This window comes from Medicago truncatula, chromosome 4 (assembly GCF_003473485.1).
Source record: "Medicago truncatula cultivar Jemalong A17 chromosome 4, MtrunA17r5.0-ANR, whole genome shotgun sequence".
Lineage (NCBI taxonomy): Eukaryota > Viridiplantae > Streptophyta > Magnoliopsida > Fabales > Fabaceae > Medicago > Medicago truncatula.
The window spans coordinates 5,127,405-5,188,886 of NC_053045.1; the positions used below are offsets into that span (position 1 = coordinate 5,127,405).

Below are 61,482 nucleotides of genomic sequence, written 5' to 3' on the forward strand. Positions count from 1 at the left end.
CCACTCAATTTGTCTCAATTTGTCTATAGGAATGCATTCCCTCACTGTGTTTTCTCACTTGCAATTTGCTGATGACACGCTTCTGCTAGGTGTCAAGAGTTGGGCGAACGCGCCTTGCGGTCAATCCTTGTGATATTTGAGAATATGTCTGGCTTGAAGGTAAACTACAACAAAAGCCTGCTGGTTGGTATTAACATTGCTGAATCTTGATTACATGAAGCCGCTTCTATTTTGTCTTGTAAACTTGGTAAAACTCCATTTATGTATTGATATACTAGATAGGTCTTATCAAGGCTGGATTTGAAGGATCCCACCAAATTTATACTAATCCCACCAAATTTAATACTAGATAGGTCTTATCAACTCCGGTTGGTAAAATTCTAATGTTGATCGAAATTTATACTAATCCCACCAAATTTAATAAGACCTATTGATATACTAGATAACTATAAAGATAAAAAGAATTCATATATTTCATTCATCCATATGCAAGATATTGTAAATACTAAATACCGATATCTACTTTTATATTGTCAATTATTTATAATTTTTTTTGAAGGAGTTATTTATAATTTTTAAAATTAATATTAAAATGTTAGCATATTTAAAAAAAAAAAATCAAAATTAACAAAATTTTTAAATTTGTTAACTAAGTCTTATAAATAAGTACTAAGGTAGCATTGTTGATCGATAAAACATACAAGATTCAAACAAGCAGTCATATTCATCATGTGTTAAAAAATAAATAAATTATAGAAACAAATGTACCTTGAGGGAAGAAGTTATTATCTATGTTGTTAAAATCGAGGTACAAAGTTGTTAGAGCCGTTAATCCATTCAAACTTGACAAGATGCTACTATTTAGATTGTTGCTTGAAAGGCCTAATGTCTCCAACTTTGTAAGTCTTGGAAAATCTTCAAAAAAAGCATAATAAGTTAGTTTCAAAGAAACATAGGAAGCTAGCTATGAAAGATGACGTTCAGTACTTTCTACACAATCTTTTGATTAATGAAAAATGTTTATGTCAATAGTTTATTTTTAAATTTGTTAGAATATGGAAACAAAAGTCATGAAAAATGAAAGAGAACAACAAAATAGAAAAATTAATTACTCAATTGGCCAAAAAAATTACAGAGCTCGATCCTAAAATTAAAGAATTTATAAAATCATCGTAAAATTATAAACACTTTCATAGTATTAATCAGTATCTGAGATTATCTTAGAGAGACCAAATTGATGGATACAAAGACAAATATAACTTAATATTTTTTAATTATGCTAGTAACACACTTTTTACAACACTATAAAAGGCTTCAGTAAAAATATCTCTCTTGTACCTATAAGAAAAATATCTCTCTTGTATTATGTATTTTTTAATTATGCTAGTGATATACTATTTACAACACTTATGTTTGTATTGGTTGAAATTTATATTGATCCCACCAAATTTTGTAAGACCATTGATTTTTGATTCGTATATAAGATATTGTAAATAGAAAGTACTGACATCTCTCTTAATTGAGATTTGAACATTGATTTTTCATGTTGTAAAATAACAATCTTTTTTTAGAAAACTTAAACTCACCCGTCAATAATTGCTAATTATGACAATATAAATTAAAATGTTAACAAATTTAACACAACAAATAAAAAATTAATGAACTATTTTAATTTGTAGTATAAGTTTATTAAAGAAATTTTATATATAAGGACCAACATAGTACCTTCGTTGCCAATCCAGCCTTGAATATCGTTGTCGGACAAGTCGAGGAGGCGTAGCTCTTTAAATGGACAGAACAGTGAAACATTTAACATCTTAGGATCAGAGGTCCAAAATAGTAACCGATCAAAGAATAATTCAGTTATGTGACCAGAAGAGCACTCGACTCTATCCCAAACACAACAATTGCTATCTCTATCATCAACCCATGAACCCAATTCTTTGTCATTATAAGAATCTCCTTCGTCTTGTTGTGACAAGATGTAGTGCTTGATCTCCAACAACCCTATTCTCTCTTTCTCTAAGCAACCGTTACATCCTTGAGTTAGCATTAACATCAATGTCACAAAATATAAAAGGAAACTAATTATCAAACCCAGCTTCATTTTTTTAGGAATGTATGTAGTATATTGTGAGCAGTTCTTCCCGACCTCATATTATTATATTATATATACTAAAATTATGGGATATTTTCTATTACAAGAAACTTCCTCCAAGCATAAGAAAGACTTGGAGTTGACTAGAGATGATGACATTTAAGAAAGATGCTAAACTTATCTTACATGATATTTAAATACGTATTACTTTCATTAAGGATTGAGTGGTAAAGAGGTCATTTGTTCAACTCCTCCTCTAACAAATAGTACAGTAAGTAATTAACTATACTAACGTCGGTCATTAAGAAAAGTTTAACCAGATTTAAATAAGATTATTAAAGTTATAAGAAGTAAAATTCTCCCAATTTACTTTTTTTTCTCCCAATTTATATATCATTTTACAATATCAATAAAAGAAACTAAAATTAGCACATGGACATGTTTCCACAATTAGGGTTGGAGAAGTTACATTTTACTACAAACAATTTCCACAATAATTTTTGAGCACATCAACTCCAATGATTTCAATGCTTTGCTTTTGCTTTTTGAGCACTAGTGGGGTTGCTTTTAACAAAGTGAATTTCACTGCTCTCAGGTGAGTGCGGTACGCTTTTTTAAAAGTGATATACTTTTAAGAATTAATTATCAATGCCGAATGCAATTAGTCAAATGTTTGTCTGATTTTGGAGTTAAAATCTTCTTATTTTTTTATCATCTCCATTTTTACTATGATATTTGGTGGGTTTAATTATTTAAAGGTTCTTTAAATACATTAATCAACTAGCAGACATCAAGACTAAACCTTTGAAGTTAGAAGTATTCTTCAAACTAGCGGAGAAAGTATGTATATGTGATATGTCTAGCATAGATTGATTGATTTGTTTGTTATTTGTAAACTGAATCTTAGCTATAGGAGTTTTCATTTTAGGAGAGTGATTGTTAGATATAAAAACTTGTTTTATTCTCATTAGACTGTTAGTTATGGAGTTACTTGTTTTGCAAGTAAGCTAGTGTTATGAATTAAAGGATTCCATGGTTCTAGGTCAAATGTAATGGAAAGATAGATTTTGTAATTCTCTATAGAAGTCATTACCAAGAAACAATTGTATATAAGATAGTGATATAGTACATAGATGTAGCTTATTTATAGTGACTTGGAGTAACTAACTCCCTAACTAACTTTCCACTATAGTTACCACTAAGTAACTCTAGTTTATGCTCACTATACTCTAATAGCTAGTTTGTTATCAACTAACTTTTCATACGACTCTATATATGCCATGTATCAATGCTGCTAATCAATGAGAATCACTTTTACCCTACATCTTCTAACTTTTTCCTTTCCCCTCTCATATTCAACCACTCAAGAATTTTTAGATATTAAAAAAAGTTTAAAGTGCTTAATGAATATGTCAATCAACAAACCAATTGCTGCACAAATCGAGCTGGCATAACTCTTCATAGAATATATTGTTGAGGGATAGGTCCATTATATGTGACCAGAAGAAATGTTAGAGCATTTAACTCAGTTCCAAGAACAAAAATTGCATTAACATCAATGTCACAAAATAAAAATGGAAACTAATTATCAAACCCAACTTTATTTTTGATAAATGTATGTTTATTGTGTTACTATGGCCGCATCAAAAAGGTACAGGGACTAAGGAGTGTCTGATTCTGTTCTTCTCCGTTATAACATAGAGAACAAAAATCACATAAACAACGAAAACAAAATCTTATTACGTGGTGACGAAACGTCGTTACGGCTGCAACGAACGGTAGGAAATACATTTATTGTCTCATTTGATTTTTGTGTTTTTGTCTCTTCTAAAACGTTAAAACCTAATTTATTAGTGGTTGATTTGGTTTATATAAGAAAAAAAGTCATTACAAAATTATGAAAAGAATTTTTTTTTTGAGAGAGAAAAGAATTATTGTTATGAAATTATGAAGAAACAATGAGAAATTAAGTTATTATACATTATATGATAGTATAAATAATTTTAATAATATTTGTGCAATGCTATGATTGAAAATAACATGAGAAAATACATTTGGCATAACATAATTGGTTGACGCAAATGGACATGTGGCTAGTGATTAAAAAAATCAAGGAAGCTTGGATTATGCATAAGTATAGAAATGGTGATCAATAATAGGAACAAAGAAAATTGTTGAAATCTCTTTTCTCTCTTTAGTACTCTCTTGTACAGTAATGACTTAAGTCTTTAGACTTAGTCTTCCTCTATATTTTTCTTGATGTACTAAAAACACAAACTTTAATTAGGTTTTCATCTATCAATTCTACCTTTGTTTTCATATTTAATTTGAGATTATACGTCTATCACATTCTCAATCGTGTAAACCCTTACACGAAACAACCAAAATCGCAAAATCCTAACGCGACACAACCGTTATTTAAAATCGTGACTAGTTATAAATGTTGCGAGCATATGAGACCCTTGGTTTGGTGGTTTGGAGGAGGAATATAATGATTGAAGTCTAAAGAGGTCATGAAAACTCATTCCTAGTTCGTGAAGAAAAAAAAAATCCTCAAAACCCACTCTGAATTTATATATAAACTTTTAAGTTTTGAAAAAAAAAATTTGAACAAAGTTATTTTCTAAGGTCACCTCCCATCGACAAACTGCCTCTTAAATATGACAAGTGTGATCTGAATTGATGTTGATGGAAGGATGTGAAGCACAAACTCAGATACAGTTGCGACACGGAGATATGTGTCGGTGCGAGACACGATACATATTCCACACCGGGACACACCCCTAACCCGAGGCGTATTGTGCTTCATGGATGAATAGAAAAGAAAAACAGTTAAGAAAATGGGCAGTGATTTAAGTTCATTTTCTATGATGAAGGCTATCAGCCACATTATGATTCCCAGTGTAACTAGGCTAAGAAAGAGTATTTAAGGCGCTTTTTATTTTATAGTATGTTATATATGGAAAGGAAATAATTGGCAGGTGGTTTTAGGAATAATAGAGTCGAAATAAAAGAGAAACAAATGATTCTTGTTACAATGTTGTTCTTGATGGATGGAACCGGAAATCTTAAAAATGTTTTTTTCAAAAATGCTTTTGCTTTTTGAGCACCAGTGGGGTTGCTTTTAACAAAGTAAAATTCACTGCTCTCAGGTGAGTGCGGTACGATTTTTTAAAAGTGATATACTTTTAAGAATTGTTTATCAATGCCAAATGCAATTAGTAAAATAATTGAGGTTTTGTTTGTCTGATTTTGGAGTTAAGATCTTCTTATTTTTTATCATCTCCATTTTTTTTTAGGGTTAAATATGTTTTTGATCCCTATAAAATTGAGACCTTTTAAGTTTAATCCTTGCTTAATTTAAATAGTTCTTTTAGTCCCTAAAAAAAAATTTATGCACTCAATATTAGTCCCTATTCAATTCAAATATGTTTAATTTATGCTTAAACTCTTAAGTTTTTGAACAATTTTTTGCATACGTGTTAAGAATGTTACTAAAAATTTCTCCGCAAAAAATTATCGCAAAATTTGATTTCTACGTCTAAGTTTTGTTATTTTTATCTTTAACTTTTGTCGTTTTAAAAAATTCATATTAAATTCGTTTCATGTTGAAAAATTCTAAATATTACTAAATGAATCTTTCATATTGTTCTAAATGTGTCTCAATAAAATCGTTCAAAAATTCAAGAGTTTAAGAATAATTAAACAAACTTTGTTTTAGCAAGAACTAAAATTATAAGTAATTTATTTTTGTAAGGACTAAAAAAAACTATTAAAATTAAGTAAGGACGAAACTTAGAAGTACCTAATTTTAGAGGGATCAAAAACATATATAACCCTTTTTTCTATTACTAATTAAGATTATCAGAAATATAAATATATTAATATGATATTTGGTGGGTCTAATTATTTAAAGGTTTTATTAACGACTAACAAATGTCTTCGAGGCCCTCATTAAGAATTTTAAATTAAGAAATTATTCCTTAAAAAAGTAAAATACTTTAATTTTCAAACTAGTTAATACACAAATTTAAGGACTTTAAAAAATGTTCCGTGGACATTCGTAACATTTTCTATTATTTAATATATACTTTAAAAATCTTCAAAGCTATAGTAATAAATAAGGAAAAATCTTAAAAATCTTCAAATTTAATATATACTTTAAAAATCTTCAAAGCTATACTTTAAACATTTTCTAACTTTTTCCTTTCCCCTCTCATATTCAACCACTCAAGAATTTTTAGATATTAAAAAAAAGTTGAAAGTGCTTAATGAAAAATGGTCCTTGCGTTCATATAGTTTCAAGTATGTCAAGGATGTGAGATTGCTAGTGATTAGCCAATGGTGCTTAATGAAAATGTCAATCAACAAACCAATTGCTGCACAAATCGAGCTGGCGTAACTCTTCATAGAATATGTTGTTGAGGGATAGGTCCATTATATGTGACCAGAAGAAATGTTAGAGCATTTAACTCTGTTCCAAGAACAAAAATTACATTAACATCAATGTCACAAAATAAAAATGGAAACTAATTATCAAACCTAACTTTATTTCTGGTGGAGGACTTAACTCTCAGTTCCGCCAGAAACGTATATTATACTAAAATATGGGACATTTTCAATTGCAAGAAACTTCCTCGAAGTATAAGAAAGACTTGGAGTTGAATAGAGAAGATGGCATTTGAGAAAGATGCTAAACTTATCTTGCATGATTAAATACGTATGTGAACATCAGTAGTTTAGTAGTTGCCAAGGTTCTAAAAAAAGTTTTGTTACCGTGAAAATGGCCACCGCAAAAAGGTACAGGGACTAAGGAGTGCCTGATACCGTTCTTCTCCGTTTTAACATAACGAACAAAAATTACATAAACAACGAAAGATTAAATACGTATGTGAGCATTAGTAGTTTACTTGTTGCCAAGGTTTTATAAAAAGGTTTGTTACCTTGAAAATGGCCACCACAAAAAGGTACAGGGACTAAGGAGTGTCAGATACTGTTCTTCTCCGTTATAACATAGAGAACAAAAATCACATAACCAAAAATCACAAAAACAAAAATCACATAAACAAAGAAAGCAAAATCTTATTACGCGGCAACGAAACGTTGTTACGGCTGCAACGAACGGTAGGGAATATGAAACACCCCTACTAGAAATCACCTAGGATATCTAGCATGTGTGTTAAACTTGGCGTCGGATACATTAAAATTACAATAAATAAATATTCTCTGAACAAATCATTGAATTTCTCGCGTGTTACCTCAGAAATAGTTCCACTAACGTGTACTTTATATGGTCAAGCTGCTACTTCTTCTTCATTACGAACCATCCTATCGTATAATAACTTGTATATCTGAAATAAATAAAAGGGATTGGGATGAGACAAGATGTTTCACTGAGTTCCACCTATCCTAGGTTGTAGGCAACCTCGGGGAACCTAGGATCGCCATTTGTTTCTAAACTCAACCCATTTTAGGTTTATACGATTTCATTATGCATAACTGAGCGATCAGAGGATTAACTCTAATTATAAACATATGTCCAATATATTGTATTCTGGGATAGCTTATACTTTGACATACTTATCTACGTATGTCTCTGATTCTTTTTTGATAACAACTTGTTTCGGCTAACTAAGCCGGAGTTCCATAACTAAAATTCCTCATTTCCAACAATTGGCAAATACCCATAAAATATTGCTCGCAAATAATTCATTCTAAACATAACTTTCATGTTAATATGCGTAAATCCCATAAAATATTTGCTCGTAGATAATTCATTCTAAACATAACTTTTATTGTGCATTTGGACCACATTACAAATTTTATTGTGCATTTGGACCACATTATCTCTTAGTTGTGGCGAACGGAGTTTTTTTTTCTTCTCAATTTGTTACTATGAGTCGTACCTCATAGGCTACATTATCTCTTCGTTGTAGCAAACAGAGTTTTTCTCAATTTGTTACTATGAGCCGTACCTCATAGGCTACATTATCTCTTCGTTGTAGCAAACAGAGTTTTTTCTCAATTTGTTGATATGGGTCGTACCTCATAGGCTACATTATCTCTTCGGTGTAGCAAACAAAGATTTTCTCAATTTTTTTTTCTTTCCTTTTTCTTTCTATAAGCATGTTACTCATTTCAATTTTTCTACTCATTTCAATTTCCTTTCAAATCATTACTATAATTATATACACCAATTGCGTTGATAGAATTTCCCTCCAACATTTATACTAGCATAAACATATAAATGAGATTTTAGAATAAACAAATAAGGATACCTAATTCAGAAATAATCATTCTACTATCTCATATTAATTCTGTTTCAAATGTACCATTCATTGGCATGATAGTCATGCTTGCACAATCGGCAAGTAATCATAAAAATGGTCTAATTATTCATGTTATCTCAATAATCTAACATAATCATAATTGATCCCCAAAGGTGGGTTCTAAGCTAAAGGAACTCACCTTGGCATTAGTCCCGAAATTGCAAGCAGCTTATCCACAATTTGCAGCTTTTGCTAGCTCCAAAACTCCATAATCCATTTTCCAAAATAGCTTATGTCTTGGCTTATAGGTTTTTCTCTTTCCGAAACAACTCAGCTCATTTGTGACATACTCTTACTTCATCAACCAGCATATACAAAAAAATTCCATTCCAGTCCCTGCACCGGAAGTTCGCCGTTTGGCTATTTAAGCACGTCCAAAACAGCTTAATTACCATTTAAGCACCTTTACCATGATTAGAACACCTTATTCTTTTTCCATTGCTCATATAACAATTCAAAATATCTCTCCTAAACTGTTCATTACAAGACACAACTTAAATTCCAACTTAAGCTATTATCCAAAGGGTTTAACTCGCAACTTACGACTTTTGACACAACAGTTCCAACGTGAATAATCAGCCCTATGAATCACTTATACAGCAGTGTAAACCACAACTTAGTCATTTAAGGCATTTTACTTAAAACAGCTTAACTGACAGCTTATGCCCTCTAAACAATTCAATTTCTATTCTAATTTTCCAGAATCAAAGAAAACATGTATACATATCTCCTAACCCATTTCTACGAAATTTCATCATGCTATGCTTAATAATCACTTGTAATAGTTTATAGAAACAACTTACACGCTTTAAGTCCTAAATTCTCACACCAATGCTCCTAGCTTATAATCATTCTTCATACCATGTTTCTAAATACCTTTATTACACATAATCATCTTCAATTACACATTCAACATACAACAAAGCTTACACTAAATAAATTTCCATGAAAAGGTGATCATACCATTCACCTTATGATTGATCCATTCTTTAATGCTCTAAGGCAAGCTCATAAGTTATTTTCCATGAGATTACAGTGAGATTGAAGACCTGGAAAATCATGGAGGAAGGGGCTGTTGAGACTAAACATAAAGGGAGGAAGAAATTTGAAGTTTGCTTCTTGCTTAAGCCACTCCTAGAAGCACATATAAATGATTTCTTGCATGATTACTAAAAAAATTTTGATGAAAAATTGAGTGGGTGAGGGTGATGGTGAGAAGGTGGAAGAAGGGGGTTAAAATTGCATTTAAGCCATTTTTAAAAAATCTTAAGTGCCAAAAGACCACAATGCCCCTCAAGTGAAAAGACACAATCACCATCCGTTAATACGTAACCATTAAATTCTTCGAGTTCATTGGAATAATGAGCGAGATGTTTACAGACTAATGTCTCATTTCTCAGTAAATAATTAACCCCTTTAACAATTATTTATGTTCTCACATGTAACTGATACGACAATTTATTACAAATTCAGCGGGATATTACAAGAATAGAGATTACACTGTAGATATGGCTGTGGAGCTTACACGTATGATTATTTCTATGTCATTTATACCAATTTTGATTAATAACCAATTGTATATTTTGGTTTAAAATTTATGTGCCTCTTTAGTACAATTTTGAGGAACTTTTCATCTATTAATGTTTTTTTTCTTCTTCCTAATTGTAGCCTACACTGTAAATGGTACATCTACAGATGAGGTAAAAGTTAAGCATGAACTTTGTTGTTCCTTTTATTCTCTGAGTATTGAAGCTTCAAACTCTTCCACTTACTAGCTGATTTGTTTGTTTAGATTCCAGTTATACCCGGGACTTTGGAAGGGCTCTTTCATTCATTGAAGTACAGTTATGGCAATTTTTCAATTTACATTCATGAAAATGGTAAGTCTACCTTAGATTAAAAAAAAAAAAAACAACAATTCTTCTTTTGATTGCTATTACAAACTGACAACATAGAGTAAATTATATAAGCATTAATATGAAGAAGAAAAAAAAAACATAATAACATATTCAATAGTTTTAAATCAAACCAATACAGACAAGTACATCACACAAACAACAATAAAAAAAATAAAAGGAGCTTAAAATCAAATGTCTCAGCATCAAACTGTCTGAAATTAAAGTTAAATATAAAAATTACAATACCCAAATATTTGAGACTCCACATAAAGTTTCAACAGGTACTACGGACACTCTTTAATACAATGGAAAAGTTGGAAAAAAGATACCTACAAACTTACTAATGTAATAAAACCAGGCCAAACGCCAACGTGGATTGATGCAACACTGTTATGAAGGTCAGTAGTATTGTTATGTAAGATGGTGTGAAACTCCAATAAAATGTTATCATGTCCACATTTGTTTCCTCTTCTTCATTGTCATTGGATTGTGATGATGGTGAAGACTTGGCACCTTCACACTTTCGGTCGAGGAGTGGTCCACAAAGATCGGGATTACCTCTGTAGCTGTCCTCAATGAAGGTTGCAAACTGTCCTGTACTAGGTGGTGTTCCAGAAAGGTTGTTGTATGACACATTGAATATTTCTAAAGAGGTCAACTTGGTTAGTTCATAAGGTATCTTACCACTCAAGTTATTGTATGATAAGTCAAGGCTTTCTATTTGGGTAAGATTTGAAAAAGTAATTGGAATAGGACCAGACAAGTGATTATGTGATAGGTTCAAGGCTCTAACTGGTTGAAGGTGACCAATTTGAGAAGGGATGACACCTGTTAGGTTATTCCATGATAAATCCAATCCAGTCATATTCTCTAGAACTTTACCCTTGTAAAAGTATTCATAGTGCTTTGTTCTGAACTCCACTTCAAATTGTAGATCTTCATTAAACAAACTCCATGGAGGTTGAATCGACAAACTAGCATTGAAGGAAATTGTTGGTAGATATCCGGATATTGAGAATTCAAAAGTAGGACCGTCATCATCATCAACGTATTGTCTCATTCCAAATGACATATTTCGGAAGCAAGATGGTATTGAAGCATTGAGCATGTTCCGTGATAGGTCCATTATGTCGATCTTTTTTAACCGACACAATTGAATTGGAATATCTCCTTCCAAGTTGTTCCCTCCTAGTAAAAGAACACGTAACTCTGATAGGTTATCCATCCAGTGGGGAATTTTACCTGAAAATTTGTTCTCCCTCAAATCTAGAAGTTGTAGTTGTGAGCCTTTAGAGAGTTCAGATGGTATTGATCCAGGGAGATTATTCTTTTGCAAATACAAGAACCTAAGAACTGTCAAACCACTTAACTTTGGGATTGCTCCAACTAACTTGTTTTGAGAAAGATCCAAAATATAAAGACTGGACATGTTGGAAATCTCAATAGGGATCTCACCTTCTAATTGATTTTCAGACATAACAAGGGAAACCATGTTAGAAAACTTCCCAATTGAACTAGGAATTTTGCCTGTGATTGAGTTATTGGATATGGATAGCATTGTTAATCTTGTATTATTTCCCAATACATCTTCAAGTGTTCCACTAAAGTTGTTATTACTGAGCAATAACCAAAGCAAGTTCGCTAAATTACAAAATTTAGGAATATTCCCTCGGAGAAAGTTGTTGGAGAGCTTCAAGTATTGTAACTCATTCAACTCTGTGGCCAATTGTTCAGGTAACTCACCTGAGAAATGATTCTGAGAGAGGTCCAAGTACTTAAGATATATTTCCTTCAAAGCTATTCCATGAAATGTTCAAATAGGTAACACTAGGAAGGAATATACCAATATCTTTTGGAAGCAAACCACTCAAATTGTTGTTTGATATATCCAAATAATTCATGTTATGATTATCTATCAACGAACTTGGGAATGAACCAACTAAATTGTTTCTGGAGAGGTCCAAGAATACCAAATTATATTGATATGAAAGAAAAGTAGGAATGACACTTCCTTCGTCCATGTTTAGGTTGCAATTTCTAAGAATGAGTGTCTTCAATTGAAATTTGGGAAACCACTTTGTCTTTTCAGTTTCAATGAGAACTCCACTGTTTTCCGGTGAAATATATAGATGCTGAAGATTTGAGTGATTAGCCAAAGTGGTCAATGAAAATGATCCTTGCATGTAATTTCCATAGATGGATAGTATGCAAGAGATGTGAGATTGGTAGTGAAGGATGGAAAATTTCTCCCATGATAGAACGTATCAATAACTTCTATTGACCAAATGATTTAAATTTTCCATCCCAAATTGATCCATTAATTAAATAATAAAATGAGTTCATCTTTAGGAAAATATCCATATAGCATTTCATTAGATATTAAGTCGTTAATACAAGACGGTATATTAATATAAATTTGAGAGCTAGCTCGAGAGGTGACACACGTGAGTTTGTTAATACAAGACGGTATATCAACTTTCTTTGAGTCCACTGTGAAATCAACATTTTCCAATCACTGTTGTATGTCCTCAACCGTGCATGAGTTTTAGATTCATAAGCGTTTTGATGGTAGGTGTAATTAAAAATATAAGAGATTATTAATGAGCCCAGGTTCAACAGCTAATTGTAATCTCATGGATATAAACAAAGTAAGATACATTGACATTCGAGGTATGAGAAAAATATAGAAAAATGCTTTTACAAAAAACACAAAAATCGCGCAAAAGTGTTAATACTAGCAATAAACCTTTCAATGAAAAACAATAACATTATGAAAGAAACTGTAAAACATAGGGTCTCAAAATGAATTACTTACTTACAAAATTTGATGTATTAAGAATGAGGGTTGTAAGCTATTACTTGTATTCTATTAAAGTAGCATTTTACAAAGATTTTAACAAAGAAATAATCATGTCCTGAGCGAAAACCAGATCAGCTCTTAACAGTTTATGCGGTTCCATGAGAAAATCGTTTATACATTTGTTCCAAGAAGCTGGTCCGAGCGGCTATAATTGAACGATTTTAACAACTATGTTCAATTATTTGTTAGATTTGCAAGAGAATAGGGCACCTAGAACAAACTTGTGTCCTACAAAATTTATCTACTTATTTTTAAAGATGTAATTTAAGTATCAACTATCAACGAAATTGGAATTTAAGGAAACATAATCGAGTAGCAATAAAAAATCACAATTACCTGCTGTTAGGTTGATTTTTTTTAATGTTTTGGGCACGAATCCTCGGTTTAAGCCAGTTACTCCATCCTGTGCCACAATATCTGCATCAACCAAAAAATTAATATGGTATTTACACAAGAACACTGAAGCAAATAAACTTCAACTATTCCCCAGTGTGTGCACGCAGTTTTTGCAGAAATAAGGGAATTAATTATTCTTATACATTTGTTACTAATTCAAATTATTCGAATGTAATGTCTGTGCGCAACAAATATAATGTGTCAGTCACCGTAAAAAATGATGAAGCTAAAAATGAAAACTGAGCGATCTATAAGGATTACCCTTCAATTGCATCTCTCTTTGAACGATCTGTCCAGAGGATAGCATGCAAGTGTGGCAGGGATGTTTCAGTTCTCTTTTGATATTTCTCTAGTAGCGAACAACTTCTTTAGTCTATTACCTATATACAAGGTTAAGATGTTCTAATTTCGATGTCAACATTCAAAATCCAAAGTACATAAAAGATTAGAGATTACTAATGAACTCACAATTTAAAATGATTGCAATATATGGAACAATTTCAATAAGAGGAAGGACCAAGGCTCAAGGCAACCTAGAAAAGCCACAATTCTTTTCATTAAAACGGGAAATATCTAATGAAAATGATTAACAAAGTAAGATAATTGACATTTGAAGTATGAGAAAAATATAAAAAGTTACTTTACATAGAGAAAGAAAAAAAAGTGGCTCAAGAGTGTTAGCACAAGCAGTAGCACTACACCTTTCAATGTGAACTATTACTTAAAAAAGCAGAAGTCACAGTTAAGTAATTTTTGTAAAGCAGAGTTGTTCTTGTGTTAACTTTTCAAAAAAGTTTTGCAAAAACAGAGTTGGTTGAGTTTGTAGGTGTTGTTAATGTTGATGAAGTATGAAACAAGACTGTTGAATTATGAGTTGTTAATAAAGAATTAAGTGAAGTATTAATATTTATTAATCGTTGTTGTTTATGTTATTATGAAATGATGATTATGTTGTGTTGTTTATGTTATTATGAGGTGATGATTATGTTGTGTTGTTTATGTTGTTATAAGATGATGTTTATGATGTGATGATTTATGATGTTATATGATGATGGTTATGATTTGATTATTATGTGCTATGTGATGATGTATATAATGCGATGAATATGAAGTTAATAATGATTAGAAGTTGATTGAGTTATTAATGAAGTATTATAAGAAGATTTAAAGTTATTAATTGATGAAGTATAAGTTGTTAAATGCTTTTGATGAATTATATGCTTATTATTATTGAATGTGAAATCTCACCCCTTCTGCTTGGAAATGTTGCTCTTCGTATGAGTAACTTGCAGGTAATCAAGTTTAGCTGTGAAGTGAGTCGATTCTCTCACGTGTGTCTTAGGTGCTCTGATACGTAACGGAATGAGAATTTTGTTGTTGCTTTCTGTTCCTTACGTATTATTTTATGAAGTTTTATGAACATGTTGTTGGAATAATTTTATAAGATTTTACATTGAGGCCTTTGTGCCAAGGTTGTTTTAAAATGTTGAAATAATTTCCACTACAATAAGATTTAATTTGATGATTGAGATAATTAGTAATTTTACTATATTCAAAATTGAAAGAAGTGTAGCATCCTGTTTAGTTGTTTTACTCTGATTTATGCAAAAAAATTCAAGTTGGGAAAACGGGATGTTACATCAACGAACCATGAAATCAATGGTTATTAATTCTATCATCATACTACTATATCTCAACTTTAATGTTCCTACATAGTTGTGTTAAACTGTTAATTCAAAGGAGAATGCTAAACAGTGCCATCAGGGCATTGGTTAAACAACCAAAATAAGTACTCCTTTCGTTCTATATTAAGTGACACAGTTGACCTTATCACACACACTAATGCACAATTATGATCTATATTTTGAAAATACTCATCAAGACGAATCTAACGACATCTTATACGATATTATTGTTAAAGTAACTTAGGTCAATATTGCACATTTCAAATAGGTCATCTATTGTAGGACGGAGAGAGTAATTTTTTATAAAAAAGGATGTAATTATTACTTAATCAAAAGTCAAAACTTATATTTTCAAAACAAATTTTCTATTTGTAATTTCCTTAACCATTACCCTAAAAACAATAGTTAGCAAGATCCTAGTTTAAACTTACACTAAAGATTAAGGCAAATATGAAGACTAACTTAGTGGGAATCAATCACATCATCGCCACAAAAACCATAATAAATAAACAATAAAGCAGCGTCTGACCTATGTTTCTTGAGTCTCTCCAAATTATCTCTCAACTTCATGTCAAGTTGGTTGGAGACAACTTGAGAAAATTTTCCATCCTTGTAATCCTTCTTCCTATTCAAAAACCAATCTGGAACCTTGAATTGACGAGGATTCGCAACCAGCCCTAAAAATATGATTTGATAAAACTCTGTCATTATGTTATCCAACTCTGCAGCACTCAACTCACCAGCCCTAAAAATATGATTTGATAAAACTCAACAAAACCATTAATTTTAACAACCAAAATGATTGATTTTTAAATCGCAACTACGAACCTCTAGTTCATGTCAACATCAACCTTCTTACAGAAGATTTTAGCGAATAGCCTGCCAATACCCTTGATGGAGGTTATTGTGAACTGGATCTTCTGCTTTCCGTCAACGTTTATGTTCAGCACGTGCAGAATGTGCTGAAATTCCTAGTTCGCCACCAAAGACTGTAAAACATCATGAAAAATTACAGAAAAACAGCTACATGGTAGAGAAAGAGATGCAATCGGAACTGGAAACGTACTATTTTAGACTAGCCGACGAAGGTTTCGTTGAACGCCAAGGGTGTGTATCTAGGGCTTGCGAACGATGGAGAATTAGGGTTATGAGAATTGATAATTTATAATAAAAATGCTAAGTTCGTAAATAGACTGACGGTTCTACCCTAGATATAATGTTTTTGGACTTTGGCAAATACACACATTATTGCAAATTTATGCATTCAATTGATTATAATCATAAAATTAATTTATTTGTTTTTTTGAAAATGAGAAAATCATTCGATATTTATATGATATGGAAAACCGCATAGAACAATTATCATATACATTTATGCTTTATAAAAACTAAAATATTACATGTTGCTTACACTACTCAAAACTTAGAGATATGTTGCTAAATGTGGTCATTTTCTATAGCAACTAACACTCGTGTTAAACATGAGCTAGAATTTCATCATATTTGAGGGAGAAAAATAGATTTACAAAAGTTCTATAGCCTAATATTGTTTTTTTTTTTTGTGTTTTTTTTGGGGAATATTGAGTTATTTATTTTTAATAATTACTATAGTAATTTTAGTTCTTTGAGGCAACTTATTTATTCATATGTCATATTTCACATGTAAATTGTACTTTGAAGTTAGTTGTTGTCAATTGTGTTCTCTTTTAAGGTTGACAAAATAACAATAATTATTGGAAATTCACACATATAATTGGAGGACCAATATTTAAATTTCAGTCACGACATCTGATCTAATAATTTATGTATTTTTTATCAATTGAGTTAGAACTTCTGATTTCCTTCTTGAACTTTTTTTATTTTTTAGAGAGCCTTGTTGAACTTATTGTTTAGATGCATACACATTTATAATGTAAATGTGTAATCTAAAGTTGCGCTATCAAGTTCTTAGTCTTACATTCACCAAAAAGCAAAAGTTCTTAGTGGTGCAATTTTTTAAAAACTTCTAAATTTTTTTCATTTATTTGGTTAGTAAAAAATAAATTAAGTTGATAAAGTGGAGTACAAAATTTAGACCATAAGTTTGGTAAGACTAAACTTAAATTAAATGTACTTAATTTATAGGGATCGAAAATATACCCATATTTTTTGAGGGAATACTTAACCCCATATTATTAAGTTCGTGTTTAATGGGGGTGAACGTGAGGTCCGAGTTTCTTGGTCTGCCGGAGCGTTTTCTTTACTGTAGGGTGGGTTCCGTCCTGTTTACCTATCTTGGGCTTGCCGTAGGTGCGAACCCGCGTCTCCAAAAAACCTGGCAACCCCTCCTTCAGTTGCTCGGTGGCAAGCTAGGTTCTTAGTGGTAATAAGTATATTAGCCTTGGAGGTCAGGTGGTCCTTTTGAATTCGGTTCTTAACGCCATTCCGGTGTTTTACATGTCAGTCATGAAAATGCCTTCTACGGTTTGGAAGAAAGTTGTCCGTCTTCAAAGAGAGTTTCTTTGGGGCAGGGTCAAGCGGAGGAAGAGTATCCCTTGGGTGTCTTGGTCGGTGGTGTGCAAGCCGAAGCGTGAAGGGGACTGGAGGTGAGGGACCTTCGTCAAGTCAATCTTGCTCTCCTAGCCAAGTGGCGCTGGCGGTACCTGTTGGGGATGATGGTATTTGGAGAGATATTTTCCTGGCTCAGTATTGTGCGTGTCATCCTTCCCATCATCTTGGTGGCAGGCCCTCCGACCTGCGTCAGGTGTCTGCGTGGTGGTCGAGCATCTGCCTCCTGGTGGGTGGTATGGAGGCTACTGAGGACCGATTTTCCTTAGGGTGGTTAAGGTTCTCGATAATTGGTTCTCGACCAGGTTTTGGTATGAACTCTGGTGTGGCCCAACTATTCTTAGGGTTAGGTTCAGTCGGTCTTTCTAGTTATCTCTCCAGCTTGATGGGATGATGAGGGCTTTAGGTGGGTGGGAGGGGAGTGTTTGGGTGTGGGACCTTAGGTGGAGGAAGCCTATCTTCATGTGGGAATCGAACCTGCTCGATGAGTTGCTTTTGATTGCATCTAGGCACTCCCGCTCTAGTAGGGAGGATGGGTGGTCTTGGTGTCTTTCTCCTAATGGTCGTTAATTGGTTAAGTAGGTTTATTGTTATACCCTGATTTTGGACCTAAAAATACTCGTTCAAATTTCTTTTCTAACACTGATATTTGTCGATTTGCTGTTATTTTACTCTGAACCTTTACTCTCTTTTCATCTGCATATTTTACTGTCTCTGTCTCAAAGTACGTTCAAGCTCGATTTTCTTGCATAAAACTATTCAAAGTGTCTTTTCTTGTATTACAAGTCATTTGAAAAACTCTCCGAATCATTGCATTACTTTTCTTGCATTTTATTTCAAAAAATCATACAAAAAGGGTATTTTGGTCATTTCCTGCAGTGGAACCCATTTTAGTCCCTATGTTTATCTCTGAGTCTTTTAAACTTGTCTATGCAAATCATTGTTGAAATCTCTGTTTAAAATCATTTCAAAATTGCATCTGAGTCAGTTTGAGTCAGTTTAGTCCCTAGGGGCATTTTGGTCTTTTCCTGTCAAAATTTCGATAGGGAGGTATTTTAAAATACCTCATGTCAGTAACTGGTTCATTTTAGTCCTTTTGTTGATTTTATTTTTTGTTTCACTTTACGTTTTGTTCAATTTACCAATTTTAATTCAATTTTATTTTAATTACATTCTGGTCCCTCAAATAGTTTCCAGAATTGCATTTTAGTCCAAAAATTCTTAAATTTACTTTTTAGTCCTTTTTTTATTGCAGTTTAGTCCTCAATTTCACTTTTTTGCAGAAAGGTCCTTAAATCACAAATTGCCCAAGGCCGAGCCAACCAAGTTCATAAACAGGTGTCACCATTTCATTGGCCCGAGATCACAAGTGGCAGGTTATAAATAGCCAAGTGTCAGAGTCAAGCCACAGAATGAACGCCACATCACAAACAGAATCACATTTTCTCTCTCTTTTCTGTTAGATCAAAACCCAGAAAATCACAAAGAACACAAAGAACATTCAAGAACCCTAACTTTTCGAGAACCAGAATTCAACAATTTTCCTTTGATTTCTTTACAGTTCTCAGTGATTCATCACTGAATCATCATCATTGAACCATTTTCCTTCGCAATTCCAGTGCGAATCCATCACTACCAGTGACAAACTCAAGCACGATCACGAGGGATCTGAGAAGAGAAAACGGGAGAAGAAGAAATCGAACCGGTGAAGAAGAAGAACCGATTTATTTTCGGATTCACGCAGCAAAATCCACAAACGGAATCAAATCGAAGTTTTCCGAAGAAATTCAACAAAATCTCCATTAAAACTCAGGTAAACACTTAAACTTCAATTTTCTTCCTCAAAAGCAACAACGAAGCCAAGGCGATGTAGATCTTTGAAAATGAAAACGTTTCGGTTCAAAAAAGATTGAAAACCTAAAAACATCGTCAAAATCGAAAATAAATTCTAAGATCTACATCATTCAAAGCCTCGTTTCCTTCATTTTCTTTCAAAAACATCAACCAGAGACGAATAAACGTAGATCTGTGAAGATTTAGTGGTTTCTCTTTCAAAAAAGTGTGAAACCCTAACTTTTAAAACCGAAGCAAAAACCTCAGATCTACGTTGATTCAGATGTTATTTGTGAAAATCATCGGTGAAATCACGTTTAGATTGAAGACAGGATTTGATTGATGTAAAAATTTTTGAGTTCTGGAAACTAGGTCACCGGAAAGTTCATGATCTCGCCGGAGAAGATGAAGTTTCCGGCGGACCTTCAAGGTCTCCGCCGTCACTTCATCCTCACCGGTGGTGAGTTCTAGAGAGAAGTTTAGAGAGAGAAAGAGCAGGGTGCAAATGAATAAACCGGTCTTGAGACATATATATAGGCCTCTGAACCGGTCTGGTTCAAGACCGGTTTATCTTGTTTGATCTTGAGCGTTGGATTAATCCAACGCTCCCTGTGTCATCAGGCTGCTGAGTAATTGGGCTTTGGATTTGGGCCTAGGGTTCCTGCACGTTTCTTGCATTTTTGTGCTATTCACACCCTGCATGCTTGCTATTTGAACCTCTCTGCGTCCAATTTTTTCATCTAAAAGATCCGTGAAAATTCTCATGAGTATTTTAATGATTTCTTGTTATTTTTGTGTGTTTTTCACATGTTAAAATTGGCAAAAAATATATGTGTAGTCTTTGATGTGTTTTTACCGTTTTAATTGATTTTCTCGTGTTTTTTCTCGTCACATTTTGTTCTTAATATTTTGGCACATGTTATGAGCAATTAGTATGCAATTTTATGTTAAATGTGATGTCGATTTTATGATTGTGCTACTGTTTTGGTATGATTTGTGTGTTTCTTGCATTTCAAGCAACTTTTCTTCTCATTATGTCTTGGTTATTCTCATCATTTCTTTACCATTTCATTTCATATTCAATTGATTGCTTTATCCTATCACTCATGTTACATTTTTCATCTTGTTTTGCTAACATTGTTGACTCATATTTCACTCATCTCATAGCATCTTACCACATCATTCTCATTTCTATTAGATTAGGTTTTATTTCTTGCAATTTTTTTTAATTTCCAATGATTATGTAATATTTTAGGCTAGTTTAAATTCATCTTTTAAATTCTTGCAAGACCATAGCATGTATTTAGGACTCGATGTAAAGGACTATGGACACTATAAGTGATGTACACCGACACAAGCACCGACACATGCACACACCCCACATGGATATTCTAGATGCATGATTAGGGGATGTATGCTTAGATGTATGCTTAGGTTTTATAACACTTAGACAAAAATCATTTTCCCAAAAATTGTGAATAACCTCACTTGAAAACCTTTTTCCAAAATAGGAGTCAAAACTCCTCATTTTCCTTTTATTTTCTTAAGTAAAAATCTTAATGAATTTTAATCATACTTAGACTTTATTTTGCAAAATAACTAATTCCACCTCACATTTTCCAAATCTCATGCCCTTGAGGCCTCTCATCTCCATTCTTCAAAATTCCTCCTTTTTTTTCTTTCAAACTTAAAATCAACCAATAAAAACAAAAAAAACAATTTTTGAGAATGAACTACGTTTGGTTTTGATCCCTTAAAAGGGTACGTAGGCAAGGAGTCAAAACTCCTCCAAGCCAAATAAAATAAAATCTCAATCATCTTTTCTCCCCCCATTCTTCACTCAAATAAGACATCTTTTTCAATAAATAGCATTAAAAAAAGCGTAGACATAAAACTAGGACAAAGGCTCCATAATCATTGCGGGTGCCTAACACCTTCCCGTAGTGAAAACGACCCCCGAACTTAGAATTCTTTAAGGGTTTTCTCCATTTTGCCCTTCCTAAGAAAAAAATAGAGATTATCAAAGATTGAAAGGTTCAAGCCTAATTAATGACTTGACACCCCAAAATCGTGATAACATTTATTCATACCTCATTCAAGCTCTGTCTGCTGCGGGTGCACCTGAGGGGATCATCTTGCAGGTTGTTGCCAGGGTCTGGAAGTCTCTGGCTCCATCTAAGGTTATTGCTTTCTTGTGGCAACTTCTTCTGGATAGAATCCCTTCTAGGTGTAATATTGTTAGGCGTGGTGTTCCCCTCCTGGAGGGGGAGCTTAGGTGTGTCTTCTATCATGCGTCGTCTGAATATTCGGTGCATCTATTTCTCTCGTGTCCCTCTGACCTTCCGGTGTGGTACCAGGTCGCTAGGTGGTTGGGTTGGGAGTTTGTCATCCCCCTTGGTCTTGCCCAACAATTTTTGTCTTTTACGGGTTTAGGTAGGGGGAAAAGAGTTAGGTTAGGTTTGGTTCTTGTTTGGCATTCTGTTGTGTGGACCATCTGGACGTCCATGAATGACCTAATTTATTTTGGTGGCGTTCTCATTGAGGAACTTATGGTGGACAACGAAAAACTCTTAGCTTGGAAGTGGTTCCTGGCTAAGTGCCTTGCTAGTCCTTGCACTTATCATGAGTGGGAGGTGCAACCTGTCCTGTGCTGGCATCAATAGGGTGTTCTGGGAGTTGTGTGCCTTGGCTTGCGTGGGGGGTTAGGTGCGAGTTCTCTGCCTTCTCCCCTCCTGACCAATTTTTGCGGTGTTTCTTTGCCCTTCTTCTTCGATCAGGCTGGTGTTTTGTTTTTTTTTACTTTCTTTAGTGTTGTCTTTTTGTTTGCTTTGGGGGTTGTTTTGGTATTTTCCTTCGCATCTCTTGCCCAGTCCTCTATTTGGGTTGGGGTTTTCCACGGGGGATATTTGGGCCATCGTTTGTTGGTGTGTCTTGTACTCAACCCATGTAGAAAAAACTTATTAAAATTATGTTTGAGTTATGTTAGTAACCAATAAGAAAGTTCATGGAGTATATAATGTTTTAATATTTGAGAAAATATTATCTTAAATTTACTTTCTTTAAACATGCAGTGTGGTGCAATATGAAAAATGATTTCAACTATTCACTCATGTTTTAAATCTCCACCCTTACCAAAGTTCTTGGAGTATATAATGTTTTAATCATTCTTTTCAAATTCCAAAACCCTCCTTTTTTATATTTTAAGGATCAAGATGTTTTACATTATTTCTTCATCATGTTGATTTGAAATGAAATGATCATGATGATACCACTTGAACACAATATCCCACATGTTATCCTTTGTGGACACCAGTCGGTTGCGGTCGGTTTTTGGAAAGGGCATCTTTATATTTTTTATACAAAAAAGGTAACATCATTTTATTTCATTTTTTAAAGTATTTTATGTTGTTTTAGTACCCCTTCATGAAACAATACCATTCCCATTTTTATTTTCATCTCCATGAATGCGTGTGAATTAGCGGTATATCCAAGATTGATTATGATTAATAATTTATTGGAAATGTTAAAAGAGTGCTCTTGTGGCATTGGTTAAGAGAACATAAATAAAAATAATTTGTTGAAAAGTGGTGAAAAGTGTTGAATTCAAATTTTTAAAAGTCAAAAAGTTGTAATTTCCAATACAAAATTACTACTTTTATTTTCCTTAACAAGACCCATAATTTATTAGTGGCTTATTAACATTCACACTCATTAAAATGTATTTGTTTATAATTATCTTATAAAAAAACGTTTCTTCATCTTAAAAATAGTCACTTTTCACTTATATTAGTTTTATACAAACATGTAATTTTTAAAATTAGACGAGTACATTGTAACAAAAGGAAAAAAGAGAGTAATTCTCATAATTAATAAATACTATATATTGATGTTAGGTTGAGAGGCCATGAAATAAACGAAATGAAAGGCTAACCATAGAAATAACACCCCATGAAGACTAGGTCAAACATGTTTCATTACAGGTTGGTATCAAGCATGCATATACATATAAATACAGCATGTATAATTCATATATTAATGCTTCTCATTATCTAATAAGCTCCCCTTGTGTGCCAAATTGCCAATATCTTCCTTCTTGAATTCCATTTGAGAATTCAAGAAATATGGGAGATTTTGGATATAAAGTAAGGGTGGCTACAGAGAAAGCTAAGGATAAGGCATATAAAGCCAAGAAATGTATTGTCAAACATGGAGGCAAAGCTGTTGGTGCTTGTAAGAATGGTTGGGCCAAACTCAAGAAAAGCATTAAAGGAAAGAATAGGAGAGTAGAATATTTAGGTGATCGCCATTAAATCAAATTGAAATATTATTTGTGGTTAAATTATATGATTATTCTTGAGGCTTGACCATTTATTGTCTTATGTTAAGATGGCTTTGTAATATTGGTTATTATGTTATGCAACTAGCATATGTTGTTATATTACATAATGTTTCACCCCTATAGATTAATTGAGTTTTGCACTTAGCTTTTGAGATGCCTCATACCAATAATGAAAATTACTTTGTGAAAAAAGTGTGTATGCATGAAACATTTTCTTTTGGTTTGATTTTACTATACTATGAAACAAATCAAGATATTCTTATTTTTTCTACTTTGGTCTTAACATTATGGTTCTTAGAATAATAAGTCTTGATTATTTCGGAATTTTGTCGGGAGGTAACTAAGTTTAATCAATGATTATTTCAATTAGAGATCGAATTCGATACCCTAGACCGATTAACTTTTCGTTGAAGTTTATTCTATTTGAGTATAGTTGTTTAATCTCTTAATGTTTCTTGATGTCCCACAGAGATTAAATTTTTCCAAAATGACAATACATTCTTCATCAAATTTCCATGTAAAAACTCATTAGATTGTGTATTTTGAGTATTTTATTCAATCGTTTTTCTCTCTTACACAGACTATTCTAATCATTCTTAGAATCTGCAATGTAGAGCAAAGGACGCGTCTCCTTGTAATCTCATCAAATTATAGGATTCAAAACAATCTTAAAATTATATCATTTAATTCTAAAAAAATCAATATACAAAGTTATGACATGATTTAATAACTCAAAACAATGACTTAATCTATACAAGAAGGGCGTACTAGTTAATATATATATATATATATATATTTTAAGGAAGTTAATATTGTACTACATTATAGGAGGTAAAAAAAATACTATAAAAAGACGTTGATCATGAAAAAAACGAACAAAACATTCACGCACTTTGTAAAAAAAAAAAAAATCACGCGTTCCAAGAGACCACGAGTGTATGGTTGAAATATAATTAGGTTTGTCGTAATATACATTTTTTTATGCCAAAAATAACTCATAATATTTCAACTCAAGAATATAACCGTTATTTTTTCATCGATTCTAATCATGAGTACGATATAAACTAATATCATAAACTTACTCCATTCTAATTTATTCTAAAACTAAATATAACGTGTTACTCCAAAAAAACCAACAGTTTCTAGAGAACTTAACTAATATTGAAGAAATGCGAATTGACATTGAAAATCAATTGAGTTACAAGAGTACAAGTACTTGTCATAGTAGTTACCCTAGTTTGTTCTAACTAACCGTGGTGAAGTGTTAGCCACTATAGTTAGGACTATGCTAAGTTACAATCAATGATGACTTGAATGTCAAGTAAACTGAGTGTATGACTACAATTGAAGTTCATAATGTTCTGGTAGAGTTCAAAATTAAAGTTCTCAAGTGTCTAATGCAATCCCTAATTATAATCCATCATCACTCCTTAGAGCGATAGAAAATTAAGAGAAGAGAGAAAGAAAATAACTTTGTTTTCATGCATATTGTATTGTTTATAATTGAGTCTCGATTGCCTTTTCAAAAAATATTATAATTGAGTCATGATTAAGATGTATTTTCTTATGAATTTCTCATTTCATGTTTAGAGTTCAATTTTTGAATTCTCGCTTACCTCAATTGTGTATAATATAAGAAATGAGAAATTCATAAGTGGTCATGATGCAAAGTACTAGTTCTTCTAAATATAAAAGTGAGAGTTATGTTAAACATATAGTTAAATCTTTTTTAATTATCTTTCAGCTGCCATATCATATGCATATGGATCTCAAAAACTACTAGAGTTGCACCTTACATTTTCTATGCTTCTGCAAGTTCTAACATGGTCATGATGCAAAGTGTTAGATAATATGTAAGAACTTCTGTCTCTTAAGGTAAGTGAGAAAAAAAACATTAATATGTTCTTGAGAGAGCCTCAATGGTATGCTTAGAAAACTTAACCTAGGTGTAGGCATGTAAAAAACATTATCTTTGTTGAAGGTTTTTTTTTTTTTTTTTGAGATTGTTTCTGCTATTCAAGTTACAAATGCATGTTTATAGAGGGTTTAGGGTCTCACTCTTGATGCATTTTGTTATATAGTGTAAGAGCTAAAGATATTCAAAAACACCGTGATTTATGCTTTGATGGAAGAATAGAGCTACTGAATTATTGGACAAATTCCATCTTCTTCTTGTCGATTTATTTTTAGTTGGTGTCTACAAATTTAGAATTTAGTGATCTCATTAATTAGTCTGATTGATGAATAGAAAGAGGTGACCGTAAGTGTTACTACTGCTGTATTTATTTTTATATTTTTTTTTGTCATTGTTACTAAGGTTGTCAAAATTGGGATAAAGTTACTAGAATAAGTGACACATTTTATTTTATTGTTACTAATGATAAAGTTACAAAAAATATAAATAAGTAATATTTTTAACATTAAAAAAATGTTACTAATATTACTTAAAAATGTTACTGAACTCTTTAGTAACATACACTTTACCTAACATTCGAACTTATGTTGCTAAATGCAATCTGTAACATTTTTTTTTGTTTGATTTAGCAAAGTATTCAAATGTTACTAGATCTCATTTATGGTGTAGCGTCATATCAAGGATTGTTAATTTCTTCCTTGCAATTAATCTTTGTGACTATATGTCTTTTTTATAAGCAAAATAATTTTATTAAGGAGCAAACTGGCACAAGATATTGTTAATTTCTTCCTTGCAATTAATCTTTGTGACTATATGTCTTTTTTATAAGCAAAATAATTTTATTAAGGAGCAAACCGGCACAAGATATACGTAGTTGCTCTCAAACCATTTGAAGTGTTTTCTTTAATAGAATCTTTGGTCGCCATTTTTAAAGTTGGTCCATGATAAACATTTGGGATTAAAGTTAACATTCAGGGATTTATTTGACAAACGGAGAAAAACGTGGGGGACTTAAACATACGTTTTATTAATTGTAGAACCAAAATGAAAACATGAAATTATTTTGGGGACCAATGGATCAAATAAGCCCAATTTTTAGGCTAAATTAATTCAATGGCCCCTCAACTAATTCCCAATTTTCATTTTGGTCTCATAAGTCTTAAAATCATCAATTTAGTCCTTCAATGTTTGCTCCGTTATTCAAAAAGATCCTGACCGTTAACTTTAACCCTCAAATGTCTATGGTGGACCAACCTAAAGAGTGGTCCACCGTAGATCCTATTAATTATTTTAATTTAAACCTTTTAATCTATATTTAAATGATGACTGTTGAATTACACATGTGTATTTTATCATACGGTGAGTCAACATCAACTAATTAATTATCCCTTTATCTCCTTCCTTCACTTCTACCTCATCTTCATCAAAAATCCAGAAAGAAAAATCCACACAAATAAAAAACATAACAACACTCAAAATCATGAATGATTTCTAGATCTCACATATGTTTTAAACACAAACTCATATCCATAACTTTCCAGATCTATCAACACATACTCATACCCATAGATCTATCAACAAAGACAACAATGCAGACGAATGTGAGGATCTAGCTTTCCTGTTTTTCGTTGGAAAAATTGGTATTTTTGCGTTGTGTTTCTTTGGATTTGTATTTTGGAAGAAAAAAATTCTGAAAAAATGTTGATATAGATTGAGGAAGAAGAAGAGAGAAGATGAATAAAAAAAAATTAGGTGCTGACGGTTCACTTTAGATACAATGGACATTCGATCGAATGGTTAAAATGAAATCAAAAAACGACACAGTTACTTATTTGACGGAAAGGACGATTTTGAAATTTGTTTCAGAAGTTGAGGGACCAAATTGATGATTTTAAGACTTATGGGACCAAAATGAAAACTGAGAATTAGTTGAGGGACCATTGGATTAATTTAGCCCAATTTTTATTACTTAGAGATGATACTTTGATTCTTGATTGCTTACTTGATTTACAAATGACAAGCTCTCCCCTTTTTATAGGCTCCAAGGGAGAGTTCTAAACACATCATATGATAACTTTCTACACTCTTCAAGAGAGTGTTCTACACACCTCTCTCAACTTCATGATATTTCTTCATAGTATTAATCTAGTTCGAGTAAACCACCAAACTGATCTTTGTCTTTGTACCAAATTCTTAAATTGATCTCTAACTCTATTAATAACTCAAAATGATCTCTGTCTTTGTCAAACGTTTCTAGATTGATCCCTGACTCTATTAGTTGTTTTGCATATTAAGTCATTAACGTACTAAATAAGATTCAAAAGACATTTGCCATTAGCCACTAAATAATATACAAAAGACATTGAGCCATTAACACCCAAAATACAAAACAACTAATAGAGTCAGAGACCAATATGAGAAACACTTCATAAAGACAGAGATCATTTTAAGTTATTAATAGAGGCAAAAATCAAATTTAGAATTTGGTACAAAGACAGGTACAAATTTGATGGTTTATTCAATCTAGTTTTACATGATTCTTAGGCTACACCACTTATTAGAGAATTGGGCCTAACACTTTATTAGTCCAATGGACCAAATCATGTTTAATATCCAACAACAACAAATCAAGTTTTATATCAAGAGAATTTCTTTTTTGACTTCCATTATTTTCTAAAAACACATGGAAATGATCAAAAACACTTCAGCGGTAGTTAACTACCGCTGACTTATAACTAGAAAACTGATGGTAGTTAACTACCACTGGGTTTTTAGTCATTTTCATGTGTTTTTAGGAAAGAATGGATGTCAAAAAAACAAGCCTCTTACATCAAAAGACCATACTTCCTACCAATATAGAAGTAAGGGGAACTGTGAGATTGTCATCAAGATCGGTGCTGATAGGATGAGATTCCACAACTGCTGTGATAACAGAAACAACTAGGAAACCTATAACCTTGCTCCAGCCTTCCTCCATATATCCAAATAAGGAAAAATACCACATATACCCAATAGAAGCCAAGAATCCAGCAGATGCCATAGCAATTGAACCAGCATAGGACTTGTTTTTGTTGTAAGGTAACTTTTTACCACCAAATCTCCTTCCAACGATATCAGCCATACCATCTCCTGCACACAAATTACAGATTGCAGCAATGGAAACAGGCGAAGTTCTCCAGTATATTATCGATGCAAACACAATAGTTGCAACATAATACAGTGATCCCCTAAGAAGCTGCCTATAATCTCCAATTCTGCTTAATGATTTCACAATGGCCTCATCTTTATATATTCCAAGTTTAGTCACAAGTATCCGACACATATAAACTCCCGGAGCCAAAGCAGCATAACAAGATGCCCATCGGTCATTACTGAATAATGGCCAACATAGCATGAATAGCAGTCCAAAGGATATATGCACAAGTTTTCTATGCAATTTCTGATCAAAAAGTCCTCTTTTTGAAGTTTCTCGCAACACTCTATCACAAGAGAAAGTAACAGCACGAGAGATAGCTGCAGCACCTAAATCAGAAACCAAAGAGTATACCATTATTCCAACAAAAGAAAAAAAGGGTACATGGTATATGGTTTATCAAAGCTATGCTTTATTGATAATTGAAAAGAAGGCATAGTTGTACGCTATATAGGTCCTTCATCATCGACTGTAGGTGTGACCTTATACTAAAAAAGTCCTAATAGAGATAATTGAAACCGAGATGAGGTAGATCGGATTTAAATTCTTCATTGATTGATTTTTTTTTATTTATAAGCCATGTTGTTCTATGATTTGAGCTGATTGATTTTCGAATACATTTTGTCCTCTTATAATTGATGAATTTGATGATTAGAAAGACGTGTCAGAAGTGCGAAATAGATGTCTAACCATTTCAAAACAAAAGACCAAATACTTATTCAAAAATAGACATCTCACTTCCTTAAACATGTTGTGAATTCGTTGCAAAAATCACACCAACAAAACTTGATATGTGGAGCATATTAAACCAAGCAATCAAATCACGTGGATGACAATATAATTCAATAATAAATAGCAAGAGAGGAGAGGAAGAAGGGGAATACAAAAGAATTTGTTTACCCAGTTCAGTTCAATATTGACCTACTCTGGGGAGAGCGCAGCTCCCGTTACATTATAACGATGAGTTTCTTTACAAAGTGATATAGAAGGGTTACAAGAATTAGTCTTCAAATATAATTCACCCAAAGTTACGAATCTCTTCCCGTGACCAAGAGACTCTATCTTAATAGTGTTTTGATCAAGGTGAATCAAAACAAACCCAACTCTAGTGTTTGTTGTCTAGAGAATTCTCTTTAAATCCTAGTTTGTTTGTTGGCTTCTAAACCTTGTTTTTATACCACATTATTTATAATAAAAGTACACCATTATTAAAAAAAAAAAAAAAAGCACGTGGTGTATGGTTTATCAAAGCTATGCTTTATTGATAATTGAAAAGAAAGCATAGTTGTACGCTATACAGGTCCTTCATCATCGAGTGTGGGTGTGACCTTATACTCAAAAAAGTCACACATATCATTTTTTCTTTTTATTGCCAAGCTTGATTAATTTCCTAATAGAGCTAATTGAAACCGAGAGGAGGTAGATCGGATTTAAATTCTTCATTGATTGATTGTTTTTTATTCATGAGCCATGTTGTTGTATGATTTGAGCTGATTAATTTTCAAATACATTTTGTCCTCTTATAATTGACGAATTTAATAAACAGAAAGACGTGTTAGAATCGCTAAATAGATGTCTAACCATTTCAAAACAAAAGACCAAAAAAAATTAGGCAAAACCAAAAAAAATAAAATTTATCGACACTTTTCTCAAAGCTTTAAACAGTAGCATAAATATTAGCATTTGACTAAAGAACTTCGCACCAAAGAAAATTGTCCTTTGTGAAAATCTTTTAAATGTAAATATTACCCTTTTTGGATTATTATTTAAGCATTTAATGCAAATATTATTATATTTGATTTCTTAACATTTGCTTCCGGGGCACCGATTAACATGACCCTTAAATTTACTAGACACCCGTGCGTTAGCACGGGTCATATGGAAGGTAATATTTGACGTTAATAGGTAACAAAATAGTTTAGATGAATGTCATGATTGTCATGTAATATTTCATAATATTAAGAAGCATAGACGTTGGTACTGTACCATAACATAATTTTCCATGACATCGTCATTGATACCGTAACGTAACATAATATGTTAAGTATAGCAAAACGGGTTAACATTTATAAGTAAGAGATTAGATTAAGTACAACGAGACAGATTAACGGTTATTCCTTTCCAAAAAAACAGTATATAATAGAAACATAATTTTATTTTACTTTAGATAAACATTAAATGCAAAAGTGTGAAGAAAAAAATTAGGTTAAAATTAGGTTAAGTACAGCGACACGGTTAATATTAAGAGATTTCCAAGACTTGCTTCTTCCACTTTGTATTGCACAGTTCACAGAGAAATGGCTTCACGTTCGAGAAAGAAATCCATGGCTACAAAAAGTGACAAGGTTAGTAACCGTAGCTATATTCCCGATGACATTTCCTTTTCTATTCTTTCCAAATTACCCCTCCAATCTCTCAATTGATTTACATGTGCCTCCAAATCATCGTCTCTTTTATTTCAAAACCCTAATTTCATGAACATGTTCCGCACCAATTTCATATCTATGCATCGATCATTGTACGATCACACTTATCTCTTTCTAAATATTAAGGAGATATTGCCACATCCACGAGACGGTTCCAATCTGTATTTGCTCTCTGCTGAGGAATTTGAGAATATGGTTAAATTGAAATGGCCAGTTTCATTTCAACATGATGATGAGATTTATATTGATATGTTGGATTCCGGTATTAACGACGTGCTTTGTTTCTCTCACTACTACAAAATATACATTTAACATCAAGCGGGTTTTAGTTTTCACATCAGCACGAAAAATATCAGAAGAGAAAGATATACACTGTGAGTTTTTACATCAGTTGACATAAGCACATGAGGGAAATTCCTAATAGAATATAACATTTACATCAGTGGAGTGTTGAAATGAGGGGGAAAAAACGCGGTGGCATTTTCGCAATTTGAGTGAAAACTTTGGCTAACTTTTTTCACATCAGGTGGTTAAAACTGCCTGAGGTAAAACAAATTTTCAACCTTATCCCTTCCTCAGCGTAAAACACATCCACATGTTTTCCAAGCTCAGTCAAAAAAACAAATTTTCACTCAGTCAAAAAACAATCGAATCCGGAACCTCTCACCGTCCAAGCTCACTCTAATCCGTCCACGCTCTCACCGTCACTGCTCAATCTCTCTCTCTCTCTCTCTCTCTCTCTCTCTCTCTCTCTCTCTCTCCGGTGACTTTTCAATCGTGACACCCTAACCCCTTTGCTGTTAAAAAAATCGTGAAACCTTAAACTCTTTTCAAAATTGTGATGCTTAATTTGTAATTATGTGTTTACTTGATCATGAATTTGTGTTTAATTGAGTTTAGAGTAAGTTCTTGCTGATAATATTGATTTCATGGTTTGGCTCATGATTTTTTTTATGGGTCTGAGTTGTTTGGTTTACTTTTGTTTTCATTTTGTTACTAAAAAAAATAAATAAAGAGCACGTGTCAAGCTTATTTGATAAGCCATTTAAAAGAAATATATAGACAAAAAAAAAAAAAAATTATTTCACTACAGTGATTTTGAAAATTGATGTGAAATATACATATTTAACTTTAGTGTTAAATTTCAAAGTGGGTCTATTACAACAGTTGAAGCGGAACTGATGTAGAAATTCAATATTTCACATCAGTCGCAACGTGATGTGAAAGGATGTGGACTTACCACATCATATCACCTTACATCGGTGGCAAACTGATGTGAAAAATCATTTATGTAGTAGTGTCTGATCTTGATCAACAGTTTATTGCATTATGAATCCAGCTACTAAGGAATTGGAAACTGTTCCTCCTAGCCCAACTGAGTCTTTACCTTTTAATACTGTTTGGTTTCATCTTCATGGATATGGCTATGACCCTGTTAATAACGACTATAAGATCATTCGTCATGTTTATGTTAAAAAATATAAACCTTGTGACAATGTTGATTGGACTTATCTGCCAACCGTACCATGCCCTTTTTGGGAGATTTATAGTCTAAGAAGTAACTCTTGGAAGAAACTTGATTTCAATATGCCTACAAGTATAGGTCGAAAGGTGTACTTGAATGGAGTGTGTCATTGGTGGACGAATACAAATGTAGATGATACTACACATTTACCCTTGGATATGCAAGATAGCTATTCTGATCCTGACGAGTGGGTGAATAGATACTTTGACTTGGTGGTGTTAAATGGGTTTGTTGCATTGATCTCAAAGCATGTAAAGACAACTTCTTTTCACATATATGTTTTGGGCGAACTTGGTGTTAGAGAATCATGGACTAAACTCTTTATTATCGGACCCTTGCCTAGCGTGGAGCGTCCTGTTGGAGCAGGAAAAAAAGGTGATATATTCTTTATAAAAAATGACAATGAAATAGCTTGTTTTGATTTAAGAGAAATGATATTTTTTACAACCATTTTTGTACAACTTTTGTACAACCTTCTCTCTCATACTCATATTATCTTCTTATTCTCTCTCTTCCTTTTTCTCTTTCCATTGTTTTTGACCAATGAAAAGAGAGCACAACAAGGTTGTCCCAAAAGTTGTAGCAAAAAAGTTGTTCAAATATCATTGCTCTTTAAATACCCACACAATTGAAGATTTGGGTGTTAAAGAGGAGTATTTTTGTTGTCACTTTGCAATTTATAAGCAAAACATTCGTCCGTTACGCCGAATTAGGAATTAGGTGTTTCTGTATCCCAAGTTTATAGCGTTCACCCAAGAGCTTTATGAGTACTGTTGTTGTTAGGATTTAAGATTTTATTTCCAAGTTGAATGTTCTGAAGCCATTTCAATACAAATGGGCATGCTTAGTGTACGAGAAAGACACATTTGTGATATGAACCTTTCTTTACCATTTTTATTTCAATGCTCTGCTCTCTTTCATATTGCATATTGTTCTTATGATTCCAATTGTATGTATGGTCTTTGGTCTTTACTGAATGGCTTTGAATTTTCTTGTAGAAATAGCGTACATTTTGGAAACTTTTTGTCAATATAATGAATAAAACATCTCTTTTTGAACCTCATGGAACCATGTCTGATTTATTTTATTTATTTGTATGTTCCAAGTAAATTAGCTGGGTTGTACATTCTATTTGATTTCTTAATCAATCAAGCTCAGAAATATTATGTACTAACAGTAAATAGTAATACAGTATGCTCTGTGAGAGGATATATATTTGGTGAAAAAAAGCACGTATATATATCCTTATTGAATAAAATATACAAAACTTTTAATTCATTATCAGTTGATATAACTGTGCAATAATTGGTATTCTTTGCTGTTTATGTGTTAATTAGTGCTGCTCATTCAACTATCTGGTAGATGATTTTTTTCCAGCTCACTGCAGTTCCATTATGCATGGCTGTAGGTATATGTTGTTGGCTTGTTTTACCTCATTGATTAGTTAGAAATATGTTTTGTAGAAGAATTTTGTTTAGAATTGTAATAAGATATTCGGTCCACAACTCAAGAAGACGATGGCGGCATTTCCTATTTATATTGTCTTTGCAAGTCTTTGGGAAGAATACAACAACAACAACCAAGCCTTATCCCAGTAAGTGAGGTCGGCTACATGGATCAAATTACAACCATAATTATAACACATTCTTCCCATTGATCTTGATGAAAACATAATTTCTAGACTTCCGGTGAAGCTTCTGCTTTAGTTCCGGTGCATGTCCAAGCAGCGGAATTATCTCTGATCTCGAGTACTGAATCCTCTAGTTCACAATTCGTGATTGTTTCCCTGTTAAGTGGAATCCTTCCATCAGAAAATTCAAAGAGAAAAAAAAACCTTCTCTTAAAAACAAGCAACTACTATGTTTCTTTTCTTCACAAATCAATCATCAATTGATCCTACTCTTCTCTTAAGAAAACTAACAAAAAAAAGAAAGAAACAAATAGCTTGCTTTGTCCTCTTCAAAAAGAAACCACTTTCCCTTTATAAGCAATGACCATGCTTAGCTTCTCTTCTCACAAATCAATCAGACCAATACCTTTCACTCTTCATTGCCTCACAATCTACACTCAGCAGTATCCCCGATCTTTTAAACACAAACGATTTTAGGGTTTGCTCATGCCACTGCATCCTTTGTTTCACCATTCGTCTCGTACTTTCCCACTTTTGTGAACCCTCCATTATAAAATTCAAGATTTTCCCCCTCTGGAAAACACTTTCAAAGAGGGAAACACCTTGAATTATATAAAAAAATTAAATTTAAATTTACAAAATAGGGAAAAATTGAATGGAATGAAAACTTGAGAGGCACAAATTTGAGATTTTTTTTTGAGAGATCAAACAAATCAGATTTTTAGGATGCTTCTTCTGACTCTTTCGGGTTTGAAGATGGAGATCGAAATAAGATGCTTTATTTTTTGGAATTGAGTTCTTGTTTTGAGTTTTTTTAATAAAAATTTAATTAATAATATTTTTTTGTTTAATTAAATCTGGTAGGTCAGCATTTGACTACCACCTAAGCACTTTTGTTTCAAAATCTAATATTACAAAATTTCATCCGAAAGATTTAAACCACCACTCTAAACCATCTTCCCTCAAAGCTTAAACCACATGTCTTAAAAAACAAAGCATAACTCACCAAAAAAAAAAAAGGCTAAGTTAATTTTCTTGTGCTTTTCATTAGCAAATACACTACTATGTCATGTCATGGCTACAACTACAAATAGAAAAATAGACCTTATTAGTAGATCGTAGGTCTTTAATAGGCTATTAGTCGTAAATGGAGGCAGAGATGAATAGCGAAGCAGTTGGTTTGTGTTGGAACAATAGTTGGTCAAATAGTCTATGATTGTATTCTTTACTTACATTCGTTTACGAACCATGGAGTGAGATAAATTACTTGTCTCAATCCGGTGTGCTGAAGCCAAGCATCGTGGTGTCACTGATGTAGTTTCCGAGTCTTGTTGGCATAGGAACTTACTTTTGTGATAATGTAAGTGTAGTTTATCCTTATGACAACCCCGTTCAACATCAACGTTCGAATTCAAAGCACATCGAGATGGATATTCATTTTGTGCGTGAGAAAGTTGCTTGTGTTGAGGTCCGAGTATTACATGTTCCTTCTTATTACCAAATTGTTGACATCTTCACGAAGGAACTTCCACTGCAACTCTTTCACGATTTTCTGAGATAGTCTCCAGTCTCCACATATGTCCACCTACTATTTCAATTAGGAGGGTGTATTAACATAGCAAATATCTTTTGCAACTTGGTTGAATTATTTTGGTAAAATCTGCTCGTGCAAAGAATTATGTATGATTTGCCATTGATCCGGTTCTTTTGCTCTATTTTTCAAATCTTTGCTCCGGTAGATTATAATTTTTTGAAAAATTAGCATTTTTATCCACTTTTAACTGATTTTGGTTGATTACTTAATTATTCACCTGAATTTGATTTGAGTAGATTTAATATGGTGACAAATTCACTTTAAATTAAGGAAATCATATTGATGATTAGTAAAATGCAACTAAAGCACTTTAGTAACACGGACTTTACCTAACAATTATACAAATATTACTAAATTTAATCAGTAACATTTTTCTTGATTTAGTAACAATTTTCAAGTGTTACTGGATGTCAATTATGTTGTAGTGATTGTTATTTCTTCCTCATGGCTAAAATTTTTATTGTGCAATTCTATCATAGGTAAATATAAATAAATTCTTTTGTGCAAATCCACTTTGTAAATATAAATAAATTATTGTGCAAATCATCATACAAAATATATATGAAGTCTATCCTGATCATGTGTAAAAGTTTTATCAAACTACAATAAAATAATTTTTACGGGACAAAGTAGAGGTTAGATTCCTCCCAAAAAAAGAGCAGAAAAAGTAGAGGTTATATTCAGTGCAAGAGAGACTTTTTATGTGGTGAACTTACATTTAAATTTCTGCCTGAAGAGGTAATCAAATTTAGTGCTCGACACATTTACATAAAAATATTATAGAGGAATATAAAAAATATCTATAAAATTAAAGGGATTATCATGTAGTATTGTCACCCTTCATTTGACTTATACATCCCAAATTAGTTGGTTATTCTGCAAAGGTAGAATTGATTCAAAGCATTGTTTGATTTGTTTCTTGCTGTCCAGATTTCATACGTTATAGCGGCTATAATATTTAGGGTTTCATTTCCAAGATTTTCTAGACTATGAATCATCCAATCAATAAAGGATACTAGAACCATGACCCATGCTGACGCAAGGGTCTTATTTTCATGTAGAATAATTCATAATAAATTTAACAATAAGCCGTAAAACATAAAGAGTACACAATTTATGATACATTCCAAGCTATGAATCATAGGAATCGTAGAACTTTAATTTTGTTAAATAATAGAAAGCACACAACCTAGGGAAAATTGTCAGTCATAAATAATTAACAATGAAGAAGTTTAATTCCGGTCAATCATTCCAAGTACACAAATTAGGATACATTGCAAAAAACCTCGTGATAAACTACATTAGACGTTACATCAAGGTCTGCACCATCATCATCAAATATTAATATCTTCAAACCTTCTCTTGAAGTAACCCTTGACAAAGCCACATACAATTGACCATGAGAGAAGATAGGCGATGGCAAATATACACCAACATGTTTCAAAGATTGACCTTGACTTTTGTTTATAGTCATTGCAAAAGAAACGGTAAGTGGAAATTGCTTTCGTTGAAACTTGAAAGGAATTCTAGTATCAGACGGTATCAAAGATAATCTTGGAATAAAAACTTTATCACCTATGTTAGAGCCGGATATCACTTGTGCTTCTAGCACAAACTTACCTATCCTTGTAATGACCAACCTAGTTACGTTGCACAATCCCAAACTCTGATCTATATTTCTTAACAACATCACTGGAACTCCTACTTTTAAGCGCAACCTGTGATTTGGTAGTCCAGAGACGCAACTATTGTGTTGAGAAATTCTGGCGTATGAACATCGTCCACTGTATTTATACCTGTTTTATTTGCTAATGGACTATCATAACTCAAATATATTTTTTCTTCGCCTAACAACAAGTCCAACACATACTCGTTTATCCGATCAACAATGGAATTTTTAGGGGCTAGTATAGCTCTGTTTTGGAAGTAATCTATATTGCTCATATCTTCTAAAAGATTTGGGTAAGTGTTAGAAACAATTGAACCAAAAGGATCACCTGATGTTATAATAAGTAAGTTAGATGGAATACTAACAGTGATATCTACATCATTGATTTCCTTAACTGTACCATTACCAATACTCAATACCCAATCGTGTGGTTTTAATGTTACTTAATGTACAATTGATTGGGTGTTATTTTATTTCCATCATGCAAACCGTGTGATTTTCTTTTAATATGCAAAAGGTGTTTTTTTTTAATATGCAATCTTGTGGCCTTTTTTTTTTTTTCTAAAGAAATTTTCAACCGTGTGTTTTTAATGCTAATAAATATACAATTGATTGTGTGTTATTTTATTTTCATTATACAATTTTGTACGTAATTCACGGGTCTAATTTTCAAGCTCATTTTTTTAATGGGATTGTGTGTTATTCTATTTTCAATGTACCTAATTCACATTTTCCATTTGGGATGACAATTAATATGCAATCGTGTGTTATTCTATTTCAAAAATTAAATTAATATGCAATCATGTTATAAACGGAAGTTTTCAACCGTGTGTTTTTATTGCTAATAAATATACAATTGATTGTGTGTTATTTTATTTCCATTATACAATTTTGTACGTAATTCACGGGTCTAATTTTCTAGCCGTGTTTTTTTTAATGGGATCGTGTGTTATTCTATTTACAATGTACCTAATTCACATTTCAAATTTGGGATGACAATTAATATGCAATCTTGTATTATTATTCTATTTCTAAAATTAAAATAATATGCAATCGTGTTATAAATGACAGTTAAAATAGCCTACAATGAAATGACTTAATGGCGTGTATTAAGGATGAGGAGGTCAAACCTACACATAAATGCTTGAGAATGAGCGGGAAAATGTTAGGTTAGTTTTAGGGTTAGGAATAGCTTGACCTAACAAGCTTTAGTAAGTAAGATATTATTCTGATTAGAGAAATATTAATGCAGAAGGGAGAGCCAAACCATATAATATTTGAGTAGACCAAATACAATCTTCTGATTAGAGAAATTTTTCTAGACATCCAATCAATAAAGGATATATTATTCCTTGTATTAGTCCTAAAAATATTCTATGGAACTTGAAAACAAGAGAAATCTATACTAGCTAGTAGCCAAGTAGGTCCTTCATCATTGACTGTGGGAGTGACCTTATATTGAAAAAGTCACACATATACTTTTATCTTTTTATTACCAGCCATAATTAATTTCCTAATAGGGCTAATTGAAACCGAGATGAGGTAGAGGATTCAAATTCTTCATTGATTGATTGCTTTTTTATTTTTGACCCATGTTGCTTTATGATTTGAGTGAGTTTGTGGCTGTTAGGTGAATGGAATTGAGAATGGGGATTTCATGTGGATAGAATTTGGGATCATGGAATGTGGTCCATTGCAAATGTCTGTAGTTACAGTTATTGATTGTGTCTGTTTTTATTTTTTGAGTGATTAATGTATTATCACGTTATGCTGCTTAATTAATGTAGAGACAGTAGTACATCTTAATTTAACTCATTTCATTTTATGACGAGTGACATCAACTTCATCTTCATCTTTAATTGGCGTACCGCACCAATTACAAGTCCCTAATACAGGATCTTAGCTTGTGTTTGGTTGTGTGGTGGTGATAGTTGATTTTGATTCTGTAAAATTGATTTTGGTTAAAAGTAATTCAAACTAAAATTGATTTTGGATTTGATTAACTTCATTGAAGCATAGATGAAGGTTGGAGAGAGAGCAGCAAAGTGATTGATGGTTAAAATGACATCATCACTGATTTGAAGTCAATGTGGAGAATTGTGAGAGTTAACTTAAAATCAGAAATCTGGAGAATCGTGCCACGATGGAGAAGCAACGTGTCACGATTGTTGAAGCAAGATTCTAAAGCAGTCACTGGAAAAATTGTGCCACGATGAAATTGCAACGTGGCACGATTGAGGATAAAAACAAAACGTATTTTCAGTGAAGATTTGTTTCAATTTTTTTAAAGGGTTACTTTCCATTATAAATATAAGCCTTGTATCAGATGATAAAGTGTGTAGAAAAACAGGGTTTAGAAGCCAACATACAAATTAGGGTTTATAGAGAATTTCTCTTTGCAACAACACTGGGGGTGGGATTGTTTTGATTCACCTTGAACAAAGCACTATTAGGATTGAGTCTCTTGGTCACGGGAAGAGGCTGAGACTTGGGTATAATCAGGTTTGAAGACTGATTCTTGTAACTCAATATCTCTTTGTAAAAAAACTCATATCATTATAGTGGAACGGAGAGCTGCTCTCTCCCCCAGACTAGGTCATCATTAGACCGAACTGGGTAAACAAATTCTTGTGTTCTCTTTCTTCCTTTTATCTCTTGTTATTTACCTTTGTTTGGATTATTTGTTACCCGCTTGATTTGATTACTTGGTATTAATTTGCTCCACGCATCAAGTTTTTATTGGTGTGATTTTTACAACGAATTCACAACAACTTTGATCCTGACAACAACCGCATGGGACTCGACATTAACAGTGTTCCTTCTAATGTTACGATTCCTCTCAATTTGGAAATCGCTACAAATGGAGCTTAGTTCTTCTCTTCATTGCAATGGTTTGTATTCATTGTTTCTATTTATTTTTCCACCACCGCGTCTTCTCTAAAATTTGAGTGTTACATGTTTTATGGTAATGACTATCTTTCTTTACATTATAGTGACCGAGACATTAGAGAGTAAAAGCCATGAAAGGTTCAAGAAGAGCAGGTGGATCAGGAAATTCTCCGATAATTCAAATAAAATGATACTTGTGGAGATCAATTCAGAAGCAACATCATATTGAGATTAAAGTTTTAAATGAGAACATATCAAGATGTGGTTGAGAGCAATAGATTAGATTTCTTATTTGTTCATTCAATCTTATGTAATTTAATTATATCAATAAAATATATGTATTATATTCGAAGAATTGTCCAACTTGTGATTCATTGAATATATTTTTAATATAATTATCAATGATAACTATATATCTCATATTTTCTATATTTATTAATGACAAATATTTGTCGTGTCGTTGTTTTATATATTTATCAGGGACCAAAGTCGCCCTATTTTTATTTTATGTATAAGTGCAAATGTTTCTCATGCATTTATTTATATTTATTAGTGACAAATATGTATGAATTATCATTTGTATGATCATAAATCATGAGTTAAAACAAGTTAGACACATAATTTTACTAAATTCAGGTCTATCACAAAAATGTGAAATTATAGTTTGTTACCTTCATAATCGAACCACTTTAAAAACAAGTTATAAGATGAAAACGAAAACGGGGAATGACAGAGTTGAAGGAGAAACGGCTTCAACGGTGGAGAAAAATGGAGGATCGCAAAATAGCTTCAACATTCGTAAAATTGGAGAAACCCTGAAATTTGATTCAATGAAGCAAGATAATGATGAATTTCTTACATCAATGTGAGAGCTATGAGTTGGGTCTATGTTGCAGCCGTTGTGTGATCATATTTTGTTATCGATGTGAGAGCTGAGGGCATATGATAAGAGTGATAAAGAAGGTGGGTTTTTTTTGTTGAGTGAGAGAGTGAGAAGAGAGATAGGACCAAAACACTTTTTTAAAATTTATTTTTTTATAGAATATTTTAATTTTAGTAAAACTCTCAAAAACAATTACCAATAGAAACTCTCAGTTTATTTTTAAAATAATTTAATTATAAATAAAATAAATAAGTTTAACATAAATGTGTTCAAAATTAGAGGAGTATTATTTATACTCTCTTTCTAATACTCTCTGTAACATCCAATATTTACTCTTTTATTAGGTGAGCTCATGTCAATCTCGTAATTTTAAAACTGAGTCTCACATAAATAAGTGGTATGACCCACATGAATTTTAACTCATAAAAGAGTACGTGTTAAAGAGAATGTTTCTAATATTTTTTTTTTATTAAAGTTATATATGTATGAAATATATTTGAAGATTATAAATTGTTGCCAATGAAAAGTATCGGGTTACCGTCAAGGTGGGAGGAGGGAATGAAATTTTGGGAAGCGAATAATGAGACTGAAATAAAAGAGGGTAAATTGTTCAAATGTCCTTGCACACATGTGTAAATTACGAAAGTGACATTTACCACATATTGTGTTCAAGTATTTTTGTCAACAATTGTTTTCCACTATCATTTCTCACAATATTTTAAAATTTAAAATGACAATTTTTTTTTTGGCTAAAATGTAAAATGTTGGGTGGCGTCAACGTGACATTTGGGTTCCAATATTATTTCTCAAAATATTTTAACGTTGAATATATGCATAGAGAAAAATTAATTGCAATCGTAAAAAAAAAATTACATTACATTTACACATGTTACCATTTGAACTTAAATTCAAAATTATAAAAAATTAAGTGCAATATATGAATTTTTGATTTATCTCATAAAATAAATAATATTTATCAAAAAATATTTTAATATCTAAAATCTTACAAATCTTTTAATTACTTGAAGGAAAAAAAAAATTAGGCGAACCCACACAAAAGTTCGCATGAATACTTGCAGAATTTTTCAAGATTTTGCTGTGTAAATGCCAACAAAATTCAAGATTTCTTTGGCAAGAATAGCCTCAACAAAAACAATATTTATCTGTGGACGTTCCTACGGTTACAGAATCCATAGGAAATGTCTTCTCCGTAATTAAACAGTACCTGGAAATTCTTCAAGAAATGCGCAATTTCCTTGTAGTATCAATTGTTTTCAATTTAACAGCATATTCAACTGCAATTATAGAATCTATCTTGACTAGCAAATAGAAGGGTTACACTTATTCTCAAATTTCAATCATCACCCAGTAATGTCAAAGGCTTCCATGTTGTTGAAATTTTTTATGCATAGAAACAATTAATTATTCTGTTAAGCGACAACAGTTACTACAAGAATTTTGGTTTTTACTGGGGGAAATAAACCCTCAGTAATGCAATATATCCCTCAATAACACATTAGTGGCGGATTAGTGTCCCTCAGTAATACTGACGTCAGTAATGTTACTGACTGAATTTTCATTCCCTCGGTAATGCTTTGTCAAAACTATCTCTTCATTACTGAGGGAAAATTCAGTCAGTAACATTTATGGAGAATCACATTACCGAGGAAAAATTATGTCAGTAATGCATTTTCCACTTTTTTAATATAAATAAAGAAATAAAATTAATCAAACACAGATAAACTAAAGAAATAAAATTTGAATTTAATAAAACACAAATTAATTAAACAACACATTTCATGATAATATCCATACAATCGATAATTAGTTTTCGTACAAAGTCATAAACCAGAAAACTAACAAAATAAACTAATTATCATAATATTCGGGTAAATTCGATCGTGCTTTTCCGATGATCTCCCACTACCAAGATCTTTCTTGGTAGAACCTTTTCCACCAGCCTTCCCATAAACATCTTTTTAGGTAGAGAACCTTTTCCACCAGCCTCCACAGAAAGACTTTTGCATTGATTCTTTGGGGCACCACATAAGAAGACTACAAATAAAAGTATTAGATTATTCAAATCCTTTGGTCCACTGCTCCACTTTCTTGCATCTTCATTTTCATTTTGTATTGCAATGTAGCTGAAGCACAATCTAAAGGTGTTTCTCCTGAATAAGAAGCATGGAATTAGTGTTTGCATCCATTCAACAATATTTGCTGTCAATTATTATTCAGATATGTCTTTAAGATCATTGCAGAGGATCCGGGCTGAAATGACCATTTGCTCTTAATTTATTCAAAGATGACTTTAAGATATGTCTACCACATCTTTGTCCACATCTTTTATTTACTACAGAATGAGTGATGCTTAATTAAAAACACAAGTTTTCTCCTAAACTATCAACAGGAATAATGTGTATGGAAAGATAAATCAATTGTTAGTTGTTACTCTAAAAACCAAAATTGTTATTATAGTTGTGTGCTAACTTACTACTATGTCACAAGGCTGACTGATATCCTAATTGTTGAATACATTTATTGGATAATTAGAAAAGAGGCCCCAACTAATATCTAATGTATTATCTCGAGTAAAATCATGATGAAGACTTCCTATCAGTATTTAATTTTGTATTAAGAGTTTTTGAAGGAAAAAAATCAATACAAGAAAAGACAAATGGAATAGTCAGTACTGCACAGAGGTAGAGTGGCTACCGTGGCACTCTTATCAAGCCCCGTTTCAGCTAAAATATCGAGTATGAACGAATCTAAAGACATCAGACAACTGGACCTTGTAGGCAACTTCTCTGGTGAGTGGTAAAAGATATACTAAGGAGACAGTTTGAGATTTATTGTCTGTCACAGTAAGATACTGTCACTTGTTGCAATCTGTAGCAAGGTTTTATAAGATACATATTTGCTTAAAAAATGTTCACCTTAAAGAACATATGACATAAAAGTGACAGAATGTATATGAAAGATGGAAAATAACACCTTGTGAGCCAATAATGGTTGTGCACAACAGTTTGGTTCTGCACAACGGCGACATGATTGGCTTCTTCACATCCAACCCTAAGTTTCCAACAATTCAGTTAAGATCAAATATAGAATTTGCACATAATCGAATTTCGAATAAACAGGTCATTTGTTTTGCGGAATCCATACATCTTTAACGAGCATAGGTGCACGACAATCACATTACTGAGACAGTCAGATTAGAGAAGTAAATCAAATTTGGTCTTATTCATGTTTGCATCACTCATGTCTGTCCTTTAATTTATTCTCTCTTAAACAATTTGTTTATGGACAAAGCTTACCAGTTCAATCCTTGTGGCCTGCATTCTAAACTTCATGAACTACTTATTTGGGATTTGTAGCTCCTCCAAACGCATCCAATCAATTTTCCAAAAATTAAGTAATCAATGGTGTGCTAAGTCCATTTCCAACATCACCAATGATGATACACTGCAGAAATGCACAATCAAATCAACATTAGTGAAAAGAAAAGAGGTAGAAGCCATGAAAGGATACATTATATGGATATAGTAGGGTAGGCAAGTTGGTACACACTCACACACATAAGTGCCTAATATATGTAGAATTAGAACTATGCTAACCCTACCCTGAAAAGAAAAAATCAATCAATCTAACATGCACAATAAACTAATCAGGAAAAAGCTATTTTGGTTAAAAGAAGAATTAAGCATTTTCACTTGAGGAACCCTTAGTAATGCAATTTTGAATTGGTTAGTAAATTGGGGAATTCTTGTAGTGAGTATCCTTGCTAATCCATACATTTCAATTTCTGTAAAAAATTTCAAGTTGGGAAAACGGGGTGTTACAAGCATGGCTTAATTGGTCCATAGACGTCATCATGTATAAGCTCGAGCGGCTTCTTTGCTCTTGAGTTTGACTCCTTTGGAAAACTCATCCGAAATTGCTTCTAAAGTAAACATCCTTCACACAATTGGTCTGGAAGGTTGATAGATGGAAGACCTCTCACCAGCTTTTGTTTTTCCGTCAAGCTTAAGCATCCAAAATTTAAGTTCCCAAATCGAAGAAGCCAAAGCCACGAAACATAATTGTAGCAAGCTTTAAGACACTTTGGAACATCATTTTAGATATTCAAGAAGAACATCCTATTTCTTGACATTGGTACCTTGGTGATGAGATTATTTTTTTTCATCTTTGATGGAGAGACTTAAATCTTTCATGTAAATATCATAACCCTTTTCTAACAGTTGCCCAGACTCAATATTGTTCTTCATATTAGGAACATATTAGACGTTTGAAATAAATTGATGTCTTCCATCTTTCAAGCGAATTAAGATATTACATTTGTTTTTCACTGGAATCTTGGAATCATCGCCAAATGAGACATTGCCACACACTGATTCATCAAGCTCTACAAACATGCTCCTTTTCCCACACATATGATTGCTTGCACCAGTGTCAAGGCACCATAAATTTTCATGGATGCCTTCATTACTTCCACGTGCTAGCAGCATTGTTTCAAATTTCTCGTCTTTTTCTTCCACATAGTTGGAAAAGGAGAAGGTTATAATGAAAAGTATGTGAGGAATTTAGGAGGAGAGAATATTTGAGAGAAGAACAATTTTTAAGCTTAATTGCTATTTTCGTCCCTTAAGTAGTTTCTTTAGTATCGCTTTGCCCCTATAAGTAATAAAAGGTTTGTTTGAGTCCTTTAAATTTATTTTCGTTACACTTTTTGGTCCTTTCCGTTAGAGTTGTGGAAAAACTGTTTAGGGGTTAACCCCACATGTCTCAGGTGGGCCAACATTATAGGTGGTCCACCAAAGACCTTAGTAATATTTTTAATCTCAACCGTTTGGTATTTTTTATGGAAAAACAATTAGATCATACATGTCTACAAGATTGTAACGGTGTGTCACCAACACTTAATTTATCTGCTACCTTTCTTCATTTTTCTTCATTCCTTCTATTCTTCATTTTTATCATCACTTTCATACATTCATCATAAAATCCAAACAAATCCAGTTTCAAAAACAGTTAAAGTTACCCATTAAAGAAAAAGTAAAAACCCAAAAATCCAAATCTTAAGAAAAAGCTAATAATGCAATTGTAAATTTGTAACACAATAAAATGAAGTCTCAAGTGAGAAGTAGAGACAATTTAGCAACATAATTGTGGAGATGGAATTCCACTGGCACCTGCTTTTTTTAAACCCTTTTTTTTAACAATGAAGCTAGCACCGATGAAGAAACTGGATGGAAGAGCGAGAACTAAACCTTTGATATTATCAGAGGACATTCCTTCTCGCCAACTAGAAGATGAAGAACTTGCCATCTCGCGGAATCAAAAACCCTAGCGAGATGGACCGACGCAAAATTGAAAACCTAATCAATTATCCTGGTTATGGATACAGCTGTCAGAAATGGATTGTTCTCTTTGTCTGGATCGGGAATGAATGAATGCTTTGTTGCAATTGCAATTTCATATACACAAAAAGGGAAAAAGAGAGACAGAGAGAGAGAGATTAAAAGAAAAAAAGTTAATATTTTACGGTGTGAGTGAAACCACTAACAAAACAACGATGTGGATGGAAGATGAGTGATTATATGTTTTTTCTGTAATCTCTTTCATTATTGTTGTTGCTGGGTTTTGTTGTTGTTGATGTTGTTATTGGGTTTTATTGTTATCATTGCTGCTGGATTTTATTGATGTTGTTGTTCTTCATACTTTTTCAGAAATGGATGAAGGAGTCCAAAGATTTAGATGGAGAAGATAAAGGAAATTAATTAAGTTTTCAACCTATGCCAAACTGACATGTGTCCATAAGTTAACAGTTTTTTCACAACCCTAACGGTATGGATCAAAAAGTGTAACGAAAATGAATTTAAGGGACTCAAACAGATCTTTTATTACTTATGCGACCTAAGCGATACTAAAAAAAAACTTAAGGGATGAAAATAGCAATTAAGCCCAATTTTTATTACTTAGATAAGATACTTTGATTCTTGTTTGCTTACTTGATTTACAAATGACAAGCTCTCCCCTTTTTATAGGCTCTAAGGGAGAGTTCTAGACACATCATATGATAACTTTCTACACACTTCAAGAGAGTGTTCTACACATTTCAAGAGAGAGTTCTACACACTTTTCTTAACTACATGATATTTCTTCATAGTAATCTAGTTCGAGTAAACCACCAAATTGGTCTCTGTCTTTGTACCAAATTCTTAAATTAGTCTCCGACTCTATTAATAACTCAAAATGGTTACTGTCTTTGTCAAACATTTCTTAGATTGGTCCCTGACTCTATTAGTTGTTTTGCATTTTAAGCCACTAACGTACCAAATAAGATCCAAAAAACATTGCCATTAAACACTAAATAATATCCAAAAGACAGTGAACCATTAACACTCAAAATACAAAACAACTAATAGAGTCGTGGACCAATCTGAGAAACATTTCACAAAGACAAAGACCATTTTGAATTGTAAATAGAGTCTGGGACCAAATTGAGAATTTGGTACAAAGATAGAAACAAATTTGATGGTTTACTCAATCTAGTTCTAAATGACTCTAGAACCTTTCTGCGGGCTACACCACTTATTAGATAATTGAGCCTAACACTTGATTAGTCCAGTCGACCAAATCAAGTTTATTATCCAACAACAATATGGTTTATATCAAAAGACCGTACTTCCTACCAATATAGAAGTAAGGGGAACTGTGAGATTGTCATCAAGATCGGTGCTGATAGGATGAGATTCCACAACTGCTGAGATAACAGACACAACTAGGAAACCTATAACCTTGCTCCAGCCTCCCTCCATATATCCAAATAAGGAAAAATACCACATATACCCAATAGAAGCCAAGAATCCAGCAGATGCCATTGCAATTGAACCAGCGTAGGACTTGTTTTTGTTGTAAGGTAACTTTTTACCACCAAATCTCCTTCCAACGATATCAGCCATACCATCTCCTGCACACAAATTACAGATTGCAGCAATGGAAACAGGCGAAGTTCTCCAGTATATTATCGATGCAAACGTAATAGTTGCAGCATAATACAGTGATCCCATAAGAAGCACCCTATAATCTCCAAATCTGCTCAATGATTTCACAATGGCCTCATCTTTATATATTCCAAGTTCAGTCACAAGTATCCGAAACATATAAACTCCCGGAACCAAAACAGCAAAGAACGATGCCCATCGGTCATTACTGAATAATGGCCAACATAGCATGAAGGCCAGTCCAAAGGATGTATGCACAAGTTTCCTTTGCAATTTGTGATCAATAAGTCCTCTTTTTGCAGTTTCTTGCAACACTCTTTCACAAGAGAGAGCAACAGCACGAGAGATAGCTATAGCACCGAAATCAGAAACCAAAGAGTACACCATTATTCCAAAAAAAAAAAGGAACGTAGTGTTTGGTTTATCAATGCTATGCTTTATTGATAATTGAAAAGAAAGCATAGTTGTACGCCATATATATTGAGTGTGGGTGTGACCTTATACTGAAAAAAGTCACACATATCATTTTTTCATTTTATTGCCTGGCTTGATTAATTTCCTAATAGAGCTAATTGAAACCGAGAGGATGAAGAGGTAGAGGTAGATCGGATTTAAATTCTTCATTGATTGATTGTTTTTTATTTATATATGAGCCATGTTGTTCTATGATTTGAGCTGATTGATTTTCAAATACATTTTGTCCTCTTATAATTGACGATTTTGATGATCAGAAAGACGTGTCAGAAGCGCTAAATAGATGTCTAACTATTTCAAAACAAAAGACCAAATACCCAAAAAAAATGCACAACAAAAAAAAAGGTTAAATATGTTTTTGGTCTCTATAAATATAACAACTTTTCGTTTTAGTCCCTCTAAAATTTTCCTTCAAGTTTTAGTCCCTATAAAATTTTCAATTTTTATTTTTGGTCCCCCGTTTAAAGTAAACTCATATGTAGAATTCATATTTTTAAATAAAATTTTGCAGAAAAATGCATAATATTATAAGTATTTCTCCCAAAAAAAAATAGAATTTTTTACCAAAACATGAATTAAATATGAATTTTTATATGTTTGGAGGTAAAAAATTCATATTTAATTCATGTTTTATTAAAAAATTCTAATTTTTTTTTTTGGAGTGACTTTTACAATATTCCATACATTGCTGCACAATTTCATTAAAAAAATACAAAAGTTTACTTAAAAATAGGGACCAAAAGTAGTGATTGAAAATTTTATAGGGACTAAAACTTGAAGGAAAATTTTAGAGGGACTAAAACGAAAAGTTGGTATATTTATAGGGACAAAAAACATATTTAACCCAAAAAAAAATTATCGACATTTTTCTCAAAGCCTTGACCAGTAGCACAAATACTAGCATTTGACTAAAGAACTTCGCACCAAAGAAAATTTTCCTTTGTGGAAATCCTTTAACTTAACAACCGTCAAACAAATAAAGGAGGCTGCTATTTTACATCCACCTAAAAACACTAAGGTGTAAGGTAGCAAGCTACACCCACTAACCTTTTACCAAAAAAATTCCAATTTTCATTATCTTAAATAACTTGAAATCAAAGGGTAGGGTGGTCAATTCCATTTTGTTTTCAGAACAAAAAAAAACTTGCCACTTTAATCGCCGGAACTGTTACGTGTTTTATGTGAACGTTGATTATTATTATTTTTTTTAAAGGCGTATCAGATTGTCAATATTCTTTGGTGCTCTATTTACGTGTAAAGGTATATTACGTGTGACTTTTTAAGGAGAAAACTTAGGTACAATTCCTTATGTACTGTTTTTTGTATAGTTCTTAACTAAAAATACATATTTTTTGAATATAACAAACTTTGAGAAAATTATGAATTTGAGGAAATCATGGTAAATTTAGTTAAGAAACCATACGAAAATCACTGTACATAAGTTTTCTCGTTTTTTATGCTTGCAATTGTTGCAAATGTCTACCAAAAAAAAAAAAGGGCAATCGAAAGTAATGGAAGTTATGTTTTTAGGCTAGTTACAAAACTGCCATTTTATTAAAAATTAATTTTAATAGAACAATAGAGTGTTTTAATAAAAAAAATACAATATTTATCCGGCGTTGTCCAGGTTAGACATATAATTTTGTATACTCGTAAATTTATATATACACAAACAAATATAATTAACTGAATTTAGTAAAATTATTAACATATATAGAATAAAATAAACATTTTTTAAGTATATGTACTTGCAAAAATTTAGAAACGGCTGTGTGTTCCTATAGACCATTGGGTTCACGGTGTCCGCTATAATGGCATGGACCAATTATGAATGGATGTCAGTACCTATTGCTATAATGGCACGCACCAATTATGAATGTCTGCTATACTGTGTTCACGCACAAAACAACATAAAAGATCAACATAAGCAAAAATACCTACTAGCTAAACTACGGAACTGGTGAAATAATAATAATAATAAAACAAAATAGGAATGGATGCCACAAACTCAATTATGAATTATGAATAAGAATGGAGAGAAGAGCGGTATTGTTGAATTGAAAAGAAAAAAATATATAGTATACTTGTTAGTTCAAGGACCTGAAACAAAAACAATAGTATAGGTGTTAGTTCAAGGACCTCTGAAACTCGTAGGTGTTTGTATGGATGTCAGCCAGACATAGTTCGAGGACCTGAAAGAAGAAAAAAACAATCAGCAAACTCACCATAGGTATATATATAAATAAAAATCTAAGCATAAGTAGAAGAAACAATAGTATATGTGTTTGTCAAACAGAAAGAAAAAGCTTAGATCAAAAGAAGGTTTGAGTTTCGGTTTCTGCTCAAAATATGTGATTATGGTGATTAACAAAATCTCATTGATTGATTGATTGATTTTTTTTTTATGGGCCATGTTGTTCTTCGATTTGAGCTGATTGATTTTCAAATACTTTTGTCCTCTTATAATTGACGAATTTGATGATCAAAAAGACGTGTCAGAAGCGCTAAATAGATGTCTAACCATTTCAAAGCAAAAGACCAAATACCTCAAAAAAAATGCACAACCCAAAAAAAATAAAAATTTTCAACACTTTTCTCAAAGCCTTAACCCCAATAGCACAAATACTAGCATTTGAGTAAAGAACTTTGTACCAAAGAAAATTGTCCTTCGTGGAAATCCTTTAACTTAACAACTTTATATAAGAGTAGTGATATTTGAACATCTATTTGAAACAACTTTTGTGACAACCTCTTTTTTCTCTCTTTTCATTGGTCAAAAACAATGGAGAGAGAAAAAGGAAGAGAGAGAATAGGAGTATAATGTGAGTATGCGAGAGAAAGTTGTCAAAAAGTTGTCACAAAGTGGTTGTACAAATATCATTTCTCTTATATAATGCTGAAACTTACCACTACTCTTGTACTCACTTTGAACCTTAACAACAATTGTTCACTAAATTCCCTTAGAGTGTGTTTGGATGGGGGAATATTTTGAGGTAATGTAATGTTTTGAGGGAATTCAATTATTTTGAGGAATTCACCTCAAAGTAGTTGAATTCCCTCAAAACATTACATTCCCTCAAAATATTTCCCCATCCAAACACACTATTAGAGAATTGCTCTTCCAAACAGTGAATAATTTGTTGATTTTTTGGTCATCCTTTGTATTTGTTTTAAAAATATATTTGCTTTATGATCCACCCAAAGTTCTAAAAACCACTAACATACCATTTCTTTTCACGTCTCTAACATCACCATCTGAACAAAACTTCTCATATCCTACCAAAATCAGAGTGGCTATATATTAAGAAAAGAACAAAAAAAAAAAGCAGTAGCCTTCTACTGCCTGGTTGAGGTTTATTTCTCACTTCCTTTCTTCTCTGTCTTAGCCCATTTCCATTTATTTTCTTAAGCATACTTTTATTGGTGCTGCAGTAGGAGACGACGTAGGAGACAGCTGAAACTGCTAAAAAATGAAAGAATCAAATGACGATGTAGGGAACACAACGCCAATCAAGGTGTGCCATGATCGTCGAGGCTTGACAACAAGATTATGAAGGTGCCTTGGGCATGGGTGGAATCGGTAAATAGGTAATTAATGAAACCAGCATAAGATCTATATATTTGCATTTTAATCTTCACCTTCTTTTGCTTTTTTCTTCCTGATTGTGATACAGAGCCGGCCCAAAGGGGCTGGCACTAAAGCAAGGGCTCTAGGCCCCCAAGTTTTATTAGGTCCCGTATTAGGCCTCATATTTTTATTTTTGAAAATATATTCGCACGTGAAATTTTGTAGACATGTTCAATCGAAATTCAAGTGGTATGTAAAAAATGAGTCATAACTCATTGCAAGTTCGATTTTAGTGCGAGCTATTTTATAGGTTATTTGAATCTTAAATTTTGTTTGCCTTCAAATTCATATCAATCTAATTCGATGTCGGTTATTCTAAATATATTAAGACAAGTAGTGTGTAATCAAAGTTTGTAAAAGTAAGAAATTAATTTATATTTGTATCATTTGAATATTATTTTGTTATTTTTAAATTTCTAACAATTGGTAAACAATGTCTATATTAATCTAGAATCTTGATTTGACTCATTTGTTTGCGGAGCAAGAAGACCATTTGGTGAAGGAGTACCAGGAATAGGTGAATAAAAAGGAGTTGTGCTATACCCGATAAATAAAATTTGGTGAAGGGTTACAATTATTCTCAAATTTGAATCATCACCTAGTAATTAATTATTCTGTTAAGCGACAACAGTATCCATGCTAATTCATACATTTCAATTTCATTTCATTACCCCAATTCCCTAATGCTTCCAACATTGCAATCTCTAAATCATGTACATGTAAGAATTCAAAAAGAGGGTAAGTAAAGTTATGAATGAATCAAATGAAAAATTAACTTCCATGTTCAGTTCCATTACTGGTAAGGAATAAATACCAAAGTTAAGAACTACAAGAAATTGATTTGAAATAAAATAAATAAGTTTACCATAAATGTGTTCAAAATTAGAGGAGTATTATTTACACTCTCTTTCTAACACTCTCTGTGACATCTAATATTTACTCTTTTATTAGGTGAAGCTCATGTCGATCTCGTAATTTCAAAACGAGTCTCACATAAATAAGTGGTGTGACCCACATGAGTTTTAACCAATAAGAGAGTATGTGTTAAAAGAATGTTTCTAATATTTTTTTTTTAAAGTTATATATGTATGAAATTGATAATCATGACGTTGAATAATTCTTCTACCGATAATCATGTGATCATGATTATACACAAGTAGATGATCATGATCAGTAATTGATCTCCACAAGTATCATTTGAATTAATATTTTTTATTCAATTTAACACATACTCTCTTATGGGTTAAAATTGAAAACTGCTAATCATGATCATCTACTGTATGATCATGATCATTTGGATCATACAGTAGACGAAAACATGATTATCAGTTTCAAATTTCAAATTTCATACATTTCAGTATTCCCAACCAAAGATAATTTGTTTCGTCATAACGTTTTAGATAATAATTCTTATCTGTGTGCTTCTGGATGCGGCTCTCTGGAAACTGCTAATCATTTATTCATTCATTGTTCGCTATTTGGATCGGTGTGGAATGATATTCTTCATTGGGTTGGTTTTTCTATGGTGGCTCCGTTCGATGTCTCAGATTATTATTTTCAGTTCATTTTTGGTGGCGGAGCCTCTCAGGTGCGGAAGACTTTGTTAAACGTCATTTGGTTCTCTACCGTTTGGGAAATATTGAAAGAAAGAAATAACAAAATTTTCAAGGACAAAGATTGCTCGATTATGCGTATAGTGGACAAAATAAAGTCTATTTTCTTTTCGTGGTTAAAGGAGAAACTTGTTCAATTCTCTTTCAATTACCATGGATGGTGGCTTAGTCCCCTTGACATGATAGGCAATAGTCAATTGTTATTTCTTTCATTGCTCTTTTTTGTTTGTTTTTTCTTTTCCCGGTTTGTAAATATTGTACAAATTTTTGGTGTTGATAATATATTCCATTTTAACTTCTTTAAAAAAAACTCTCCTAATTTACTCATGTAAAATAAGAATGTCACATATTTTTGTGGTTTGTGACGGGGCGGATCGAGGATAGGGTTATTAGTGATGCTAATTTTTTTTTTTTTTTTTTTTTATGGAAGTGAGACTAAAAATTTTGGCGAAATAAATAACACAAATAAGAACATATGTATTAAGGAATAGGATCAAATGCCACCAAGGTGTCAAATTAAATTTTGACACCAAATCTCAACCTTTTATTATATTTGATCCAAAGGTTTATAATTAGTCACTTAATCATCATGTGACATGAAAATTTGCAATTGCCTTCTAAAGAATAATATCTCAACTTACCTAATTTAATTCCCTAATTTATCGGCTCTCTCTCCCGCTCTCTTATTTAGCTTTAAAACATGAAGAAGTAGTTGTAAAAAATACAGTAAACTTTTTCCATTATATACATTTCAGGTTCATAATCATAATATAATATCACTATAAACAAATGACTCCTACAATATATGAATGCATGGTACAGAAACACTGCTTCTCGCATATCATGTGAATGAGTGCATATGTAAATATATTTTTTGAAACAGTGCTTCTCGCATATCACTATAACCCAAATTTTAAATCCTTACATCCATAGTAATGTATATTCTGAAATAAATAAAAAAAGAAATTTCCTCAAGCATATCATCATGTGAATGAGTGCATATGTAAATATATTTTTTAAGATAAGTAAACGATATAAAAACAAAGGAAGTGGTCATTAATTACTCATTATGAAGGTTTTTTTAGAATAGACATGAATTAGGAAAACCTTAAAGTTGAAGAAGACACAAAATTGGAAATAATAATAGTCACATGAACTACATTAATGATTTAATATGAGCCTTTGATCAAATACTAATCAATGGTTGAGATTTGGTGTCAAGATTAATTTGACACCTTGGTGTCATTTGATCCCATCCCATGTATTAATCGTAATAAATCGTCAATCACTTTTATTCTTGTGCATAGATGTTGTTCATATTTTAGTGAAGGCTTAAATATGCAATCCGTCCCTGTAATTTGGGCGCGTTTTGATTTTCGTCCTTGTAAAAAAAAAATAAAAAACATCCTTCCAATTTTTTTTTTTGTTTTAAAAAGGTCCTTAGCCCCACTTTTTTGCTGACATGGGATGACTTTGGCCACGTGGCAATTGCTGATTGTGCAACTGTTGCCACGTAGGCCTGACGTGGCAGTCCACATCATTAAAAATTTTAAAAATAATTTTTTAATTCTGAAAATTATTTTTTTAAATTAAAAATATTAAAAAATCATAAAAAAATCACAATTCTTTTTTTGAAATATGAAGAAAATAATTGGAAATTAGTTTGTTTTAAATCTGGAAATAAATGTTGAAAAATAAAATTAAAAATTATATAATCTCAAATTTTATAACTTTTGAAAATATAAATTTCAGTATTTTAAAAAAAAAATGTAATATATAATTTTCAAATTAAAAAAAAAATGAATTTTCGAAAATTTAATTTTCAGTTTTTTTTCCGATTTTTAAATTTATTTTCCGATTTTTTTAATTTAAAGTTTTTTTCTTCAGAATTTTGATTTTTTAAATTTTTTTTTAAATTAAAAATCGAAAATATAATTCTTCAGTTTTTTTTCTAATTTTTTAATTTCTTAATTTAAAAAATGAATTTTCAGAATTTTGAAAAAGAAAACAAAAAATAATTATGTGGCATGCCACGTGGCCAAAACTATGCCACTTCAATTGAATAGTGGGCCAGGGACCTTTTTAAAACAAATTTTTTTTGCAAAGATGTTTTAAATTTTTTTTTTTTTACAAGGACGAAAATCAAAACGCGGTCAGATTACAGGGACGAATTGCATATTTAAGCCTTTAGTGAAATTTAACTTTTTACTTATAATTTAAATAACGTCGTAAAAATGAAAAATAGTTTAAATGAATGTTAAATTCTGAGTAAAAAATCTCAATCCGAAAATGGGTAAATTAGCAAATTATCCCCACCTAAACATTAACATGTAAATTAGCAATCTACACCCACGTAATTATGTACATTCATTTTTATAAGTTTTATCAAATTATTTACATTCACCTTACTAATTTACACCCACTCTCATCATTTCAAATATTTAATTACACTAACTTGTATTTACACTAATTCCTTAATATTCTTCCCAGTTCAATCCTTTTAAAATAAGGCAACATCTATTTACACTAATTAAAAGACTTCATAACAACCAGTTTTTTTAGCTTAGTGTAATTAAAAAACTCTCCGGTGGTTTTTCTTTTTTCTTTTTTTAGCTTAGTATATATTTAGTTTATGAAATTCTTTTACGTAAATTACGATTGGGAATACTTGACGACTTTTTATTACCTCTGATTATAATTTTATGTTTTTACTATAAATAAAAAAAAATTTCAACTAAATGCTAGATCTGCGTAAATAAAAAACAACTAATTGTTAGAGGTTTTTTTAGGTGTTATAATAGCCACACCAAGCCTCGCACAGATCCGGCCCCTGTTAGTGAGATACTTTAAATAGTTGGTATGATATATGTTAAATAAGTGATTAATGGTTAACGAAGTAACCCTCCATATTTTTTAATTAGATTTATTTAAAAAAAAAAAAAAATTGACTTAATTAAAATTATCATTCATCGTATTAAAACTACGGGAAAAGAATTCAGAAGTCCTAGCTCGACTGATAAAATGTCAAAATTGTTAGGCCGGATGCTATGACCGGGGCTCGAATCCTGGTATCTCCATTATGTGTGTAAGTTTATAATGGTTTTCCCATTTCGTCTATCTATAAAAAAAAATAAAAAAATAAACAACTATGGGAAAAGATATGTATCACGAGTTTGTTTCCCAAATCATCCCCAACTGTTAATTGCTAGGCTTAATTGCACTTTTGGACCCCTATCTTTCCAAAAGTTGCGGTTATGGCCCCCTAACTAATTTAAATACAAAACAGCCCCCTATGTTTTGATTCTTTGGCAGTTTTGGACCCCCAGTCCATTAGTGAGGTGCCACGTGTATTATTTAGGGGGCCACGTGGCACCTCACTAATGGACTGGGGGTCCAAAACTGCCAAAGAATCAAAACATAGAGGGCTGTTTTGTATTTAAATTAGTTAGGGGGCCATAACCGCAACTTTTGGAAAGATAGGGGTCCAAAAGTGCAATTAAGCCTAATTGCTACATGCATGAATACCACAAAAAGAGCACAGCTCTAAAATATTTGTTCTAAAAAAAAAAAAACTATTTATTCTTAGTCATAAAAAAAACTATTTGTTCTCAATAATGACTTCTTTATATAATGTTGAAACTTACCACTACTCTTGTACTCACTTTGAACCTCAACAACAACAACTTGTTCAATAAATTCCCTTCGAAAATTGCTCTTCCAAAGAGTGAATATCTTTGATCCTCCCAAAGTTCTAAAAATCACTAACACACCTTATTTTCCACCTTCAACATCACCATCTCATGAAAACCTTCTCATTTACTACCAAAAACAGAATGGCTATATACTAAGAAAAAGAAGAAGAAAAAGCAGTAGCCTTCCATCACCATCAAAGGCATATACTTTTACTGGTGCACTAGGAGATGACGCACAAGAGAAGGCTGAAGACGCTAAAAAATGGAAGACCTTCATGACGAGGCAGGGAACACAACGCCGTTCAAAGAATGCTATGATCTTCGAGGCTGTGTGACAAGATTCTAGAGCTTCCTTGGGCATGGGTGGAATCGGTAAATAGGTAATTTCCAAAGCAAACCGACAATGGAAATTCTTTGATCACGTTGTTTAGGCAGGATTGGCAGTTGTTAAAACTTAAAAGGCAAATCTAATGTGCATTCATTTGGAGAATATTGCATCAATCTGGAGAATTTCAACAACCTCGCCGGTCCAATTCCTTCAAGCTTAAGCAATGGCATCAATCTTGACCAATCTATACCTACACTGGCAAGCAATACCTCTGCGGCCGCCCCTTACAATGTACATCTAAGAAATTTTATCTAAGAGATACTTCTTACATAAACCAAAATCAGAACCATCTTCCTTCAAAGCGAAAGGAGTCTGTTGTAAGTTTGTTATTCATTTAGAATAACGAGGTTCGAGAAAGATAAAGGAGTTTGTTATTCATTTTTAGGATTATGCCTCCAAAAATTATAGTTAAAGTCGAAAGTAGCATATCTCGACTTCAACCATCAAAATTAATTAAGCTTAACTTTTTTTGCCTAACAATTGTAAATATTCCTCTTTATGCTGAAAAATTCGCATGTTTCTCTATTTTCATATAAACCACACAAGTGAGAGCCAAATAATGTTAAGTGTAGTTTATCCTTCCGACAACCCCGTTCAAAGCACATCGAGATGGATATTCTTTTTGTGCGTGAGAAAGTTGCTTGTGTTGAGGACCGAGTATTACATGTTCCTTCTTATTACCAAATTGTTGACATCTTCACGAAGGAACTTCCACTGCAACTCTTTCACGATTTTCTGAGATAGTCTCCAGTCTCCACATATGTCCACCTACTATTTCAATTAGGAGGGTGTATTAACATAGCAAATATCTTTTGTATATATCTTTTGCAACTTGGTTGAATTATTTTGGTACAATCTGCTCGTGCAAAGAATTATGTATGATTTGCCATTGATCCGGTTCTTTTGCTCTATTTTTGAAAATCTATATAATCTTATGCCAAGTAAGTTTGCTCCGGTAGATTTTAAATTTTTGAAAAAATAGCATTTTTATCCACTTTTATTCACCGGAATTTGATTTAAGTAGATTTAATATGGTGACAAATCCACTTTAAATTAAGGAAATCATATTGATGATTAGTAAAATGTAACTAAAGCACTTTAGTAACAAGTGCTTTACCTAACAATTGTACAAATGTTACTAAATTTAATCAGTAACATTTTTCATGATTTAGTAACAATTTTTAAGTGTTACTGGATGTTAATTATGCTGCAGTGATTGTTATTTCTTCCTCATGGCTAAAAGTTTTATTGTCCAAGTCTATCATAGGTAAATATAAATAAATTATTTTGTGCAAATCCACTTTGTAAATATAAACAAATTATTGTGGAAATCATCATACAAATATAAATGAAGTCTATCTTGATCATGTGTAAAAGTTTTATCAAACAACAATAAAATAATTTTTACGGGACAAAGTACAGGTTAGATTCCTCCCAAAAAAAATAACAGAAAAAGTAGAGGTTATATATATTTAGTGCAAAAGAGACTTCCTATGTGGTAAACTTACATTTAAATTTCTGTCTGAAGAGGTAATCAAATTTAGTGCTCGACACATTTACATAAAAATATTATAGAGCAATATAAAAAATATCTATATAATTAAAGGGATTATCATGTATGTCACCCTTCACTCTTCATTTGACTTATACATCCCAAATTAGTTGGTTATTCTGAAAAGGTAGAATTGATTCAAAGCATTGTTTGATTTGTTTCTTGCTATATATCCAGATTTCATACGTTATAGCGGCTATAATATTTAGGGTTTCATTTCTAAGATTTTCTAGACTATGAATCATCCAATCAATAAAGGATATATTATTCTGATTAGAGAAATTAATGCATAAGGGAGAGCCAAACCATATAATATTTGTGCAGACCAATATACAATCTTCTGATTAGAGAAATTTTCTAGACATCCAATCAATAAAGGATATATTATTTCGTGTATTAATCCTAACAATATTCCTAACAAAAAATCCTAACAATATTCTATGGAACTTGAAAACAAGCCAAAGCTATACTAGAAGCCAAGTAGGTCCTTCATCATTGACTGTGGGTGTGACCTTATATTGAAAAAGTCACACATGTTTTTTTATCTTTTTATTACCAGCCATGACTAATTTCCTAATAGGGTTAATTGAAACCGAGAGCAGGTACATGATTCAGATTCTTTATTGATTGATTGCTTTTTTATTTTTGACCCATGTTGCTCTATGATTTGAGTGAGTTTGTGGCTGTTAGGTGAATGGAATTGAGAATGGAGATTTCATGTGGATAGAATTTGGGATCATGGAATGTGGTCCATTGTTAATGTCTGTACTAAGAGTTATTGATTGTGTTGTTTAAATTTTTTGAGTGGTTAATGTGGATAGACAGTAGTACATCTTTAACTCATTTTTTCATATTGCGACGAGTGACATCAACTTCATATTATGACAGTAGTACATCTTCTTAAGAGTTATGACAGTAATTACAAAATCGGCTTGTAAGGTGAGGATTGTCTCCTCTTTATACACTCTTCTCAAGAGTCTTATCTATCCGACGTGGGACTTACGTTTTACCGAATACACCCCCCTCATGACCAATCTTTTTAGGCTTGATTCGTGAACATAAATGGTGGGTGGCCCGATAGCAGAAACCTAATAGCAGGTGGCCCAATGGAGCTTGGAGAGGCTCTGATATCATCTTAGAAATCATGGTTGAGCCTAACAAAACTCCAAAAAACGGGCTTGTTAGGTGAGGATTGCATCCTCTTTATATACTCTTCTCAATAGTCTCTGATGTGGGAGTTGAGTTTTTCCCAATAAAATAATTTGTGTTTGAATACATTTATGTAAAAGTGGATTGAACTGTAAATTCTTGTTTAAAAATCAATTCTTGAATCAAAAGTTGAAAATCCTTCAAACCAAATCAATTCTACTCGACATCAACCAAAAATGTTACTAAAATAAAACAACTAGTTCAAATGAG

At 32.2% G+C, this 61,482-nt stretch overlaps 5 protein-coding genes and 2 long non-coding RNA genes across 9 annotated transcripts in view; 2 read left to right on the plus strand and 5 right to left on the minus strand.

The window, feature by feature from the left end:
• The window catches only part of LOC25491451 (receptor-like protein 13), a 7,558-nt gene extending 5,313 nt beyond the window's left edge, over positions 1-2,245 (minus strand). For 2 of the 3 annotated variants that reach the window (XM_013599383.3, XM_039833677.1), the window contains exons 1-2: positions 1,726-2,245; positions 769-915 (exon numbers count right to left, since the gene is read on the minus strand). In XM_013599383.3, coding sequence (XP_013454837.1) covers positions 769-915; positions 1,726-2,107 — 529 coding nt within the window. In that variant the 5' untranslated portion in view covers positions 2,108-2,245. The remainder of the gene's footprint in view (positions 1-768; positions 916-1,725) is intronic. The other variant, XM_013599385.3, reaches the window with a different exon arrangement.
• Positions 2,246-7,000: 4,755 nt separating this feature from the next.
• On the minus strand, positions 7,001-9,637 carry LOC25491452 (uncharacterized). Its single transcript, XR_003011106.2, has 2 exons — positions 8,567-9,637; positions 7,001-7,449 (listed from the first exon to the last, which is right to left on the minus strand). It is a non-coding gene; the product is annotated as an uncharacterized lncRNA (long non-coding RNA).
• An 846-nt stretch (positions 9,638-10,483) lies between these two features.
• Positions 10,484-12,566, minus strand: LOC25491453 (receptor-like protein 15). The gene is made up of 2 exons (XM_024780361.2): positions 12,112-12,566; positions 10,484-12,068 (listed from the first exon to the last, which is right to left on the minus strand). The coding sequence occupies exons 1-2, from the start codon at positions 12,506-12,508 to the stop codon at positions 10,666-10,668; spliced, it is 1,800 nt and encodes a 599-aa protein (XP_024636129.2). The 5' UTR covers positions 12,509-12,566; the 3' UTR covers positions 10,484-10,665.
• Positions 12,567-23,463: 10,897 nt separating this feature from the next.
• On the plus strand, positions 23,464-24,113 carry LOC112420732 (uncharacterized). The gene is made up of 2 exons (XR_003010825.2): positions 23,464-23,626; positions 23,764-24,113. It is a non-coding gene; the product is annotated as an uncharacterized lncRNA (long non-coding RNA).
• A 4,592-nt stretch (positions 24,114-28,705) lies between these two features.
• On the minus strand, positions 28,706-29,580 carry LOC25491456 (probable phytol kinase 3, chloroplastic). The gene has a single exon (XM_039833904.1). The coding sequence runs from the start codon at positions 29,448-29,450 to the stop codon at positions 28,731-28,733; it is 720 nt and encodes a 239-aa protein (XP_039689838.1). The 5' UTR covers positions 29,451-29,580; the 3' UTR covers positions 28,706-28,730.
• A 3,268-nt stretch (positions 29,581-32,848) lies between these two features.
• LOC25491457 (F-box protein CPR1) lies at positions 32,849-41,055 on the plus strand. The gene is made up of 2 exons (XM_024780363.1): positions 32,849-33,419; positions 40,931-41,055. Exons 1-2 carry the CDS (start codon positions 32,849-32,851, stop codon positions 41,053-41,055), a joined length of 696 nt encoding a protein of 231 aa, XP_024636131.1.
• Positions 41,056-48,197: 7,142 nt separating this feature from the next.
• On the minus strand, positions 48,198-49,139 carry LOC25491458 (probable phytol kinase 3, chloroplastic). The gene has a single exon (XM_013599396.3). It carries the CDS (start codon positions 49,101-49,103, stop codon positions 48,384-48,386), a length of 720 nt encoding a protein of 239 aa, XP_013454850.1. The 5' UTR covers positions 49,104-49,139; the 3' UTR covers positions 48,198-48,383.
• Between the last annotated feature and the right edge of the window lie 12,343 nt (positions 49,140-61,482).

Coding starts and splice junctions, on each gene's coding strand:
- LOC25491453 (XM_024780361.2), bottom strand. CDS start 12,508: ATGCAAGGATCATTTTCATTGACCACTTTGGCTAATCACTCAAATCTT. Junction 12,069..12,111: donor ATGGAATAGCTTTGAAGGAA/ATATATCTTAAG, acceptor ATCATTTCTCAG/GTGAGTTACCTGAACAATTG.
- LOC25491456 (XM_039833904.1), bottom strand. CDS start 29,450: ATGGTATACTCTTTGGTTTCTGATTTAGGTGCTGCAGCTATCTCTCGT.
- LOC25491457 (XM_024780363.1), top strand. CDS start 32,849: ATGAATCCAGCTACTAAGGAATTGGAAACTGTTCCTCCTAGCCCAACT. Junction 33,420..40,930: donor TGTTGGAGCAGGAAAAAAAG/GTGATATATTCT, acceptor TTTACATTATAG/TGACCGAGACATTAGAGAGT.
- LOC25491458 (XM_013599396.3), bottom strand. CDS start 49,103: ATGGTGTACTCTTTGGTTTCTGATTTCGGTGCTATAGCTATCTCTCGT.